General features: G+C 36.3%; 6 protein-coding genes across 11 annotated transcripts in view; 2 read left to right on the top strand and 4 right to left on the bottom strand.

The window, feature by feature from the left end:
- LOC122034697 (ethylene-responsive transcription factor 3-like) overlaps positions 1-894 on the bottom strand; it is a 3538-nt gene extending 2644 nt beyond the window's left edge. Inside the window, exon 1 of one of the 2 annotated variants that reach the window (XM_042594031.1) lies at positions 1-894. This exon is cut by the window's left edge and continues 101 nt beyond it. In XM_042594031.1, the coding sequence (XP_042449965.1) occupies positions 65-697 (633 nt within the window). In that variant the 5' untranslated portion in view covers positions 698-894 and the 3' untranslated portion in view covers positions 1-64. The other variant, XM_042594030.1, reaches the window with a different exon arrangement.
- Positions 895-12775: 11881 nt separating this feature from the next.
- Positions 12776-15091, top strand: LOC122034438 (chromoplast-specific carotenoid-associated protein C1, chromoplastic-like). Its single transcript, XM_042593691.1, has 3 exons — positions 12776-13265; positions 13359-13557; positions 14611-15091. The coding sequence occupies exons 1-3, from the start codon at positions 12817-12819 to the stop codon at positions 14920-14922; spliced, it is 960 nt and encodes a 319-aa protein (XP_042449625.1). The 5' UTR covers positions 12776-12816; the 3' UTR covers positions 14923-15091.
- A 12332-nt stretch (positions 15092-27423) lies between these two features.
- Positions 27424-29113, top strand: LOC122035023 (1-aminocyclopropane-1-carboxylate oxidase 1-like). Its single transcript, XM_042594383.1, has 4 exons — positions 27424-27607; positions 27697-27923; positions 27998-28334; positions 28647-29113. Exons 1-4 carry the CDS (start codon positions 27488-27490, stop codon positions 28950-28952), a joined length of 990 nt encoding a protein of 329 aa, XP_042450317.1. The 5' UTR covers positions 27424-27487; the 3' UTR covers positions 28953-29113.
- A 1790-nt stretch (positions 29114-30903) lies between these two features.
- LOC122033444 (protein CLMP1-like) lies at positions 30904-41504 on the bottom strand. 5 transcript variants are annotated; one of them, XM_042592464.1, is made up of 4 exons: positions 38866-41504; positions 36075-36138; positions 33375-33483; positions 32420-32829 (listed from the first exon to the last, which is right to left on the bottom strand). In XM_042592464.1, exon 1 carries the CDS (start codon positions 41432-41434, stop codon positions 39020-39022), a length of 2415 nt encoding a protein of 804 aa, XP_042448398.1. In that variant the 5' UTR covers positions 41435-41504; the 3' UTR covers positions 32420-32829; positions 33375-33483; positions 36075-36138; positions 38866-39019. The 5 variants fall into 5 exon arrangements, 4 of the variants coding, with proteins under 4 accessions (XP_042448398.1, XP_042448395.1, XP_042448396.1 ...); XM_042592461.1 differs by having other exon boundaries at positions 35992-36138; XR_006126547.1 differs by lacking the exons at positions 36075-36138; positions 38866-41504 and adding an exon at positions 30904-30977 and having other exon boundaries at positions 31118-32829; positions 33375-34813.
- Positions 41505-46401: 4897 nt separating this feature from the next.
- On the bottom strand, positions 46402-52742 carry LOC122034686 (pyruvate dehydrogenase E1 component subunit alpha-1, mitochondrial-like). The gene is made up of 8 exons (XM_042594018.1): positions 51982-52742; positions 51814-51893; positions 50122-50199; positions 49046-49141; positions 48885-48956; positions 48723-48776; positions 48561-48626; positions 46402-46760 (listed from the first exon to the last, which is right to left on the bottom strand). The coding sequence occupies exons 1-8, from the start codon at positions 52661-52663 to the stop codon at positions 46716-46718; spliced, it is 1173 nt and encodes a 390-aa protein (XP_042449952.1). The 5' UTR covers positions 52664-52742; the 3' UTR covers positions 46402-46715.
- A 193-nt stretch (positions 52743-52935) lies between these two features.
- LOC122035313 lies at positions 52936-60588 on the bottom strand. The gene is made up of 6 exons (XM_042594725.1): positions 60182-60588; positions 59981-60054; positions 59477-59868; positions 58878-59398; positions 54829-54933; positions 52936-53305 (listed from the first exon to the last, which is right to left on the bottom strand). The coding sequence occupies exons 1-6, from the start codon at positions 60586-60588 to the stop codon at positions 52936-52938; spliced, it is 1869 nt and encodes a 622-aa protein (XP_042450659.1).
- Between the last annotated feature and the right edge of the window lie 360 nt (positions 60589-60948).

A 60948-nucleotide genomic window follows, 5' to 3' on the forward strand; every position in this document is an offset into this window, starting at 1 on the left:
CAGGAGAGAAGAAAGAGACCACTTTTCCCGATTTTGTGATCTTCTCAGGGCCTAGAGACGTTCATTAGAGGCGGAGAACCGTGTCCTGGAGATCATCATCTGGATACGGAAGGTTAAGATCAAACGGCAGTGGCTGCCGCCAGGAAGGAATGATGATGTCGTCGTCATCGACGACGGAGGAAGAGGATCCGCAGTCGCTGTGGCAGTCATCGTCGCCATATAGCGGACGCGGAGGCGCCGGAGGATTGGCCTTCCGCCTCTCAACTGGCTGCCGCAGACGGATCGGCACCGAAGAAGAAGGCAGCCTTGGACCGCTCGAGGACTCCACGGTGCTGCTGTGGCTGCTAGATGTCAGCTTCTGAGCGGTCTGTGAAGGACTCTGAAAAGGGAAGTGGCCGGAAGCCGCGGCGGCGACGGAAAGATTAGTTGGGAAAGATGAGGGCGGCTGTAAGGGGAAATTAGTTCTGGCCTTGGGCCCTCGGAGGGCGACAGCAGCAGCGTCGTAGGCGCGAGCGGCGTCCTCGGCGGAGTCGAAGGTACCCAGCCAGATCCGTGTCTTCTTCAAGGGGTCACGAATCTCCGCCGCGAAACGGCCCCAGAGCCGCTTCCGAACGCCGCGGAACCGCGTCTCCACCGCTTCCAAAGCTCTCTCCGCCGTCTTAGTCCGATTCTCCGCCTGCGCACGGCCTTTCCTCATCGCCAGCTACCCAATCGTAGAAAACACAATCGACAAAAGAAGGGAAAAAAAAAACTCTTTTCCTCTCTGATTTCAGAAGCTGCACCGCCGGAAGTTCGATGAAGATGACGAACAGGCTTAGAAGACGAGCCTAAAAGGAGTCATCGCCATCCTCGCCGGCGAGAACTCCAAGAACCACCGTCTCGGCCTCCTTGTTTTATGAACTCCGGCGTGGATTTGTCCATCTTGAAAAGACGAAAGTACCCCTCGAATTATGTATATTTTCTAAAAAATAAAATACTCATGTCGGTGGAGCTATACAAACTCAGGGCACCCTACGGCGTACCTTTCCTCTGATTTGTCCTTGTCTCAGGGCCCTGGTCGGTTGAAGTTGATACGCATTGGAGAAGCGAGTTGAGGATTCGGATCTAAAGACGTAGCTCCGAATCCGATTTGCGATCCACTTGTTGCCCACATGAAACCATGTGCCATCACGTCCGACCGAACTAGATAGTGATTTGTAATAGCACCCTACCGATAACTAGGGAAGGACGACCTAATCGACAATGTTTCTAATTAATAAATAAATAAATAATATTAAATGAGATAATATCGAATTTGAAATGATAGATGACATTGAAAATTTTTTTTATCATCCGGATAAATTAAGAATACGGACGGTCCATAAATTTAATATTATATAGTTATATACTCTGTTGGAAGGGAGCTCTCAATAGAGCCCGATTTTTCACCCAGCGTTAAGGGTCCTAATACAAGGGTGGCCGACACTTGAATCGACTGAGCCTGAGGGACTTAGTGTGTCGATCTTATACTAGGATTCTTAGCATATAATTGATTATTCCCGTGTTGCTCGGGTTTAATAAAGATTGGTCTGCCATAAGGGCATTCAAGAATACATTCGTATGGGTCTCAGTGACCTAACCTTTCACTCTCAGAGTACAATCTAACATACAAATCGGTCAAGCATATGAGCTTTCACAATTCATTCCCTCGTCCTTTTGTACATGGACGGTCAGGTGTACTGTTGACTAGAGTTACAAGGCTTAATATCCTTATCATTGCTAAGCAAATATATGAGGCAAATCTTAGAAGAAATCCGACTGGATTTCTAGAGTTAAGATATCACTTCAGGGATAAGTCTCCTAATATAAGGACGATCGGCTGAAAGTATTGGTCAGGCCTCTCGGGGCTTAGTTCCCCATTTTTCATAAACAAATATCCTTGCATATGATCGGTCAATCATAAGAATCGTCTGGACCTAGGGGACTTGGTTTTCTATTACTTCATAATCAAGCCTCCAACGTCACACGACATATATCAGGATAGCCCTAAAGGTTGAACATCCTACTATATTTAGTACTATGTTTTTATATGTACACCCGGTCGGCTGAATATCCGACCGAAATATCTCTCGAGGACCACATTATCAAAGAATAGCAACAATCTGTCAGAGAAGAACAACTACTTGTCAGAAAGAGTCTCTTCCCATATATTTATTCACATCATTAATACATGGGTAATAATATAAACCAACCATAGTATCTTAAAACTTTCAATATGAGATTAAACTCATATATAAAGGAGTTGTTGAAATACATAATATGAAAGCATGTAGACATAGGAAAAAATAGAGAGACAAAGAAAGAGAAGACAATTGCTTCTTTATTATTAATTATTGTCATAAGTTAACCCGCCCAGGTATACATATTGCTAAGATAATATATGAAAAATATAATGATTAACACGGGAATATATTATCATAAATATGGCAATATATTATCATAAATATAATAATAATAAATATAGAAATAATAATAAATATAGTCAGGATTGCAATCCAAATATGATAAATCATCAATAATTAAAATCAATCTATGAATCTCCCTATCTTTGTTGTTATTAGGAGTCGCCTTTCTTTTTGCTAGAGAATAATGATTAACTCCAATCGCTTCTTCAATTATTTGTTGCAGTGGAAAACTAAAGAAAACACTAACACCCTGATTTTACTTGGTATCCATCTCCTTGAGATTACTAATCAAAGGGTTCACTCTCCTCACTCACAGTACAATATGAAATCCTCCTTCGAGGAGGCGGGGAAGTCACATAGAAACTCAAGTACATGAGAAATATAATAAAAGATACAACAAGAACAAGGAAATGAATAATACAATGAGAAACTTTTGCTCTTGATCTCTTGTTGTTGTAGATCACCTCATAATGCTTGGAAATGCAGCAGCACTTTACTCCAAGAACCTTCAAGAACTGGCAGAAAAAACCGAAGAAGAAATGTTGAAGAAGAGTAGCGTTTGAATCTTCGTCATCACCTTTATATCTCGTGGATTAGGACTATCAATCGATTGGTCTTATCTCCAATTGATTGTCATGTTAGATCTAAGCGTATCTAGTTATCGAAATCTCGCAACGGCTCTTTTCTTCGTCACTTAATCGATTAGCCAATCGATTACAGACCTTCTTAATCGATCACTTAATCGATTAGCCAATCGATTACAGACCTTCTTAATCGATCACTCAATCGATTACAAAACCTTTTGTATACTCACGAGCTTCTCCTAATCGATTACCAATCGATCAAGTAGCTTCAATCGATCACCTGATTGATACATAAGCTCTATGTTCGCTCGCAACCAAGCTTAATCGATTTAACCTCTTGTGATATCCTTAATTGATTGGAATTCTTCCCAATCGATTCAACACAGTGCAATGCACTGTGCTTCATGAAAACCAGCTTCCAATCGATCACTTGATCGATTGGGTTCAAGGTGAATCGATCACCTAATTGATTCACCATGCACTTTACTAAGAGATGCGCTCAATCAATTAGCTGATATATTGATACAGATCTTAATCGATCACCTGATCAATTACACAACCCTAACTTGTTTAACCCAAGTCTAGGGTTCCCTTGCCCAATCTCCAGTCAATCATGACACGTTGAGACTTCTCCACCAGGTGCCCAATCAACTTTTTGACTCATTTGGACTTTGCCAACTTTCCGTTGGACTTATGATCACCAAGTGCAGTTCTCCTTGATCCACTTAGATTTTTCTCTTGCTTAACGCTGTTAGAACTTTACCTTGCCAACGTGTGGTCCCCCTTAACCCACTTGGATTTCCCTTTGCCTAACCGCAGTTAGGGCTTTTCTTTGCCAACATGTTATCCTTCTTGATCCAATTGGACTTTTCTTGTCTAACCGCAATTAGGACTTTACCTTGTCATCATACGGTCTTCCTTGACCCACTTAAATTTCCCTTTGCTTAACAACAGTTAGGGTTGTTGGTGCAAGTTGCACCAGAATCAAATCTAAGTTTTAATGTTATCAAAGGTTCAAGTTAAGTTTTGTTGTGATCTAAGAAGTTAACTAAGTATGCAGGCTGTTTACTCAACCAGGAAATACCTAGTTGGAGGCTAGGCAAGAGAAGTCTTAGCAGATTGTGGAATCCAGATGGAAAGACCAAGTGGGTCAAGAGGACCCAACACTTGGCAGTGAGATCGAGAGGTCTGGAGGATCGAAGATCGAGAGAAAATCCTAGCGAGCCGATCAAGGCTAAGTGAAAAGTCCAAACAGATCTGGAGGATCAAAGTTTGACAAGTAGGTTGAAGTAAACAACTGGAGGAGTGATAATGAGTTCGTGTTTCTGAAGGGAACAACCAAAGGTTACTGATCCAACTGAAGAAACCGGGAAGGTTTCAAAGTTGAGATCAAGACAGTTGAATTGTCTGTTATTATTACTCATGCATTTTATATATTACTGTGCTAATCTCTATTTTGCAGGAATATATTGTTTAACTTTGTTTTGCAGGTTTGACCTGATCGGTCAACTGAACACGAGGATCGGTCGACCGAACACGAGGATCGGTCGACCGAACCAGGCTAACTCAGAATAGACACCAGTTTAGACCAAACTAGAGCGAAATCTGATCAAATCTCGATCGATCGACCGAACCCTGACGATGTGGCACGGATTAGTTTGATTAGAAGTAGAGAAGGAAACCAAGCTGATCGGTCGACCGAACCAGAAGATCGATCGACCGAACGATACCTCATCAATGCAGCATTAAGTGTGGATCTTGGCGAACAGGGAAATTCTTTGTTCGGTCGACCGAAAAAGGTGATCGGTCGACCGAACACTTTAATGTAATTAAGTGTCGAAAATTGAATCAGCATCAGATCTCAGCGAAGATGGAAGGGAGCTGATTCGGTCAACCGAACCCAAGGATCGATCGACCGAACGTCGACAACTCTTATAAAAGTGAGTTTGAGGTCCGAGGTTGGGCAAGAAAATCTGTTTTGGTTCGAAGTTCATCTATGTGCTAACTACGGTTGTTCGTGCTACTGCTCTACAACTCACGCAAGAAACTACTTCGTTCAAGCGTCAATTGAGCATCATCTTCCCTATAAGTGTCAGTATATTTTATTTTTAAAAAGCTTACATTATACTTAAATGCACATAAGATAGTAGGTTGTTACTATCTTATATTTCTGTATATTGTATGCACTGCTTCTTTTCGAGATTTTCGGAAAGAAGAGTCTTAGTGGATTGCCCATGGTTGCAATAAAGGATCGCGGGTCTTGGAGTAGGAGTCGACCTAGGCTCCGAACCAAGTAACCGAACATGTTCTCTACTTTTCCACTGCGCGACTTTGATTTAAACGAGTAAAAGAAAAGTTTTAAAAGCGTGATATTCATCCCTCCCCCCCTCTATCGCACTCTTGCGATCCTACAAGGGCTTCCTTTTGTCAACATGCGATCCTCCTTGATCTACTTGGACTTTATTTGTCTAACTATACTAAAGACTTTTCTTTACCAACGTGCGGTCCTTTTTGATCTACTTAGATTTTCCCTTTGTCAAATCCTCGAGTTAGGATTTTACCATTACTTAACCCCTAGTTAAGACTTAACTAGTCAAGTATCAGTTTTTCATGACCTACTTGACTTCTCTTACATATATCCTACAATATATTATCCAAACATTAAAACTCAAACTCGAATTCACTCGAGATTAATCAATCTAGTCAACCTTAATCCGAAAAATGATTACAATAATAATCTCTCAATAATTTCTACCTCTTTTTCTATTTACATTTCTAATAGAAAGAAAGGAGTATAATGAAAATATGATAAGTGTTTTTAGAATTATAAAAGTTGGATACGCGAAATAAATAATATTAAAATTTATTTGCATGATTAAATAAAATTTATAAAATTCATTAAGTTTAAACGATAAGTTTACTAGATAAAAGTTTATACAAACTTCTATCGTGTAGGTAGGGTTTAAAATTTAAGATTTTTGTATTTTTTAAAAAAATCTATTTCCATTTTTAACTATAAAACAATATATATCACAATAGTAAGCTCTAGAAGTTCCATATCAAATCCGACCCAACTAGATAGTGATTTGAACGAGGGATTTGACATGAGAGGCCATTCTTGCTCTATTCTCTTCAAGATATTTGATGAAATCACTTTTCTTATTACAATAATTTTGTGTAGTTTTGTAAGCAATAATAACTTATGAATCGTTAAATGAGAATAGGTGAAACAAAATATTATTTCGGATAAAATTGACTAATAAATTTAAAGAATTCTAAATTACTTCAAATCAAAATTAATGAAAGCCTCCTTAATACATCTACAATATCATATACAACATAAATTGAAAATAGTAAAATTTGTAAAGTCTTGATAAAATTTATACAAGTTTATTATAAGATGATACTAACTAGACAACACCAGTAATTGATAACACTCAAATAAAAAAGAGTCAAAGAAAACACCTGATAGCACTTAGATGAATAAGAGAAAGATAGCAGAGAATTAATGTACTATTGGTTTCTCATTAAAAGTTCATACAAAGCATAGGCTATACATATGTCTTTATATAGCAGTAAGAAAAAACAATCCGATCCTAAAATTATGCATCTAGATCTAGCCTTAGCCTTTCATTTATTCAAAGCATATCCATTAAATACGGATATATTCTATCTTAATTATGACTTGATTTAATTAATACAACGTAGTCTCCCTTAAATCAAGTCATAAAAGTTAGTCATCCTAGTTGCCTTCTTTAACTTAAGAAAAGTCTTTGCTTTTATTGGATTTGTAAAGATATCTGTAACTTGACATTCACTAGGGCAATACTCGTTATTGATTTATTTTTCTACAACCCACTCTCCATTTTTTTTTATAGTTGATATCTATATATTTGTTGTGACCATGAAAAATTGGATTCTTGGATAATGCAATTGTTGACTTAGCTTGTTTTCATAAAAAATTGATATAGGATCATCTTGTTTGTGTTGTAAAAACTTTTGAAATTTTTCTTAGCCAAATTGCTTCGGTAGCACAATTTGTTACCGCAATATATTCTACTTTTGTTTTTGAAAGTGCTACTACTTGTTGTTTTTTAGAAGACCATGAAAATATAACTGAACTTAGATGGAAAACATATCCAAATGTACTCTTTCTAATCTCAACATTTCTAACCCAATCACTATCTGTATATCCAACAAGATCTACAGTTTTATTAGTAAAATAAAAACTTCCATCATTAATTGTACATTTGACATATCTTAGAATTCGATTTGCTGCAGCCCAATGTGATTCCTTTGGTTTCTCTATAAACTTGCTAAGTACTCCAACTCCAAAAGAAATATCTGGTCTCGTAGCAATCAAATATCTTAGATTTTCAATAAAGCTTTTATAAGTTGTAACATACATACTATTACCAATTTCATCTCTGGACAACTTCATCTTTTCAATCACTGGAGTAGGAACTGGTTTGGAGCATTCCATCCTAAACCTTTTCAAAATATCAGAAACATATTTCTTTTGTGAGACAAAAAACCCATCATCCATCTGAATAACTTCAAGCCCTAGGAAATAACTCATTAGACCCATATCTGTCATTTCAAATTTACTAACCAAGGCTTCCCTGAATTCTATGATTAACTTTAAGTTATTTCCGGTAAAAATCAAGTCATCAACATAAAGACAGACTATGAGTGTATCACCAGATTCAATATGCTTAACATACAAAGTATGCTCATAAGGACATCTCAAAAAACCATTTTCAATAAAATAAGAATCAATACAACTATACCATGCCCTTGGTGCTTGTTTTAAACCATATAGAGCTTTCTTCAACCTGTACACCTTATTCTCTTCCCCTTTCTTCACATATCCTGCAGGTTGTTCAACATATATTTCTTCTTCCAAGAAGCCATTCAGAAAAGCAGATTTTACATCCATTTGATACAGTTTCCAATTATTTTGAGCAGAAAGTGAAATAAGCATGCGTACTGTATCAAGTCTACTTACAGGAGCAAAGACCTCAAAATAATCAATACCTGCTTTTTGCTTGTAACCTTTTGCAACCAACCTCGCTTTAAAACGATCAATTTCACCATTTGGCTTATACTTTGTCTTGTATACCCACTTTACTCCAACTGGTTCTTTTCTTGGAGGTAATTCAGTCAATTCCCAAGTACCATTAGTTTCAATGGCTTGAATTTCCTCGTCCATTGCCTTCAACCAATGAGTCTTTTTAACAGCATCTTCAAAAAATATAGGATCACAATCTGAAAAAAGAGCAAACTGAACAATTTCTTCATCAGACAGATCATTATCATTACTTAACACATAATCTTGCAAGCGAGCTGGTAATCGACACTCGCGTTGTGATCTTCTAGTTGGTGCTTCAGATTGTACAGAAACTTGAACATTATCTTGAGTAGGCTGTTCATCCAGAAAGTCGTCAGGAATATCAGGAACAATAATAGACTTTTCTTTTTCTATACACCAATTCCAACTACCATGTTCATCAAAGACCACATCACGACTAATAATAACTTTCTTAGTTTCAGGGTTATATAGCTTATAAGCCTTTGATGTATCACTGTAACCAATAAAAATACACTTCTCGCCTTTATCATCAAGTTTCTTCCTCAACTTATCTGGTACATGTGCATATGCCAAACAACCAAAGATCTTGAGATGTTTGACAGTCGGCTTTCTTCCACTCCAAGCTTCCTCAGGTGTCTTATCATGAACACTTCTTGTTGGACACCTGTTCAACACATAAATAGCACAAGATACAACTTCTGCCCAGAAATGCTTAGGCAGATTTTTTGATTTCAACATACATCTTACCATATCCATAATAGTTCTATTTTTTCTCTCAGCCACTCCATTTTGTTGTGGAGTATATCTAGCTGTCATTTGATGTTGAATACCATGCTTCTTTAAAAAATCATCACACACAATATATTCTGTACCTCTATCAGTTCTTAAGATTTTGATTTCAAGTCCACTTTGTTTTTCAACAAATAATTTAAATTGCTTGAAAATATCACATGCTTCTGACTTGTGATGTAGAGGATAAACCCAAGTTTTTCGACTCAAATCATCGATAAAAGTAATAAAATACTTATTACCTCCAAGTGATGGTACTTCCACTGTGCACAAATCTGAATGTATAAGTTCTAACTGTTTTGTGGCTCTCCATGACTTGCCTACAGGAAAAGGTTCTCTATGCTTCTTGCCAATTAAACAAGTCTCACAAACATGATTAGACTTCACAATATCAGGCAACTCAAAAACAAGCTTCTTTCTTGCTAAATAATTTAATCCAGAAAAATGAAAATGCCCAAAGCGCATATGCCACAACCAATTATCATCCAAAATCTCAGAATTAAAGCAAGAAAGAAATTTATGCTGAATTTTCAAAGGAAATAATCTATTCTGAGACATTTTTACCTTTGCTATCAACTTCCCATTTCCATCTGTTATGATGCAATACCCCTGAATAATGCATATTTTATAACCCTTTTCTGATAATTGTCCCATACTTAATAAGTTTTGGTGAAGTTCTGGAACATAAAAGACATCAGATATAAAATTTTGAGAACCATCCTTCAACTGGATATAAATTTTACCTTTTCCCAATATTGGTACTTTTGTCTTATTTCCAAAAGTAACCTCTGATTGAATTGATTCATCTAATTCCGAGAATAACTCTCTTCTTCCACACATATGGTTACTACATCCAGTATCCAAAAATCATACGTTCTCATTTGCAGGTAAACTATTACTAGCCAAAAGTAAAGTCTCAGATTCATTAGAGTCCTCACCATAATTTCCAGCAATGTTTGCCTGGTTGCCATGATTGTTGAATTTCTTGTATCTACAATCTGCAATTTTGTGCCCATATTTTCCACAATTATAGCAGTGAGCCGAAAACCTCTCTTGCATGGCATTATCTCCACTTCTTCCTTGATTTGAGTAGTTACCTCGACCTCTTCCTCTATATCCTCTTCTTGCTCTTCCTCGACCTCTATTGAATCCTCCTCCTCTTTGACTAGAGTCAGTCGTGTTAAGAGTAACCTGACTCTTTAAAGCTTCTTCATTTGCTGGTGTTTCCGTCTTTGCTTCGATCCTGTCAATATGGCTTTCTATCATACCTTTTAATTCTGCAATTGTCAGCAGTTCAATGTCATGTGATTCTTGAATTGAGGCCACCACATGATCATACTTCAATGGTATGGTTCGAAGAATCTTCTCAACAACAGCATCATCTCCAATTTTATCACCATATAATCTCATTTTATTGACAAGATCAGTAAGACGTGAAAAATAATGCTCAACTGTTTCTGTAGATGACATCTCGCATCGATCGTATAACCTTCGTAGCGACTGCAACTTGGATTTTTGTGCTCGATCAACTCCTTTGTATGACAATTTTAAGGTGTCCCACGCCTCCTTTGCCGTCTTGGCATTTGCAATCAAACCAAAAATTGAATAATCAACTCCTTGATGAATTTGTCCCAACGCAAGTTGATCTCGACGTTGAGAGTTTGCATCGGCTCCTTCTGAAAGACCTGAATCAATAGAGCTCCAAAGATTTTGAGCTTTTAAATGTGTAGACATCATTATCTGCCAATAATTATAATCGAGCTTCCCATCTAATTTGGGACCAGACCAAACAACATTAAAATTGTTTGTCATATTTTACTACAAAAAAAAACGAGCTAGAAGGTTACCGGCTCTGATACCACTTTGATAACACTCAAATAAAAAAGAGTCAAAGAAAACACCTGATAGCACTTAGATGAATAAGAGAAAGATAGCAGAGAATTAATGTACTATTGGTTTCTCATTAAAAGTTCATACAAAGCATAGGCTATACATATGTCTTTATATAGCAGTAAGAAAAAACAATCCGATCCTAAAATTATGCATCTAGATCTAGCCTTAGCCTTTCATTTATTCAAAGCATATCCATTAAATACGGATATATTCTATCTTAATTATGACTTGATTTAAATAATACAACAGTAATGAATTTCTAAGGGTACGTTTGGTACGCGCGTTTTCCATTTTCATTTTCTGGAAAACGCGCGTTTTCTGAAAAATGGTGTTTGGTTTACGTTTTTCGTGCTTGTTTTCTAAAAAAATAACTAGCGTTTTCTAAAAAAACAGAGAATGACAAAAAATTGTTTTCTGTTTTCTAGAAAACGCGTATTTTCCAGAAAATGAAAATAGAAAACGCGCGTATCAAACGCACCCTAAGACTTCATAATTCGAAAAATACCATACTTTTACATTTTTAAATGTCGTAAGTCCTTCAATCTATTTTGGACAAAATCAACTGATAGATATAAAAACTCCTAATTATTTAAACCCAAAACTAATATATTCCTAGAAGTCTCCTTGATATATATATCTATGTCCTCAAATCTTAATTAGACAACATAAATTGAGAACAAAAAATTTTTGAACGAGTAAAAGCTTAATAAAATTTGTCACAAGTTCATAAACCCTAGGATAATAATATTCATTCACCAATATCCTGAATGAGTTTGTAAGACTCCTCTTATATGAAAAATATTAAACTTTTGAAATTTCAAATAGTATAGATTCATCGGTCAATTTTGTCCAAAATTAATTGGTAGGCCTAGAGCACTCCAAATGACTTTAAATAATACTAATGTACTCTTGGAAGACTTATTAATATATTCGTGCTCTCAAATCTGAATTGGATAGTGTAAATTAATAAGTACTTTGTTGAATAGATAGAACAAAAAACTTTGAACTTGAAAAGAAGAGAAAGATATAACGGGAATGAGATACTTATTTTTTGAAAATTATGAAAATTAGGTAGTAATATTGTGAAAAAATGTAACCCGGTGCTCTTGTCAATCTGTCTCTAAGTCTACACGGAAGAAGTAAATTACATATGACTACTAGCTATTAGTGCATGATTAAGATATTAAATTAGATAGTAATATTAATAAATTTAGTTAGCCTCCAAAATTTTTCTATCGACTATCAGAATAAATCTGAAAACGCTCGCAATGAACAGTCTAAATCACAATATTTTTTTATTAGGCGTTCTATTAAATTAGATAGTAATATTGGTGGCAAAAGACGAATATGTTCGCTCCCAGCGCCCCCGCCAACGGGGCGCCGCCAACGGGGCGCCGCCAACCCGTCTCAGGGCCAACACGGAGGAGGTAAATCACGAGCGGCTACTAGTCTGTGGAATAGTGACTAGCATATAAAGGAGGTATTTACCTTAGTTTCACCGAGATTCAAACCCTAAATCTCATTGATGACAACACCTCATATGTTAGCCACTAAAAATTAGATAGTAATATTAAAATTTATTCACGTGGTTCAATAAAATATCAAAATATTATACTTAGTAAATTCATAAAATTTATTTATGTTCAAACGATGAGCTTAGGACAAAAGTTTCTAGAAACTTCTCTCGTTAAGGTAGGGTTTAAAATTTAAGATTATTTTTTTATAAAAAATAAATCTATTCCTATTTTTAACTATAAAATAATATATATCACAAAAGAAAGTTTCAGAAGTTCCGTTCTATATCATCTTTCAGATCAACCCAGGACAGGACTGTAAATAATTTCAGTAAAATAAAATAAAATAATATATATATAGTAACTGCCGTCGACGTGTCTATACGGTATTGGCTGGTTGGATTGCTAAGAGTAGTATAAATGTAGCTGGGCGACAGTGCAGTTGCTTAAAACCCTCTTCTTCCTCGTCAAGGCAGATTGCACTTAGTCGGCGCTTCTCAATGGCCGGTGCCGTCGCGTCTTGGAATTCCTCCGCCGTCAAGGCTCCTCCGGCGGTTCTCTCCTCCGCTTCCCGGCTCGGCCGCCTAACGGCGGTTTCCCTTTCGTTCCCCCTCCGCGATTCCTCCCCCGTATTGACGATCGGACGGAGGCACCAACTACTCGCCCGGGCTTCCGGAAATGAATGTGAGTGGGGCGAGGAGGACGGCGTAGAGGAGTCGGAGGGTGCCGAGGTCGCGGTGCTGGAGCCTCTGGTGACGGCGGAGCCGGACGAGATGGCAGAGCTCAAGAAGAAGCTGATCGATCTGCTCTCCGGCACTGACAGGGGATTGAACGCGTCGTGCGAGACGAGGGCGGAGATCCTGGAGCTCATTTCCCACCTCGAGGCCAAGAACCCTACCCCCGCCCCCACCGATGCCCTCTCCCTCCTCGACGGCAAGTGGATCCTCGCGTAAGATTAATTCGATCTCGTTCCATTTCGAATCCTTCTTTTTTTAGCAGATCCCGTTTCTTCATCGGCTAAATCGTTTGAGTTCCGAGGCAGTTATACGTCGTTCTCGCAATTGTTCCCCCTTTTGGGATCCGGGAGGTTGCTGCAGCTGGTGAAGGTGGATGAGATATCTCAGACCATTGATTCAGAGAGCTTTACGGTGGTGAACTCTGTGAAGTTTGCAGGGCCTCTGTCTTTCACTTCGCTCACCACCAATGCCAAATTTGAAGTCCGGAGTCCGAAGAGAGTGCAGGTATACTAGTCCCTACACTCCTTGTATCATCTTGGATGCCCTAAATCATTGTTTCTGCAATCTATTGACATTCATGAATGGATGCAACTTTAGATTTGGGGGAAATCTTGATATTCTCATTCATTTTTTTGTTTACCACACAATATTTGCAGGTATGCTAGTTCCTAAACTTGTCTCATTTTGGATGTCTTAATGATAGTTTCCATGCTCTACAATCTATTGATTCAGCATTCATAAATGGATTGGAGCAACTTTAGTTCATTTATTGTTCAACCACACAATATATCAGCCTAATTCTGCCTGGATAAAGTAACCTATCCTTCTAGCTGATTCTGTGCTAGTAAACTTCCCAAAGACTTGGGAGTAAATATCTAAATGAGAACTTTTGCTACTACTTCCCTATCAGTTCAAGGGCCTTATTAGTTCGAGGCGGAGCTTCTCGTTGGATCTCTGGTTCTTGATGATTTCTTTGTTTCTAAAGTGTTTTATACATCTAGAAGTGTTATTGTAATTTGTGGTCTAGGAGAATTCCCCGAGAGAGATAGGTAGATCGAATGAACTGTTATCCTCCCCTGAATGTGAAATAGGATTCTTATTCTTCAAAGCCTGGTTGATCCTTATGTTTTATGTTGCTACATGTTTGTTTAACTCACCTTGAGTCCCTTGGTTTTTTCTTCAGTCACATGAATGAATCTTCTTCGAAATTTATTGTTTATATACGAGCTTATTTCATAGCATTTGCCTGCGTTTCTTGTCATTTTCCCATCAAACGATCAATCTTCATCGATTCCTATAAATTGCAAAACAAGTTTGCTATCTAAACATTCTGATTCTCATTTTGTCTGAGCAAGGAACTTTTTGAAAGTACTATCAGAAATAGCTCTACATAAATTCTGATTCCTTACTTGCTATCTTATGTGCTTTATTCAATAGAAGGCTCAATGAGCATGCAAAGACATTGAATTTCATTAAAAGTCTATGATTTCTATTGAGACACCATTAAGGAGCCATAAAATTTTAGCTTGTTGAGTGAGCTCTTGCTGCTTTTCTCAGATCAAGTTCGAAGAAGGCGCAATCGGAACCCCGCAGCTAACTGACAACATTGTGATTCCTGACAAGGTGGAGTTCCTCGGCCAAAACATCGATCTATCTCCGTTTAAGGGCATTATAAATTCCCTGCAAGATGCAGCATCTTCAGTTGCAAGGACCATCTCTAGTCAACCTCCATTTAAGATACCCATCCACAACACCATGGCACAGTCCTGGCTGCTCACCACCTATCTCGACGGGGAGCTCAGGATCTCGAGAGGCGATAAGGGCAACATCTTCGTGCTCATCAAGGAAGGTAGCCCTCTTCTGAACTGATGCTAATGCCTATAATTTGAACTCAATGCGGGCTTAGCTAATCTCTATTACACCAGGAGATGTGATTTTCTGTTTGTTGGATGGGTGAGAAATGGATATGTAATGGCAAATATTTTAGAAGAACTCACTCTAAATTATAAATAAACAATATGTTCATGAATGAATTTGATATTTGGCTCGATAAGAGTTCACGAGAATGTATTTAACTATAATAAAATTGATCGGGTCGAGATAAGGGGACTTCTTGAGTACTCAAAATAGGCCGTCGAGGGCAGGTTGGACAGGGTCAGGTCACCTCGATTCAGGTGCTTCCTTATCAGTCCATAGTTGATCGTGTAAGTATCTCGAGATAGTTTTGATGTGGTTAATTGAGTTAAGTTAGGTCATATGTATGTTTGATACCTTATGTCTAAGAGTGCAGGAACTTAGAAGCACAGAAAGTAAGCGAAAGACGCAGCTAACGAGAAGGATGGCACGGGAGAGAGTCGACGGACATGATGCGTCTAAGGGGCGAGGTGCTGTAGAAGAGTACAATGGCAGACCAGAAGAAAGCAAGTGGCGTTTTTGAGGGACGAGAAGTCGGAGCGGAAGATTATTGGAGGAAAAGGTCGGAAAATGGGTTCAGGTGAGCCCTATTCCGGATTACTGAAATCATACAAACGAACAGAGCCAAAACGGAGGAGAAACGAGTAATCAGCAAAGGTTGACTACTCCAAGCGCCTGGATTCTCCGAGCGCCCGGATGCTCCAGGTGCCCGGACCCCCTGAGCAACCCAGGGGTGGCTCCCTTGATAAGCTTCGAACAAACCATGTCAACACGGTCTGGGCACCTAGACTAAATAAGGTTGATCCATTGAGAGCCGTTGAGAACCGTTGCGAGGTGGATAAAGTGTTATCTACGGATAGACGCCCAGAGCTCTTCCAGCCACCCAGAGCTATCACGTCAACAAACGATCAGATCAGATCAGGCTATAAATAGCGCCCTAGTCTCAGTAGTAGAGAACAACACTTGTACTCGAATTATTTTTCTGTTCTACTATAATTATGAGCTGTCAATCTTGTAAGAGGTTACTCCATCCAAAGGAGAATTTTAGTGAGTTTTTCATAGTCTTAATTAGCAATCTTCTTATTACAAACCAAATAAATTTTGTACCCCTTTCTTTTATTAATTAGTTTATTTTAATTAATTTTTTTACAAATAAATGTTTCTCTAATTTAGTTTGAAAAAGATGAGAAAGATTTTCTTTTATTTTTAGGATAATTCATCCCTTCTTCCAGACCAACAAGGGTGTACAAATTGGATCAGCAAATGACTAAACCGAGAAACAAGAACCAGAATGTATGTGTTGCCGACCTAAGACAGAGAGATGTGATCACCATGGGTATGTTTGATTCCGTCGAAGACTCGTAGAGGCTATCTCTCCCTAGAATTGGAGCAAAGATCTCCTGGACCACTTTTTATGGTCTAGGGGATGTGTCACTCGTATTTGTGGTCAGATCGTGGCCGCGATCCTACCGCAAATGGTTACGCTTCCTTTCTGGGTTCACTGTCCCCACCAGGTTATAGTTTTTGTTCGGAGCGGGCGGCCGGAGGCCGCCCGGAAGCCTCCGGTGGTGGATAAGTGGACAGGTTACTGGCCGCCGAGCGAAGATGTCCTCCGGACGGCCTCCGGCCGCCTGCTCTGAACAAAAATTATAATCTGGTGGGGACGGTGAACCCAGAAAGGAATCGCAACCATTTGTGGTCGGATTGTGATCACGATCCAACCGCAAATACAAGTGGTACATCCTCTGGATCATAAAAAGTGATTCAGGAGATCCTGCCTCCTAGAATTGACTCCAGAGTCCTTGTGATTGATAGAGACTTTGCAACCATCGAATAGAGTTAGAAAAGAGGCGAAGGCGGACATTAACGAAATCTCTCTGACAATCAAAGATAAAGGAGTCAATGAAGTGGCTAGCTAAGTAGAAATTAGTATTGTGTACTTGCACGCGTATATACGAGTACTCTTTTATACAGGTTGTATATACGAGTACTCTTTTATACAGGTTAGGAGAGTAAGAGAAGTCCTTATCATGCATTAGGTGCACTTCCCGCACCTCGGCCTACGTTCTTATAAGAGATCAGATCATTTAGATCATAAAATTTGATTCAAAAGATGAATCATTTTATTTATAGGTGGAATTTTATGAACTTCATCTGTTATACAGATAGGGTCCATGGAATCTCACCTATTAACAATCTCTATCCAAAAACGAATGAAGGGTTATGATCCAGAGGATCCCGGCTATTCTTATAATATGTCTCTATCACTCCTCCTACTCGTTCACCTACATGGTCGAGACTCCCATTAGATCTGATTCAAATTGGAACGTAGCCTTTAAACCTACCGACTTAGATTCTATTTTGGCTTAGATCAGTATGACTTTACGTTGATCGTCTTGAGCCTGCCACGTAGTCCTTGTCGTCGCAGCCACATAAAAAAAAAATTGTTATTATTTGCGAAAGAAATATAGTAAAATTACAATTGAAATGTGTAATCATATATAATTATTAATTTAAATTTGTTGGCCGTGATTATTATTTACAGTATTGATACCAATTGCATCATTTCATGTGAATTACGTAAGTGGAACCATTTCTATAATATCAAAATATTTTTTATAATTATTGTTTATTATTCTCATTAACATTCATAATTAAAAATAATTACTAAGGATGTTTTAGTTTGAGTCAAATAAATATCCTAGCAAAACTCAAATTTTGAATCATATCGAATCAAATAGTAGAGCATGAATTATACGATAAACTCTCTAAATCAAATCGTAATTATTGATTTTAACTTAGAACATGAATTTCCCTTGAAAAAAAAAAAATCCTTCATAATCAACAGTTCGTGATTTGGTTGGTCCGGTTTGTCCATTTCACTTGATTTGTTAGCCCAGGTTACCAATGATTACATATACCTCAACATCTATTGATCATGATAGGCTTCTTGTTGGGCCTTTTAAACACAACCGAATCAGGAGTGCTCTGACGTTGTATCCTTTGACTAAGGTGCCAGGTTCGAGCACCCCCTGCGCAGGCTCTTATCAATTAAGTGATACCGTTCATCCAAAAATTCCTTTGGGGGTTTCTAATAAGGGATCGTTTCGACGGTGATATCGGTCATTATAAAAAGTTTACCTATACAGTTTGTCCCTAAATGGGGAGTGTAATTAAAGGATACTGGGCTTCTAGGTTGGCCGTCATGTGCGCCTCTCGATTTACCCTGATGGTCGATAAGAAATTTCCATAGGATCAAACTGATCACCCAAAAATAATCAATGAAATTAACTGAGATTTTTTTTTTTTTTTACCTTTTAAACCCATTGCTCTACGACATTTGGGCTGCGGCCTTTGTTGGCAAAATTCCAGCACGTTTATTGGCATTTCATCCAAAATAAATAAATAATAATAAAATAATTAATTAATATGGGAAAAAATAAAAAAACAGACGTTCCTATTCTTATACACTTGTAGCAGGACTTTATATTCTGATCCATACTCATAATATTAATTTAACAGTTAGAATATTTACAACTCTAACTTCTCATAATATTCATCGTCTCATTAAAAGTATAGATCTATCGTGACATATTTATTATAACAACATACCTCTTTTATTTATATTTCTTTTAATATTAGCACTCATTATTTATAAGTCTCACAGTCTACTCAATTATCTTAAAATTATATCATATTAAATAAATATATTTAAAATATATTTTAAAATATATTCAAATTTTAATTTTTAAAATTTATATTTTTTTTAATAAATAAAATTAAAATAAAATACACTAAATCATCATCACATTTTGATTTTCTATTTTTTTTAATCCAATGACATGCAGCATTGAACCAATGCATTCAATGCCATGACAATATTAACGCTACATCACATTGGTTTTAATATTAAGACCATCCACATCAGCTTTCCTATCCAAAATATATAATTTAGGGTAAAAAAGTTACTTTATTAAATTTAGATATCCACTTTTTAATACATCATATATCAGTTTCCCTATTTCTTCTCTCTCCTCTATAATGTTTAGGGAATGAAATTCATTTCCTAAATTTAGAGAAGTATTATTCATAAATGCATAATTTAGAGAATCGATAGGGTAGCTGATGCAAAGAATTTTTAGCTACCTTATCCAAAATTTAAGGTAAGATATTTGAATAAGGTATCTGATGTGGATGCTCTAACATGCAGTTATAACATTGATCGTTGAACGCGAATACAGATGCTTTTATAGTACATATTTGATATAATATAAATGGTTTATCTCTAATCAATACTATATTACAGTAACACTTTGACACTACGATGTCGTAATTAAATAATTATTATAATATGATGTTGGTTAATATTGTATTAGAAAAATTATGGTCCAGTAGCTATTATAATTGTATAGTGATAATAGTTATAAAATCATAATTGTTATAATTATATAATAAATAATGGATCGTAGTTCACCAGTCGGGACTAAAACTCCGGAAATTAAAAATACCAAAATAGGAATAATATTTGATATTATAAAAAAAATATCATATTTTTGAAGTAAAAACACAAATGTACTGAATTATTCGATTCGAATAGGAACAGTTCATTTATTCAGAACTTCTTATCTTAATTTAAGCTAAAGAAGCATATATTTAGATCCATCCATTTAAAAAAATCTCACTTGTAGTACTTTTTTTTATTTTATTTCTATTAAGATATGATGTAGTCATATGGGTCCTTTTTATAAAAATAAAATTCTCTCACTTTGTCTCGGATTTTCTATCCTCCATAACTTGATCATTTTATTAAAAAGTAATAATAATAATAATAATTTTAAAGAGTAAAATATACGGTAATAAAAAAAGATTTTTTGATTTTTAGTAATTAAAATTGAAAATCATAGATCGTTTTAATTAATTTGCCGACCTGACTGTAGTCGCTGTCTTCACATCGATCACAAGCCCTGAATGCCCTGCCTTGCAGGCCACTTTATGCCCTTTAATTGCGCTTTCTTTGTGGTTGGTTTTGGTTAGTGCAGAAGAGAACACTACCATTCATGGCGTAGAAAAGGAGAAAGGTTGACTCACAAAAAAGATGAATACGTTCGTCGTCTCTATCAATTCATCCTAAGGCTAATACGAAAAAGGTAAATCATGAACGACTACTAACTTTTGAAATAGTGACTAGCATATAAGGGAGGTATTTACCTCGACTTTACCGAGATTCGAACCTCAGACCTCATTGTGTCAACACCTCATGCGCTAGTCACTAGACTCATCCAAAAGAACAAGAGAAAGGTTGACTCATGGTGCAGTGGGTAATGTAGTGTAGTATGGCATGCGCTCACATGATGATCTCTTAAATTTTAAATGCTCATAATTTTTAATTCGTAATTTAGAATTAGATTATACTGGTGGCACTCATATAGAATTCATAGGGATATAAATGAACAAACAGTTCGCGAGCTATTCAGAGCTCGATTCGATAAAAAATTTATTCGAGTTCGTTCGTTTATCTTATCGAGCCGAGCTCGAGCTCGATTTTGAGCTCAATAATTTTATCAAGCCGAGCTCGAGTTTAAGGATATTCGGCTCATGAGCTCGTGAACATAGTTCGTTTATATGAGCCTTAAACCGAGCTAAAAAAACAAGTTCTAAAACGAGTCAAAAAACGAACTCTAAAACGTACCTTAAAATGAGCTTTAAAATGAGTCAAAACACGAGCTCTAAAACGAGCCAAAAATGAGCTCTAAATGAGCCTGAAAATAAGCCGAGCTCGCGTAACAAGTTAAGCTCGTTAACTTTGATAATTGAGCAAATAACGAGCCGAGCTCGAATTGTTCGTGAGCTTGATAATTCTAAAACAAGCCGAGCTCGAGCCTTACGATAAAAGTTCAATTCGTGCTCGAGCCGAGCTCGAGCCCGAATATAACTTAAACAAACCGAGCTCGATCCTAATACAGTTCGACTCGTTTACATCCCTAAAAATTAAAAGATTTATATTTATTATCAAGAATCATCATTATTAAGTTTTAATTAAAAAGTAACGTTTAGGTTTTCATTTCAACCTTTGAAGATTTTATTATTATTTTTTTTAGATTTTGTCTACATTGACGTTATGTTATGTTAATTTTAATTTTGTAAAAAAAAATAATTCTGAAAAGATTTATGTTTTTACTTTGTAAGCTTGGAATTAAGATTCATATATACATCATATTTTTTTTTAATCTTAGGAGCTAGAGTTTATATAAGTAAATGTTTAACTGAATATATAAGGATGAAGTCTTTTATTAATAATAAAAAAAATAGAAAATATGAGATTTCTTTTTATCTTTCTAAATATAGATACATAAATATTAGATATATGGTAGGATAAATCATGTCGTCAATTTCTAAAATTCAATCTATGACTATCATATCAAAAATATTATGTGTCAATTTTCTAAGTTACGATAGTGGAACTACTAGTGTTCTTAAATATCATACGCATAATACTTGGAACTTTTTGTCCAACTTTTTTATATCATACACTTCCTTAGAGAGATAGATATCCTTAGCTTAATTTTTTTTGTTTATTGTTAGTGCAGTATCGTATCTTTAATGCACCCAATTATTTAATTAGTCTGAATAATTGATAATAATAATAATAATAATAATAATAAAAGGATGAATCGTATCTGGCGATACGGATTTACTGTGAAAAAAAACGGAATTCATAAAACATAGAGAAGCAGGGGGCGTAGTTAAAATTTAAAATTAGCTGAAATTGATCGTCGACATTGGTGTTGCGGCTATTATGATTGTGATCAAGTCATGATGATAGGGCGGAATCGATGTCACTTGTGACAGGGAGAGCAAGGATGGTAAAACTATCAGTAGGGATAGCAATGAATATAATGTCGTGGTGGTCAGAGAGGAAGGTAGCGATGACAGGGTCGCGGCTATGGTTACGACAATATCCCACAGATATAGCGCGCTAATAGGAAAAGGTTTACTACGATTATGCTAGTCATATTATGACTAAACACATGTAAGGAGGGACAAGGGAGACGACGGCACCAGAGCAAGCTGCTCATAGGACCGATAGAATAATACATTTAAGGAGATGAACCAGTAAATAAGAAAAAATTGATATTTTTTAAATTTTTTTAAATATATAAGAATTAAGTTTCAATTTTAATAAATTAATAGACAAAAGTTTTTTAATTATACTGATAAATCATCTGTTACGAACACTCCTTTATTTTTCTATTAATGGATAGAAAATTTTTATAAGATTAAATTGTTCATCCTTAAGAGTTAAAATTAATCGATCTAAGCTGAACGTCTAATACCAATTAAATAAGAAACTGAATATTCTGCTTCCGATTAATGGTATAGGATAAACTACCTTCTAAGTTTCTTAAATATCTAAGAGTACATTTAATAATAATTTAAATTATCATATATAATTTTAATTATATAATAATAAGTTTGATTATGTGATAATAACATAATTATAATTATATGAAATAAAATATAATAAAAAGTTATTTGTTTAAATATTTTAATATTTTATTTTATTATCCTCGATTAAAAAACCCATCATATATATTGTTATATTTTAAATTTATATTCTTTTTAAACTTTACATTGTTTGTTCTGAGCTTTACGTTTTTTTAAATGTACTATTATTTAAATTTCCTATATATAGATAATATTATCTAAAATATAACTTTATTTGTAAATAAAATATCACGTTTTTTATTTAGTTTTTATAATTTAAAATAAAATTTTCATTATAAAAATTTTAGAAGTATTTTTTTCTAAAGTGTAAATATCGGAGAATATTTTTAATTAAAAAATTATACAACACCGTAATTAAGAAAAATCTCTTTTTTTAAAATTTACTAATTCTAGATTACATGATCTTTTTATTTATATATTGGATATGGATCATCATTCGGGAATCATAGATTATCTAAATTAAATAAGATTTTTATTAATAATTTTAGATGAATAATTAAGATTATGAATAATCAAGGTTATCAAACAAAAAATAATTTTTAACTTAATGCACTCTAAAAATTTAGTTCAGCTTCGATGAAATAATAGATTGATTTTTTTTAATGGGTGGTTGATGAATGATTCGTAATGAAAATATATGTGAAACTAACCGATCCCTCATAATTAATCGACACGTAGTGCCCGCTAAAAAAGTTGAACATTCTGCTTGTTTATGCTCCGTTTTAAAAATAATCCGTGGAAAGAAAGTTAGTTCAATAATAAAAAGGACGAATATATACTTCATTTTTTTAATGAAATAAACGCTGAAAAGTTCCTTCCAAGTAAACAGGGGTTAAGATTGCGAGTAGCTGATAAGCCTGTGGCCGGGGCTGGTCCTATACTTTTAAAGACCTGGTGAAAAAAAAAATCATTTAATTCAAGTAAAAAAATTTTATTTAAATTGAAAGATTTATATGTGTACATTATTGTGTAGTATGTGGATGAGGGCGGCAATGTCATGATGCGAGAATGATGACACTAGATGATGCCTATCGGTGTGGGCAAAAAGTCTGAGGGTGAAAAAAGTGGATTCCGAAAGATTAAAATTAGGGAAATAGAAATAAGAAAAAAATTCGCACACGAATTTTCCTTTTTTTTAGGAGGCACCTTTATAAAAACATCCATAATATTTTAGAATTTATAATTACATCTTTTAATTTTTTTTCTAATAAATATATTTTATTAACTTTTATTTTATATATATATATGTGTGTCAAAAAAGGGGCCCTATCAAAGGTGGGGCCCTATGCATTGGCCCCACCTTGACAACCCCTAGGCCAACTTTGCCTGTGGCTTGGTGGTCAATGATCTTGTAAATAAGATGTGAGCTTGCAACTAGGCCATCGATAAGCTTAAGAGGTCATGGTTAGGCAATCAATGATCTTGCTTCGCTACGTAACTAGTGGACTTGCTAGCAAGCCGCGAGCTTATGGTCATAGTCAATGGTCTTGTGAGTAGGTCGTGAGCTTGCGGCTGAATAGCTAGTGGATTATGAGTAGGTCGTGAACTTATGGCTCAGCAATTGGTGGGCATTCGACTCACGACTAAACGATATATAGCAATGCTCGAAAGGAGAAAGACGGGCAAAAAAGGAGGGTTGAGAATTTGGGAGTTAGGACGAAAGAAAATGCCCACTCGATTGATATTGAACGAATAATATTTTTACTAAAAATTAATTCACAAATAGACCGATAATTCATCCTTTACTTAATTCCGCCTCTAGTAGATAATAGACAATGTCTCATACTCTTATACTCCCTATGAATCCTCAAGTCCATCCAATTGGAAATTATCCCTTTTTTGCCCCTGTAAATTCCCTCCAAGTAAACAGGATTATAAATATTTAAATTGGCTTCTTGCAAAAGTTGAAAATAAATTATAAAAAAATCATTCTTTTAATTTTTGTTCCCTCAAAATTCTTCCATCAACAAATTCAAAGCTTCCTTGCCATCCCCAACAAGTAATAAATATTCCATTTTTCTTCCCAAAATTCCACTTATAAAACAAAAATGTCCTTTTCCTCCTTTTTTTTTTTCCACAATAATTCTCAACCCAATTTCCAAAGTCGAATTAAAATTAGAAAACGAGAAGGAATTAATTAGGACCTAATAAAATGCACTTGTTGCTAATTAATCTAATTTATTGGGGGTAATTTTCAAAATGCTTCCAGTGGTTAATCCATTTTCTAAAATGTGCTTTAATGTTTGATTAGTCTCCATATGCCCCCTTTTAAATTATTGCAAATGAAAAAGGGTGCATTTTAATAAAAATAATAATAAAATAAAGAATGTTAGGGGTATTCTTAAAAATTATTAAACTTTGGGTGGATTTTAATAAGTAAATAACAGTCTAAGGAGGTGATTGATAATTATTGAACTTTAGGAGCCTTTTTGAAAAAAAAAAGCTACTAAATTAAATTATAAAAACTAGTTTAGAAAAGCTATTAAATATTAAGGTTATTTTAGGAGGTGTATGTAAATAAAAATATTATGAGTTGTTTTTCAAAAATTATTAAACTTTGAGTAGATTTTAATAAGAAAATAAAAAAAAATCCGAGTAGGTGATTGAGAATTATTGAACTCTAGTAGTTTTTTTGAAAAAAAAACTACTAAATTAAATTACAATCCGTAAAGATTATAATAAGGCCTATTAAATAATAGGCTATTAAATAATAAGGCCTATTTTGAAAGATTAGTAATCTAAATAATTAAGAAGAAAGAAAATCAATTACACCAAAAGGCAAGTAAAGGACTCATTCCCCCTCCATCCATTTGGTCATCATCTCTCTTTCTCGATTTTTAGTCACCATCCGTAAAGAGGAAGCTTCCCGGCAAATTGGCCGTGGACTAACTAAACGCGATGAGCCGTTGCTTTCTTAGCCCCGATCGCATAAAGGTTACATCGACAAGATTATGGAGTAGGTCAACGGTTCAACTAGTTCATTAACACAATGGTCCCACACACAAATCTTAATCTTGTTATCCTCTTTGAATTGAGTGAGTTCATGAAATCACAAGTCACCATTTGTGGTTGTTTTCTCTTTTAAGGGAATCTAGTCTCTATTCTCCTTTATGGATGGATTGTGCTGATTTTTACGTTTAGAAGTTCCATATGTGGCATACATCGTTACCGTAAGGAAATTTATGATAACTTTTCTAAAAGTAATTAGTTGAGATTATACGATTTGATTTTCAAAAGCATCTTTAAGAACAATGACACGAGTAGTGTACTAGAACACGATGCAAAAAGTAGGATATAGTCAAAAGAAAAGAAGACGAGGTGGAGAAGGGCATAAGATAGTGTCACAGGGGTCGCTCTGTCCCACTTGAGAGTTGTGAAGAGAGTGATAGTGACGAATGGAAGATGACATCCAATACTTGTATCACAAATGATGCCCTTAGTTTGAGGGAGCTATTTGTTTGCTTCGTGCGTGCGTTTGAGATAAGATAATGATGGTGTGTGTCTTGCACTATCGAGTAAAAGTTTGTAGAGCACCATAACTTGTTCATTAATTGATCGGTTGTGCTTTAGGTCATTGTTACTCCTCTTCTCTTCTCGGACTTCCCTTAAACAAAATTTGATCCCGAACTAAACATGGCACCGTCTATACAAGTGACACCATAAGTTCAATCGTTAGCTATCATTCAATCCATCAATATGTTCTTAGGTCCCTACATTGTTCACATGCCGCTATGTAATGTGATTTCGTTAAGATTATCATAGGATAATCCACATGAGATGTCGGTTGGCTTGGTAGCCAATGTGGGGCTTCTACACTATATCACTAATAGTTGGTAAAATGCTATAACTGAAAAGAATATTTATGCATAATTAATCTTGATTAAGTTTTGCTTATATTTATCCTAAATATAGCTTTGTTTTTAGTTATATAGTGACACTTAATTCTTGTGTTAGGTAAGAAGTTAGATCCTAATTTTGTCATCTCTTTCTACTCTACTTATTGAATTTGAGTAGAGTGTATATATATGAAAAAATTATTTTGTACATTCTTACCCTACATATTTCTGGGCGACTTTTACAGATTTAGGTATCTGAATACCTCATACTCTCAAAAATGAATTAAAATATCCGGATGGAACACCCAAAGCTATGAGAGTATATATATATATATATATAACGAGAGGGAGATTTACTCTATATAAAAATAAAAAAATAATAAATAAATTATTAATTTATTAAAAAAGTAATTTATACATAAATAATTAAATTTATTATCATTTTAAATTATTAATATAGTTAATGAAAAAAGATTTAACTATAAACAAAACATGTAACCAAAGAAAAGATTAAAGAATTCTTATATATGCTATTATGATTTCTTTTTCATCTATATATATATATATATATACTTTTGATTGTATTCTCAATCATCTTCCTCTCAAATGAATGATTATTATTACTCTCATAGTTTGAATCTCTCCTAAACATTAGATCATTATTGACCTACTTTGAATATTTCCGTAAATATCTGATCACTTTTGACCTGTTTTGAACTTCTCTTTAAGCATTCGATCATTCTTAACTTGTTCTATGTCTCACTTCAATTTCGTTCAATATCACCCTACATAACATCTAATATGGATCATTACTTTAATATTACTTGTTAGAACCAAAAGAATTACATATGATTACATGTCCAACCGTTAGGAGTTATCGTACTTCTTGAATTTTATTGGCGGGCGAAATATGAGATTAAACAGTCTATTCCAAAATTAATTGGATTGTAAGACCTTCCCTAGGTTAACCATATAATTTATTTATTTATATTTTATCATGAAATCGATGATATTAAATTATTTAGGATGAATGATATCATTTTTAGTTTTTACGCGGAGTGAAAAAAAAAAATTCAAAACACACCCCTCAAACGGCTATAAAAAAAAGTACCCCCAAGCTGTCCCCAACTCAGCGGCAGAGAAACAGAGGAAAAACAGAGCGTGAGCAGTCCAACCAAATGGAGAGTACCGGCGACTCCTTCCCCGTCCTCGACATGGCCAAGCTCGCCGCCGGCGATGAGCGCCCGCAGGCCATGGCCCTCCTCCGCGACGCCTGCGAGAACTGGGGCTTCTTCGAGGTCCGCCCATCGTCTTCCTCTCCTTGTTATTTTCCCCTTCTTCTTACTCAAATCCTCTCCGCCATCGATCGATCGATCGATCATCTCAGCTAGTGAACCACGGCGTGTCCCTGGAGCTGATGGACGAGGTGGAGCGCCTCACCAAGGCGCACTACGTCGAGCGCCGGGAGGAGAAGTTCCGGGACTTCGCGCGCGAGGCGTTGGCGACGAAGAGGCCCGACGAGCTAGCCGAGGTCGACTGGGAGAGCACCTTCTTCCTCCGCCACCTCCCCGTCTCCGACGTCTCTTATACCCCCGGCATGGACGACGACTACAAGTAAGAAGCAAGCTGCTTCGGTGGCGACGCAACTGTCGGAGTTAACTGCGCTGAAGGAAACCGGTTGTTTGCAGGGCGGCGATGGGGGAGTTCGGGAAGGCGGTGGAGAAGCTGGCGGAGACGATGCTGGAGCTGATGGACGAGAACTTGGGGCTGGAGAAAGGGTACCTGAAGGCGGCGTTCCGGGGGTCGGAAGGGCTGCCGACGCTGGGGACGAAGGTGAGCAGCTACCCGCCGTGCTCGCGGCCGGAGCTCGTGAAGGGGCTGAGGGCCCACACCGACGCCGGCGGGGTCATACTGCTGTTCCAGGACGACCGAGTCAGCGGGCTGCAGCTGCTCAAGGATGGCCGGTGGGTCGACGTGCCGCCGATGAAGCACGCCATCGTCGTCAACCTCGGCGACCAGCTTGAGGTCTGTCTTTCTTTTTAATTTTATTTATTTATTTATTTATTTTAGATCGAATCAGACCAGATTGATCGAACCAAACCAAATCAAACCAAACCAAACCAGATAAGGCCATCTTTGATCTACGATAAAAGATCAGTTCGATATGAAAATTTGCAATTGGATTCAACAATCTTAAGTCCTTGAAGAATAAGAAATATATTTCAAATTGAAATCGGTTCGATCGGTTGAATCGGTTAAATGAACAAACAATCGAAAGAAAGTCGGTTATGCGACAAGGATCAATGAGTTACTCACTATGTTGTTTTATGAATTCAGGTCATCACAAATGGCAAGTACAAGAGTGTGCTCCACCGAGTGGTGGCACAAGTAGACGGGAACCGAATGTCGATTGCATCGTTCTACAACCCCGGTGCTGATGCGGTCATCTACCCGGCACCGGCTCTCGTCAAGGCCAATGAAGAAGAAGAAGAAGAAGATAAGGAAATAGAGGTGTATCCTAAATTTGTGTTCGAGGACTACATGAAGCTCTATATTGAGAAAAAGTTCGAAGCCAAGGAACCGAGATTCAAGGCCATGAAGGCCATGGAAACCCTAAATGCCCATCCCATTTCCACTACTTAAGATTAAGGGAGAGATTAAGAATAATTTGATCCATATGATGGTCATTTTAATTATGAAGTTTAGTTAAAAATGTCGTCTAAATTATGTATAAGACAAGTAACGGGTCGATGTAATGATCAAAATAATAAATGTGATAGCACTATGTGAGTAGCTTTGGTCTATTTTCCTCGAATTGATTTTGCTCGTAAATTTAGTTTCATCGTGCGACTTCAATGTCTCCGCCATTCTCCATGAGATCATTGGTCAAGTAGATCAAAACTTAGGGCCACTGTCGAAGTATTGTATGATGAGATTGAAGGTTGTGGCCGCAACCAACTCTTTTTTAGTAGCAAGACAAACGAGGAGCACGCGAAGAGGCCATGGGCCATCAACATGTTGTATATTTCTCTGCCAAATCGATGTAGTAAATGATCATGAAATCTAAGCGGCAACCGCTTCTACTTCCTTTGTAACTCAAGCAACCAATCCTTCAAGAATTTGTCTCTTCGGTTACACTAGATTGCTCGTATGATCGTTAAGTTACCGGTGGAGCCACGTTCGGCAAATTGAAGTAAATGAAAGTTTAAAGGGGCAAAATGAAAGTTTCCCACAGACTATTTGTATTTCAATTTAGGAAAGAAGGAGGGCAAGCTTTTAAGTCACTAAATTAGGGAAATTGTGATGGATTGGTTCATTTGTTAATCATACTAAATAAAAGGCAGAGTGACACTTTGCTGCTATCTTGATAGTGCAAAAGGGAAGAATGTCTAAATCATTTTGGACTTTGAAGAGTTTTTGTTAAAAAAATGTTGAATTTAGTGGCATAAGAAGCCAATGCAACGTTATTATTACAACTGAAATAGAAGTTTTTTTTTTATAATTCAAGTATCAAAGTTGTCGGCCCAATTAATCTTGGAGGTGAACGGCTTTCTAAAAGTGTGAGCGGCAATATCACCTAGCAGCTGACTTTGATAAATCCTGAAGTACGAGTAGCAATATCATCTAACAGCCAACTTTGTCCAGGAATTTGATCATGACGAATACATTCCTTGCCTTCATGAGAATCAAACTCTGGCTATCGGGTTGTCCATGTATGTCTTTATCGTTGCACCAAGTCCCAATATATACCTTTCTAGTTGCGATGCAATTGCACATTGTGTAACGATCACAAGTAAAAGAAAAATGTGACATTTAGAGTATGTTTTTAACGTTTAAGTTACTCTTGTGTCGGATACTTAGGGTTAGTTTCGCAAAGAGAAGAGAAATATCTAGCGGAAAAAAAATAAAATAAAGAATTTTTTTTGTGAAATAAGGTAAAGTAGAAGAAACACCTCTCAAGTCACTTTCTTTTGTCTCGCGACTTTTGCACGAGAAAATAATAAACAAGACCATCTTTGAATAGACCTTCTATCCGCTTTATTGTAAGAAACCCTACTTTGAATTCCTTTGCGGCTTGAAAGAATTATGCATTTAGTAGCACCACCATGTTGAGTGATGATTCTGTAAACATAACTATGTTTGTGTCAACTTCAATGAGAATATATTCTTAGGAAAAAATAAGTATAATTTTTCACTAGAAAATACTTTATTATATAAAAAAATATTTAGCAAACTCAAGTTGCATATATTAAATGTAGGATTCTAAATGATCCAACCTTCATGAATAAATTTAATATTCAACTTAATAATATGACAAAAGATGATTTATTCTTCCCTAATATTTTCAACAATCTATCTTTAAATTAATATGGAGAAAATAAATCATGAATAACTACTAATCATTAGTAAAATGGTCAAGGCGTGAGGGAAGATAATATTCAACTTAATAAGAATTTATTTATATTTATTCAATATACAATATCAATTAAATGAACTAATTTAAATAATTTATTAAACTAAACAAACAAAAACACATATATATTTAGTTCATTAATATTCATGAACAACATTTATAAATTATATTCATCTGATCCTGTCCGGAAGTCGATGAGATAGAAAACTGAGGATGTTGCGCTTCCACTGACCTCTTGTGGACTCCGATCCGATCTGCAACACAGATTATGTCAGTGCCGAGTCAGGAAAGGGGTCCCAGCGTTGACCCTCAAGTCAATCACCGACGATGAAATAGAAGGCGGAGCAACAAGAATGGACATTAGTGAGAACAGTGTCTATTGCGTATTGCGTACCTACGCTGATGCTTGTACTCCCTTTATATAGAGCTCCTGTAGCGCGCATGCATGCTTCCCAAGGCGAGCGCGCTTCCCAAAGTTTTTCCTCAAAAGACTTGTCAGTAAAGTGTCTCTGACACAGTACCTTAAAAGGCTGAGCATATCTCTGAAGTGACAGTGGAAGCTTCCGCCATACGATCTTCTAGTTGTTCATGCCTGATGTGGGTGACACTAACTCCCAAAGAGATGTCAATGAATACCAGAGAGAGTGTGCTGCTAGGCCGAGCAGGTTGGCCGCTCGACCGAAACTCCACTATGTTTGTGTCGCGTCCACTCGGCCAGAATTCCACTGTGCTTGTGCCACGTCTGCTTGGCCGAAGTTCCACTCTACTTGTGTCAGGTCCGCTCAGCCGAAGTTCCACTCTGCCTACCGAGTCCTGTTGCTTGGGTGAGCAAGGTAACTGCTCGGCCCGACTTATACACACCGTTTCTTCCCTCCGTCCAGTGTCTAATACTCCATTAAGCATCGGTCATTTAACATCTTCCCGTGTCAAAGGCGGGACCGAAATCCTCTCCTCCCGATCGGAGCATGATAGCTCGACCGACAGATGATATCTGAACGTTGACCGCCTTGACTTTGACATCCACCGTGACAACTATCCTCCGCAGGGAGACCCCTCCTTATCACCGCATCATCATCGATAAAACTCTTATTAATATATTAAATAAATAAATAATATTAAATGAAAAAAAAATTATATTATCAAATCCAATAACTAACCCAACAAGGTTAAAATGTAAACATATTAAAAAAATTCAAACAAACGTAATTGAAAACTTGAGAACATCTAAACAAACCAAGTTCAAACTCATAAAAAAACAATCAAGACAACTATAAATAATCATTTCAACACCTTAATTCATTTTTAACTCAACTTGACTTGGCTCGACTATCTTATCAAATAAACTCAAACACCATAAAATTTAGCTAGTTTAGAGACTTAATTAAACATATGCTACCAAATTTGTCATCACAAGTGGTTAAGACGTCACAAAATCTCCCAAGTAAACATCAATTTTCCATATTAAAAAACTAATGAACCAGATAATATCAAATCCAGACGACTGATCCGGTCTCACAAAAGTTTCCCATATTAAAACACCTCTTAGATAGGTACAAAAGTTACAATTGTCAATACAATTGTGACCTTTGATTGCTTTAGTTGGTGACAGCATTTAGATAACTTTAAGGCTTAAAACATGGATTTAGTACCATAATCATGCCTAACAAACACGACTTATGCACATAATCACATCATCTTGCACAAACACGACTCTTATTTTCCATATGCGAGGAAACATTTTACAAGCAAAAACATATGAATTCAAACCAAACTGAAATGATGAGTCAAATAACAGTAAGAATTCATGATAATGAACACGAGCAACTAATACTAAGCAATCTCTGTTCAAACTGAAACCAAAACAAGACAGATGAGTTAAAATTGAAAGACAAGTTCACGAGATTGAAGGCAATGTTTTACTTTGCGACTTAGACCACAAAGAGACGGATGTGGTGGCGATGACACGATATGTGTCGATGGAATCGAATCATGCATTTGGGGGAGGTGGGGGACAACCCACCTGAGCAACCTCACCTGCTTTTATAAAGCTGCCGAAGAAGAAGCACAACAAGGCACAACAAGAAGGGGGGCCTCCTACACTTGCAACTACAAGACAAGAGAATTCATCAGCTCATAGACACTTTGTATGGATGAGGAAATGCACCAATACAGAAATTTGCTAATTGAAATTAGGATAAAGGAGAATATTGCTTAAAATATAACAAAAGTAATACTAGTCAAGAATACTACAACAACAACAACAAATGTGTTTAATGATTCAAATCATGTATTGTCTGTCACTTTTGAGTTTTATCATTGTTAATCATGTTTCAACATTGATGTGTTTAAAACTATCTATGAAAATTAAACATCAATAATGATTTGATTTTATGTGGCATTCAATGGAGAGGTAATATATAATGATTGCCCCGAGATGGATTCTCAACTTCAAAAGGCAAGAGGATGATATCTATCTTGATTCTCGAACACAAATGCACCAAGACAAAGTGTGAGGTAAGGGATGATGACAAGGGGAGAAAAAGTAGGGTTCCTCCATGTTCCTATGCGAGGGAGATGGCATGGCATTTAGGCTTCTTTTGCTATTTGCTTGCCATTTAGAAAAAGATAATTTGCAAGAATGAGAGACAAACCAGAAAATCCTAGGATGTTCAACACTGCTCATCTGATTTGAAACAAATAATGTTTGTCTATCTTTGAATCACTCAGTTATTGGTTGAATCCACAGGTCAATCGAACAAACTGCACGAAAATGTTCCAAAATATTGACAAGCATGCTATTACAAATAATAATAATAATTAACAAAAAATAGATAATTTACCAAAACACACCCTTGATTTCTCAATCTTGATAAATTTTGACTTACACTAGTGACAGCTTCAATAGTTGAATAATATTTTGGAAATCAAATTAGATGAGTGATAGGAGTTCTTTTAGTGGGATTAACTTCTATTCCAACTTTCTTGATTTTAATAGTCAGTAGTGTTTTGATAATCAAGTCCATTGATAAGTTCAAATGACAATTACTAAGGCATGATTTAAGTAGCAGTGCCTAGACAATAACAGTTGTCATCAAACTCAACCATGAATAAAACAAAGGTAATGTGACCCGCAAATAGACATATCAAGTGTGTGTGATATGCATAGTTGTTAGAGGCATGAGGTGCACCAAGGCACAAAGGGCTCCGAGAGCCCAAGGCACGCGCCTCTTGAACATCAGGCGCAAAAATTAAAAAAAATTAAAAAATGAGAAATTTGATTACTAAACTACTAAAATACTCATATAATATGTCAAATATGATAATTATTAATATTCCACCCACACAAATATCAAACCACTAGCCATGAGACACATAATATGACAAGCAAAACAACATCATTAGAAAATTAATAAAAGTTTCAAATTTTCAAGTTTCTAATCTAAACCAACGAAGTTCATCAAAACAAGATGACCAAAGAAACGTTTTTTGAGCAAAGAAAAATTGATTAAAAACATTTTTTTTCAAAGGAAAAAAAAAAGAGGGTGGTGGCGGCGACGTCTGGGAGAGAAAATGGTGGCGTCGTGCGCGTGAAGAAGAGGAAGGGGAGGAGTCGACGTGCTCGCGTGTGAGAGAAGTAGAAAAGGGAAAGTCGGCATTTTTTCTCCCTCATGCCCTTTGCTTCTCTATGAAGGAAAACTAAGAAAACCCCCCTCCATGTGGGGCCCACCCGCAATATATCTACATCAATGTCCAAGAGGCATGCCTCGTTCGCGCCTCAGGTGAGGTGCAAAGGCACGCCTAGGCATGCCTAAGTGTGCGCCTGAATGATAGCGCCCACCTTGCTTTCCCAAAGGCGATGGCTAGTACGCCTCACCTCGAGCACGCTTGAGGCGCGTCTTTAACAACACCGGTGATATGAGTTCTTTTGGTTTGATTAACTTCTATTCAGGCTCTCCATGATTTAATAGTCAAGTACTGTTGTGAAAATAGAATCAATTGATGAGCTCAAATGACAACTAGCACAAATAAGGAATGGTTCAAGTCCTAACACAGAAAATAAGAATTGATCAAACTCAATCATGGATCAAATAAAGCTAATGTTGAGCATACTGATTGAAAAAATACTTTTAGTTTTTTGAAAAACATTCTCAATATGTCATTCAAATCTAATGAGTTACATGGGCCAATTTGGAGCAACAACTGAAGTTGGTTGCTAAGATTACATTAGACTTCAAGTTGCAATAAGGAAAAGTAGGAACATTACAAGTTTGTGGGTCAACTTGGGAATAAGAAATTACTAATGCCCCATATACTTGAGTGAACGGATTTAAAAATTGAAAAAAGTTTTTCGTGCAGAAAATTTTCCAGTGTTTATTTCATGAAAAATGATGAATTACTTATTATAAAATAATAGATGGGCGGATTTAAGAATCCATCCAAGGATTAATATTTGGATTTTTTTTATCCGCTCAAATCGTATAGAACTTTCCTTCCGCCGTCTTACTTCCCAGTCGCATCTCTGCCTTCAACCGCACGAGCCATGGGCGACCCTGTGCTACCACCTCGCATGGCCCTACACAGGTGGCACTGCTCGACCGCCTCGTGTGGCCCTACACTGGAGGCACTGCACAGGCAGCACTGTGCGGCCGGTCCAATGCTGCTCTGCACAGCCGCCTTGCGCAACCGCGAGCCATGGGCAACCCTGCATGGCCGCCTCATGTGGCTGCAAGCCGCGAGCAGCCTCGCTCGGGGGCATGACCAAACTTGCACGAGGCTGCCGACAACTTCGCTCGAAGTAAACAGAGTGTAAATGTAGGGTTGCTTTGCGCCTTGGCCAAATAATGTAGATGCCAGTAGATGATAATATGATATATCTGTTGTCAAGAATCTTGCTGTACAATGTAAGGCATCTACTTTTCTGTAAATAGGACAAATGATATTCATGACTCCATGTTGTCGAAAAGATCTCCTATGGGCTATGTTTACTTGAAAGGAAAAGTGATGAGGGGAAAAAAGGTGGAAGGAGGGGAAGAGGAAGCCAAGGAGACAAAATGTTGCTTTATATTTGGTTGGTTTGACATAATGAAAAAGAGGGTTTTCTTTCCAAGTTAATCATGGGTGATATATAAATTTATACAATAGTTCACTACTTGCATGCATCTCAAGTTAATCAACAGGTAAAACATGCTTTCTTTCCAAGAGAATCAAAAGGTAAGAAGCGATGTGTTAAACATGAAAGTGCTTGAAAAAAATGTAATGATATATAACCTTGTCGAAGAGTTTGAAAATGTCATTTCAGCCAAAGTTTAACAGATAGAGAATGTAAAGTCTCATCAAGCCAGGACACCAACCTTCGTATAACCTCAAATTGCAAGATATGATCACCAAACCATCCTGAAACAATTGAAACGATATCTACACAAAGGAAGATCAAATGGTATTAAGAAACTTCTTAACCTGCTATAAAATGACAAAAGTATAGAACCACAAACAAATTATCTGAGGACCTGTTTACTTGAATAGATAACTCAAGCAATGAATTGGCAGTGAGATAAATCCAGCATCACTTGTTTCTTTGACAAAAAATGTAGGGGGACAAATATTTTAAGCGATAAATTTAAGCATTCATCATTAGTAATTCATCCACCCAAAATCACAGCGAAAGCTGATTAATACTAGTTCAATGAGAGATTAAAACTGTTTTCTCTATATTTTCAATTTACCATCTCTATCTGTGGAAACAAGGCCATAGACTTAGTATATAGGAGGAAAGATAGACAAGTTGGAAGGGAACCGTTACAAAATGACATGAATTCAGCAATTAATCAATGCATACATATGTTTCCTTTTCTCCTTCCTCTAATGTTCCCCTCTTACCCTCTGTTTGGGAGGAGGTGAGTAAAGGGAAGGGAAGGGTAAACATGGGTAAAAAGAATTTTTACACTTGTTTGGGAGAGAGTGAGTCATGAAGGGGAAGGGGAGAGAAAGGTAAAGCTTCCCCTTGCATGCTCGGGAATCAGTGAAATTTCTTACACCCCAATTTGGGGTGTAAGGGGAAGGAGAAATTATTCCAATTTTATCCATATTTATTTTTTCACATGCAGATTTATTAAAAAAATAAGGGGATATTTTTGTAAATTTGTATATTTAACCTTTATTTCCATCCCTTTCCTCTCAAATGAATCTTCCCTCCCTTCCAAACAAGGGTAAGATAAATATATTACTTTCCCTTCCTTCCCCTCCCTTCCCCTCTCTTCCCCTTCCATTAATGAACCTTGCCTCACCCCATCCAAACAGAGGGTTAGTTATCCATCGAAGTAAACCCATACTTAATTTAACTAATGATTTTTCTCTCAATATAGATTTCCACTAAGATTTGCAACAATTTTTTGTAAGAGATTCACCATCAATAATACAAATGCAAGCAACATTAGTCCCAACTACTTGAAGATGGTTGCATGGATTTTATCAGCACACTATGCGAGGCTATAACATTTGCAATATTCAGAGTTCTTAAATCACTTTTAATTACTTCAATTTTTATAGTTTTCTGCCTTAATTTTTTAAATAATTCCTAGTTCCAAACATGTCCTCACATTTTATACTTCCTCTAATGTTAGTAACTATCTTCAATGTGTTAATACTTTCTACATTAAATTTTTCAAGAATTGATCTTTTCATATTCCTAATCTTATTTGGCATGTCCAAGTCATCAACATTATCAAACTCTTCATTGACTCCTTTCATTTATTTTCTTGGAGAAGTTTTGTATCCTTGGATTCTTCTGAAATTAGGAACAAAATTTTCCCTTAAAAGTTTGAAAAAGCTTATATCTTGAGACTAGCATTCAATGCCTATGACTTTACAATAGTTACAAATAATTTTTATTATCTTCTTCAAAGGAAATTTTCGTTTAATTAGGATTATTGCACCTTTAAAAGGCAATCAAATGCTTATTAATTGTTTTTTTAAAAAAAATGAGTAATAGCAATTATAAGGCAAATGTATATTGTGGATTTGTATGCAAAGTAAATAGAACATTGGTCATCTTTGTTATTACTTCTCATCTGACTATGGTTACATAATTATATTTACTAATAAAAACATTATGGAAATAGAATTAAATGATTGAAAAGCAATAGCAGATACTAAATGCTACTGTTAAAGATCCAGAAACATTAGTTCCTCTATCATTGTTATACATGATAAATTTTAGTTAATTGAGGAGATCAATCATGCTAATAATCTTCCCCCAATAACATTCTGATAACATCATATTGAAATCGTCAGAAAAAAAAAAGAAACTCAAATTACTTTGCATCCAGATACAATAACTGAAAGACAATTTCTATTGTAAACAGTTTCATATCAGCCAATGCACAAAACTGAAAATTTTAATAACCCAATTCATATGATCAATAACCTAAATCCAGCTAGGTTATCCAGCAACAAGAAAACCTAATAGAAATTTTAGTCATCCTACAGTTGGTGATGCAGATTCAGAAATATCAAATAAAAAAAGTTTAAAGCTTCATTTGCCTTTAGAAGCTGAAACAAAGATGAACACTAATTGTGTAATATTTCAGAGTGAGTCTTTTGAAGCAGAGAATTTTAATGATCTTTTCAAAATCAATAACTCTACTTCATTTTCACTAGAATATAAAATCATGTTATTAAATCTATAAGATGTCACGAAGCTATACTGATGCATATAAATATTAGCATTTCAAATGCATTTTCAAATCAAGTTATTTAATATCTGAAACTTGAAATACACCATATCAGAACCCAGATCATCAAAGAAATAACTTAGCCATTGTCTCAATTGCTTGTACTCCCGAGTGATTTGAATGTTTGAATAGTTTTACTAGAAAATATTGCATTTTTATAATACTATGTTTATTTTCTAATCTGTAACATCTGACTAAAAGCTGTGTGCTCTGAGGAGATAGATTTTCACACGCAATAATATCAAACAAAAGTCCATGAATCAGAAAGAACTGCATCTACTCATACGGCTAAGGAGATAACTGTGATTAGACAGAAATGCATACATCAATAGGTTCATTCAGTAATCACAGATTTTTGTCTCAACAAAAAAGGAGGTTCATTTAGATTTAAAACTTCTTTAGAGATACATACCTCATTGAAAAGAGCAGCAGGATACTTGCTCCAATAAAAAGTCAAAAATACCACATCATCCACTAAGATGGTTCCCAGAATGATAAGTTAGACTTTTGCCCAAGATAAACAGATATTCCAAATTCATTTTAACATTTTGATCAACAACCAAGCCCTACAAATGACAATTTTCCAGCATATGTTTATCCACATCCTTGGAATTTGCTTCAGATATTGCATTACTTGAAATTGTAATTTTCTTCTCATTGAAGTCTGCTTCAGTTTCATTGGACGCATGTTTCTTAAGAACTGTAGATATGTCCCCTTCAGCAGCCCCGGCTAGCTTGAATCTTTCAACAGCAGCATCAAGATTCTTTTTCCAGTCGCCAAAACCAAGCTTAAATTCAACTTGGGAACGTTCAAAGAGCATGTTGCCCCAAAACAGATGTATCTGAGATCTCATTGCTGCCGCTTGCTCTGCAGCCTCCTCAGTTGATAACTCCCCTTGGCCATCTGCAGCTCTTTGCTTCTTTCTCTTCTTCAACAACTCATCCTCCTTGCTTTTTCCAGGGTCTTTAAGCTCATTTATTCTCTGCTGTTCCACTTTCTCCCACATCTCAGTAGCAGCATTCATCTTTTTCTCTGCCCCATCAAAAAGTCTGATTGTTTCTGAAGAATCCCAAGTTGATAGATCCAACTTCTTAGCCAGTGCAAATGACCAGTGGAGCTTTGCGGTTTCAAATTCCTGTTGTCCTAAGGCAAGTAAACCTTCATAAAAGTCAGGCTTGATTCTAAGTGCTTCTTCATATTTTTTCCCAGCAAGAGCATACCGCTCACTGACCCAATCATAAGCAGTTTGAAGCTGTGCAGCCATGACATCTTCAGGTGCAGACTCATCCAGAGGGATGCGTTTCCTTGCAGCGCACATATGCACATTTCCCCAATTGAAGAAAGATAGGGCTGCCACTTCCTGAAACTTAGCGGCAGCCATGTCAAACAGGCCTTGAGCTTCCTCTCCGGTCACCGTCTCCTCAAGTGCCTCAGAGCACAACTCCATTCCAAGCTCATGCAAGTCTAAATGTGCTTCAGGGTCAATCCCTATTTGGTTCCTAAACAACTGAGCAAATTCATACAGCCAATCATCAATCTCGACTTCCTTACACTCAGGATGATCACATCCTTTGTGTGACACTCCAATCTTATCTTTTACAACTTCTTCAGCCTCTGAACCCATCCTTATGACCTCATTGTTCACTGTTTCTTCAATGGAATCGTCATTAACTGAATCTGAAACACACTGATCAATGTTCTGCCCTTCCTCCTCCAGAAGCTTCTCCTCTTCTTCAGGAACCTGAGGCTCCTGCTCAGGGCTCACCTCCATAATGTGTAACCGCAATAGCTGCAGTTTATCATCCTTATCAACTCCAGAGCCTTCTTTTACTTCTTTTTTATTGAGCTCGTCAACAAAAGATTCTGCTAATCTTAACTCTGCGGTGCTGGTCACAGTTATAAGATCTCCGTCAGCATCCTTGTACTTGATCAGCACAGACTTGGACGAAGGATATCTATTGGCCACAATTTCCCTGAGGCCTTTGAAGGTGCAATTTGCCTGCATTTGGGCGAGCCTGATATCATGGTCATACACGAGCTTCAATGGCCTCCAACGGATCACTGCTGCTTCTAGAGAAACCTCCTTTTTGACACTTTGCCGCGAACTGCCTCTAGGTGACACGACTTGTGATGATTGGGAAGAGGCCTCGCCATTAGAAGGCTTAAAAGGAACCAGTCGAAAGGGTTTGATTTGGGGACCGTTAGAAAGAGACGGCGAGTTAGAGCAATGATCGTTTTGAGAAGGAACGGTCGGCTTATTTGCACTAAGTGAAGGCTGCGGGGGCGTGGATGCCTTTTTGGAACGGGCAGGAAGGCAAGGGCCGAGACCGGAGATGGGAATGCCAACCTGAACGGCGGAGGCACCTAGGGCCGCAGGAGAGGGTCGACTTCCGGGATCCGACGGAGCGGCCGGAGCGACAGCAGCGCGGAGGCGGCGAGCGAGATCGAGAGCGTCCGGATGGGAGGAGTCCAGCGCAAGCAGCGAGTGAACGTCCTCGAGGGCGAGATCGTACCTGCAGAGGGCCTCGAGGGCCCGAGCGCGGCGGAGCAGAGCACGCGGGAAGCCCGGCTGAGCCTGCAGCGCGAGCGAGCACTCCGCCGCGACGGCCTCGTGATCGACGGGACGCATCTGCATGAGGCAGGCGGCGCGGTTGCTGTGGAAGACGGCGCGGTCCGGGTGGCCGCGCGGGGTGAGTTTGAGCGCGATCTCGTACTGCCCCAAAGCGCCGCCGTAGTCCTTCGCCTGGAACAGCCGGTTGCCCTCTTCCTTAAGCTCGTGGGCGCGCTTCAATAGGAGGGACACGTCCACCTCCACGACGCCGTTGCTCGGCGCCGGAGGAGGGGGGTGCGACGGCGGAGGAGGGGGCGGCGGCGTCGGCGTCGGCGTCGGCGTCGGAGTCGAGGCTGAGGCAGGGGTGCCTGAGGCAGCAGCCGCTCGGGATCCCTTCTTCTTCTTCTTCTGGTCGCCGGATTTTCCCATCCCGGCGAAATGAGAAGCTAGGGCTTTAGGCAGCGGATGAGATTGGAGTTGGGATTTGGGGACGACACGATGATCGCGTTGTGGGTGGGTATATATATAGAGAGAGAGAGAGGCGGAAGCCCTACCACTCGAAGTCAAATGAGATCGAAGACGCACGTGAGGAAGCCGTGAGAGTGTGCGTGGGTCATTCCACAAATGTCCAGCACTGGGCTTGATATTATTTGACAAATCGGTCAAAACCAGACTCCTAAAACTAGAGATGAATATGTTAGTTTAGAAATACTAATTTGGTATATTATTTAATATGAGTTAGAATTTTAAAATATATTCGTGTTAAAAAATTTATTATTCTTAATATATTATATTAAATTAATATTTGAGAATGTGAATATAATAGAAAAAAATTAGACGAATATATAAAACATGATTTCATATTATTTTGAGCTATCTAGGTCCATCAACCATTTTTAACCGATTTTGAACAAAATTAGTAGAGGGACCTATAGAGCTCAAAATAACATAGAACCACGAAGTTATATATGTTCGTCCAGTTCTTCTGATTATGTCTATGCCCTCAAATATCAATTTGTTATATTATTTTGAGAACAGAGATTTTTTTTAACATGAATTAGATTTTTCGAATATATTCATATTCAAAAAATCACTACTCTCAAGATAGTGTGTCAAATTGATATTTGAGAGTATAGATATAGTTAGGAGAAATTGAAGAAATGATATGAAATCAAGTTCTATACATTCGTCTAGTTCTCCTGGTTATATATGTAGGATCGAAAAGAATTTAGATATCTCCACAATGACATGATATTGTCTACTTTCGGCCTAAGCCCTCATGGTTTTGCTCTTGGGCTCTCCCCAAAAGGCCTCATGTCAATGGAGATATCTTTCTCTTATAAACTCATGATCTTTTCCATGTGTTTTCAATATGGGACTATGTTTGCAACCTTGCAACCCCAACAATCCCCCCCTCAAACAAAGGACCATGGGCTTCTCACGTCCGATCCTTGACCCACCAGGTCTTCCTGCCCCTCGGTCTACCCGACCTACTAGGACTTCCTGCCCCTCAGTCTACCCGACCTACTAGGACTTCCTTGCCTAACCGCAACTAGGACTTCCTGCCCCTCGGTCCACCCGACCTACTAGGACTTCCTGCCTGGTGTCTGGTCCTCTTGATCCGAACATAGGAGCCCCCACTTTCTTTGTTCGAGGTCAATATTGTACTCACATGGTTCAATTAGACCATAGCTCTTGTGCACAGTCGGTGGTTAAACCTTCTGGCAGTCCGGGCTCTCATACCAATTGTAGGATCGAAAAGAATTTAGATATCTCCACAATGACATGATATTGTCCACTTTGGGCCTAAGCCCTCATGGTTTTGCTCTTGGGCTCTCCCCAAAAGGCCTCATGTCAATGGAGATATCTTTCTCTTATAAACTCATGATCTTTTCCATGTGTTTTCAATATGGGACTATGTTTGCAACCTTGCAACCCCAACAATATACATACTCTCAAATATCAATTTACACTTTATATTGATAACGGTGATTTTTTGAACATAAATTAAATTTTTTTAATATTCATGTTCAAAAAATCGGTATTCTTAATATAGTGTAGTAAATTGATATTTGAAAACATAAATATACTTAATTAAATGAACACATAGTACCTGATTCTATGTCATTCTAAACTGATTATATGAATATCCTTGAACATTAATTTGACACAATATATTGAGAATGGTAATTTTTAAAACTTAAATCAATCTCTTAAAAAAATTGATATATTTAAAAAAAAATAATCCTAATTGTAGCGAACTAGCATCCAATTAGGTTAATACAAAGGGGTAAAATGGGTAACAAATACGTAATTTGGTTATTTTAAAATTTACGTATTTAATTTGGGTATTTGAGAAACTTATCTACATAGTTTGGTAATTTACTATTTAGTATTCGATAATTTACTAACCGTTCCGAAATACTCAATTCACGTATTTAAATTTGAAGATGATAAAATTCATTTCCTTTTTTCCGCCTCTTATTGGCATATTTACAAATCGCAATAGATTGGTAAATATGTCAATCAATTAGGAATGATTTTGTGGTCGTTTAATATTTCATCAATCAATTAGTATAGTGTGACAATCTATTAGTAATAGTAACTCAATAAAAAATAAGTTAAAAAAATCATCACTCTTAATATAATATGTCAAATTGGTGTTTGAAAGCATAGATATATTAAGAAACTTAAATGAATACAAAAATCTTGGCTTAGAGTGATTAACAGTTCTCTAAGGGGGCATTTGGTTTAGGGTAATAGGAGTGGGGAATAGGAATGGGAATCATTGATTCCCATTGTTAATGTTTGGATTATAGGAATAGGAATACAAATAAGGGAATGAATCCTTGAAATTAGGTAATGACTCATTCCTATGTACCTCCCCTTTAATGAGCCATTACCCTATTTTCATCAATCAAAATATTCCCTTATTCCAAAAATACCCTTGACTTAAAACTAAAATTTTCTCCATTAATATCAAATATCAAAATATATTTATTTATTTATTCTTTCATATCACTTATCTCTCTTTATTCTCTCATTATATTTTATCTCTCATCATAATTTCTCTCTCATCATTTTATCACACACTTTCTCTCTCCTTAATCTCTCCTATCACACTCTCTTTCCTCTTTTTTTCTCATTACATTTTATCTCTCATCATATTTTCTCTCTTCTCAATCTCTTCCATCGCACTTTCTTCATTCTTTTGTTCTTCATCACACTTTCTCTCTCCTCAATCTCTCTCATCACACTCTCTCTTCTCTTTTTTCTCATCACACTTTCTCTCTCATCATACTTTCTCTCTCCTCAATCTCTCTTATCACACTTCCTCCTTTTTTCCTCAACACACTTTCTCTCTCATCATACTTTCTCTCTCCTCAATCTCTCCCATCATATTCACTGTTCTTTTTTCTCTCACCATACTTTCTCTCTCCTCAATCTCTCTCATCACACTCGCTCTCCTCATTTTTCTCACTATATTTTCTCTCTCTTCATCCTCTCCTATCATACTTTCTCTCACATCATATTGTCTCTCATCATGCTCTCTCCAATCACACTTTTTTTTTCATTTTCTCTCATCACACTTTCTCTCTCTCCATTCTTTCTTATCACATTTTCTCTCTCATAATACTTTCTTTCTCATAATTCTCTTTCATCATATTTTTCTCTCACATCTAATTTTTTCTCTTATTTTCCTTTAAGGGTAAAAAAGGAAACTTTGATTTATTTCGATAGAAGATATACAACTAACCAAACATTGCTTTTAAGAGTGATATCCATGCTCATACCCATTCCCATTCCACAATACAATGATTCTCATTCCGATTCCTATTCCTAGGAAAGAACCAAACGCTCCCTAAGTTCATTAGTCAAGCCAAGACTTTTATATGTGTTTAAGTCTCCTTAATACATCTATGCCCTCAGTCTCCTTAATACATCTATGCCCTCAAATTTGATATTGTCCGATAGAGGAGAGTCTTATGAAGTTTGATTATCATCGTCATAACACTTACAATAAATAATGAACATTTGATATAATTTTTTTATATCAAAAATAGATTGAAAAAATTTCTACTCTTAACATAGTATATCAAATTGATATTTAAGGGTATAAATTTATTAAGGAGATTTAGACAAATATATCGGTCTTGATTTAGAGTGATTCAAATTTTTCTAAATATATCAATCACTTTTATCTAAATATTTTTAATATATCTATGTCATAAAATATCATTTTGACACATTATATTAAGAATAGTAATTTTTTAACTCATTTTTTATGAAATTATTGCTATCAATTGATTGTTATATTATAATAATAAATTGGTGGAATGTTACATGGTTATATAACCATTCCCGATTGTTAGATTTATCAATTGATTGGAAATAGTAATCTGGGGTAAAATTGAAAAATGGCTATATGATTTTATCATGTTCAAATTTAGATAGTGATTAAGATATTGTGAAACTTTATCCGTTTATTAATTTAAAATAAAAATAAAAATAAAAATTAAATTGGAACTATATTCAATTTAATTTTTGCTTTAATTCAATTTGAAACCATCCAATAATAATATATATCAATAGATCAAAACTATTAGAATAAAATATCCTCCCTAATTTATTTATTTACATCTTAACAAGAAACAAACTATATCAAATTTGAGATGAATAATATCACCTTTTATTTTAAAATCTATTATTCTAAACAATAATCATATCGAGACTAATAATTAATTAATTAATTATATATACTATTATTAGATTTAAATTTAACTATGACCATATTTGCTTAGTAATCGAACCAAAATCAAATGGACAAATCAGATATTTTTAGGTTGAACATGACCTAGGCATGACATTCCAAAGTAGTCTAGTTGAACTAAAACTGAGTAATCAATCACAAAATAACCAATTGAATCAAAATTAAATAAATCTGTTTGTTTTTGGATAAACCGAATCCATTAAACTTTATTAAAAAAAGCAAACTGAATCAATAAATTATCAAATTAATTAAACTTTTTTATCAATCGGGACTCCTACTGGAATCGACTATTATTGGGCTATCCAACAATGAATTGAGACGAGATATTTTTGAAATCAAAAATTTTAAATACAACAGTCAATTGATCGTTGACATATCAATCCGTATAATTGAATTAACAGAAATTTAAATTTAAAAAACAAAATCAAAATCAAAATGAATAAATCAAAATAATTGAGATTTAAAAAAAAACAATCCTAACTTCAATTGATTCTGATTGATTATTTGAATTTAATTAAAATTTTACTGAGCTAGACATGCTCGACGCACTGAGACAACCCAAAAACAACCAAATGAACTACGTACACTAGATAGGTAGATCGGGTCACAGAAGCACCAAAAGATATACTGAATATTCAAAAAATATAAAATAATCACTTTTTTCTAAAAAAAGAATACTTAGAGATTATATTCCAGCAAAACAAACCAAGAGTAACTGCAAATAAATTTTGCAGCTTTGACAGTTCAGAAAGCCCCTTAAATGTTCAGGAGAAGACTTGAAGAACCTGACTTAATAAGTTAAGCCAATCTATACCTGTATCATACTGAATTAAAACGCCAAAAAAATAGCCAGAAAATTTTCATTTCCATACTTATTTGTTGAAGGTTTCGTGAGAGAGGAAAAATTGTACTCAAGGATTCACTTGGTGGTTTGTCTCTTCATGGAAGAATAGCTTTCACCTCCTTCCTATCTGCACCAAATGACTGTAGCAAAAACAAGATAATAAGAATGTCAGCAGGTGAAATTAGCGACAAGAATTAAAAATGATGAGTAGTAGTGAAAATAAAAACGAAGCAAATAGTGAGGATGGTTAGAATTTTACATTGATTAAATTGCTATTACGTAAACCTAAATACCTACTTTCGATATAAACAGGTAGAAGATGGGTAACTGTCCAACTTAAATGGATAAAAATAAGACGCTACTTACGAGTGTACACAATTTTAACAACAATTAAATCTTATCCCACTAGGTGGGGTCGGCTATGTGAATTCTTTTACACCATTGACTTCTATTTCTTACTATATTATCATTTATACTTAAATAAATTTTATCTTATTTTATTATTGCTAACCAAGTCTTTCTTGGTCTTCCTCTTCCTCATTAATATGAGTGTTTGTCATAGTTTCATATCGTCTAACTGAAGCATTTATTGGTCGCCTAAGTACATGCTCGTACCATCTTAAATGTATCTCTCGGAGTTCTTCCTCAATAGATACAACTCCGACTTTCTCTCTAATACTCTTATTTCTTATTATGTTCATTCTCGTATGTCCACACATCCACCTTCCTCATCTCTGCAACTCTCATCTTCTGCTATATGCTCGAGTAATAACCCAACATTCAACTCCATATAACATAGCAGGACTAACTATAATTTTGTAGAATTTTTCTTTAAATTTTAGAGGTACTTTACAATCACATAACACACCCGACACTCTCCTCTATTTCAATCATTCTACTTGTATTTTATATAAGACATCTCTCTCAATCCCTCCATCATTTTGTCCTAAATATCTAAAGCTCTCGATTCCAGGTAACTCATCATCTCCTATACTAACAATTATCTCATTATGTCTAATATTACTAAACTTAAATTTCATATATTATATCTTTATTCTACTAAACTTAAAATTTTTCCCTTTTAGTATTTCCCGCCAAAACTCTAGTTTAGCATTTACTCCTTCACGTGTTTCATTTACCAAAATAATATCATCTGTAAACAACATACACCACGGTACTGCCTTCAATGTATGCAGTGAATTCATCCATAATTAGTGTAAAAGGATAGAGACTTAAAGTTAATATTGATGTAACCCTATATTTATTAGAAATGCTTTAATTACATAATTTTAAGCAAACTCAGATATGGTCAGACCAGACCCGAGCTCAAGTAGGTGTAATGTACATTGATACCATAGTTATTCCTAGCAAATAGGTCTTAGAGAACAAACAATGATGTCAAATGGGTCGGATCTTGAGACTCTAGCTTGTTAGCCCAAACAGATTTATCAAAACACTGGCCATCCCAGGCCAAGCACAGATCAGGTCGTGCTCAACCTCCGAGACGAACCAGGCAGTGCTTGGGAACCTAGAACGATCCATAACCAACATTTTTTCCATGAGTTTAACAAATAAAAATCACGTTGAAATACTCTTAAAATATTTAAATAATATTTTTTAAACACTTGAGCAATTATTTGTTTAGAAGAAATTATGAGTAAATGAGATGGCATTGTGGGCTACACAAGTATGCTCATGCAGGGGCTAGTACTAAGCCTAAGGTTTAGAACAATATGGGTCATACCAAACACAGTCTGTTCAAAGCCATGGGGAGCTGAAGCGCATAGCCATAGCTCATGCCCGAGCTCATGCTAGTCTATGGTTTGAGACAATATGTGTCATATTCGGCACAACTCATGTGAAGCCATTGCAAGCCGAAGGAAAGCTGATACCTCTATGTTTAATTCACATTAGATTACCATGCAAGTATTCCGGCTTACCTCCACACCAAAACCTTTCACGAACACATTGGTAAATAGCTCGGAGGGATCAGGCATAGGACTCTCCTGAAAATTGAGGGAAGATAATGTCATGATCAAGAGACAAATGCTATTTTACTTTTAGCTGAATATTATAACCAATTCCCAGTGCAACGGGAGTACCTTTGCTTCAGCAATGGCATCATCTACTTCCTTCCTGACTTCTTTCTCAATGTCCTATATAAACATTTGTACTTTTGTTTTGAAAAAAGAACTACAGAGAGTCGCCGAGAAAAAATATGACTATTTATTGTCTGAAGTTCTTGGGGAAAAAAAATGACATACCTTGAGCTCGGAGGCTGTGGCTAGCTCGTGGGAGAATATCAGCTTCCTAACTCTTTCGATGGGATCACGCTCCTACCAGTGCAATCAACAAACTCGGTCAGGTGAAAAATAGATAATGCAATGAGCAAGCAGTTCCAATAGATGGCTCAGATCTAATGAACCTGTCGGACACCAGAAATCTCATCACGTGTGCGATAAGTGCTTCCTGGATCAGACATTGAATGCCCATGGTATCTGTATGTGTCCATCTCAAGAATCTGTAGGATGAAAGAAGGAAGAAAAAAAATGTTCAAACAAGCATATTGGTTACTATGAATCCTGATAGTGAATGTATAATTACAGTTAACGAATTCATTTTTTCAGGATGAAAATAAAATGGATACCTGCAGTTTGTTCAACAGAATGGGCAAAATTTTATATGTCAATTACACTTCAAAGAACACAAATAAAATAATGTGGAACTATCATGAAATGAGATTTCGATAAGCATTCTTTTGTCATAGAGATCCTAACTGCAAAACAACCAGAAAGGATGACAATGTCCAAAATCACATCGGTGTGCAGTAACTTGCATAATTAGAGGACATAAACCATTCAAATCAAAATGTAGATGTTGAGTCTACATACAACCTTAATAGGTAAGGTTCAAAGGATCCTGATTCCCGGAAGGAGGCAGGAGATGCTGGAGTGGAACACACTCAAATTTGATTAACATAATAGGATTTGACAACTGTAGGTAAGATAACAAGGGGTGAAGTGCCCATTCCCTTTGTGCACCAAAATGTCATATTTCCTCTATCAACTTCAGGTACAGATATTATTTTCATTGGACTTGAAAAAGCAAATGTCTAGAACAAACTTTAATTTCTAAGAAGACAGTATTTAATAGATGTGTGGACAAGAGGAATGGAAGTATGAAACAGAAAATATGTAACAAGTTAAACATAAACATTATGGGAAATAAAAAGACATGGTGCCAGCTTTATAATGCAGTCAAAGAGAGACTAATTGACAGTTTCAAGTTTCATCCCTACAAAGCACAAAAGAAAAAGAATTTGATAAACAGATTGTAGTTAAATGCATCTGAAGAAAAAATTGTACATCTAGGCCATTGATGTAATGTTGTTATACATCAGTTATTTGTTCTATATCTCATTTACAAGATTCTCTAAAAGTATGACAAATCTTTCCAGCTGAAATTCAGAGTGAAAGATTGATCTCAAAAGATGATACTCACCATAGGTCCATTTTTCAGAGCATACTCCTTTGCAAATTTGGCAGCTTGCTTGACAGCCAGAACATCCATTCCATCAACCTGTTCAGACAAGCATTGTATTAGCGCAAGAAAATCTAATACCAAAACATTGGGTTTTTATAATATATTCTTTAACTTCAGACTTTCACACGAATGATAAACATGAGATTCAATGTTTCATTTGTCAGCTTGCTGCTACATATAAAGTGACCCGTTTTCTAGCAATAGAAAGTTTGCAGAATTCAGAGTCTGACCTTCAGTGTTCACTTTGTAAAATAGAAGATAATCCAAGTCTATCATTAGGGACTAGTGCACTAAGTATATGATAAAAATGCCAATCTGCTTAATCATGTGCCACAAGCCACTTCCTTTTCCAAAACCACACCAAGGTGGGAATGCAAACACAATTTTCATGAAATCATATAATTGTTTGCTTGGTTCAGTAATGGGATGCTCTTTCCATGTTTTCTGAATCATTATTGTAATTTAATTTTGAATGGTTAATGTCTATAAACCTTTTCAGTTTGATCCTGCCAGAACTTGCATATAACTAAAACAATTGGAGGAGATTTTGGACCACCAAGAGTGTCTTTCAGCATTTTCCGATTGTGTCTCAACTTTCAAATTTCAACACTCTACATAACATTCAATCACCATTTTTATTATAACAGCTTCGACTCTTGTTACAAAGCACCATGCATTCTTATTATAACATTCAATCAAACCTAGAGTTTCTTCTTTCCAAATTCACAAACTCTCCTCCTCAACTCCATTTTAATTAATAAAAAAAGGAAACTGAACAGGTTCACAAACTATTAAAAGGAAACACAAAGCCTATCCAACTCTTTAGGACGCTAAAATTAATCGACTTCTGAACAAATATATCAGAGTTAGACACCTAAATTTTGATAGCATACATATTATTGGATAGGGAAGAAAGTACGTATGCATACTTGTGAACAAACACTTCCTGGAGCCAACTTACATATCAAATAGTTCATTTCTAAATTTCATAAATTTCAATGCAAAGACTCAATTATACGAGTATATAAAAAATCAAAAGTTGGATAGCCAATCTAAAGCTAAAAGATAGATAACTATGTAGAATATGAAGCTGGAAAACTAATCAACCAATCAACTAAACCATTTCAAGTATAATCAAATAACCAACCAATAAAACTACTTTACAAATAACATATCGTTGTTGCATCAAAATAGATAAATGTTGATTATTTGGCTATCATAAAACTTGGTAATATGAAATGGATGAATAATTGGGGAAAAAAAATATTATTCAGGGATACATATGCATTTTGGCATTATGCATAGAATTAATGGTAGTAGAATCATGAGGACTTGTTGGATTTTAACATTGAAATAGATTCCAAAAAGCAATCAGCATTATTATCTTTGATCTAATTCCACTTTAGTAACTTACATAGTTTCACTGTCATATTTCATTATCATTCAGGAAATAACTTATTGTTGTTTAAGAACCAACGATTCACAAGGCAGTACAAAAAAAAACAAGAGGGAGTAAAAGATAGCACTAATCCTTGATGCAGCGTGTTCTTAGTGCATGATGAAGAAATGAATTTGTGAAATTGTACAACAGATTTAATTGCTACAATGAATAGAGAAATGAAAGGAAAATAACAGATTCAACGATTATACCTTCAGACCAGGGACATAATCGCCTCGTTTATAGTACGCAGGGCTCTTTGCAGCACGCCATTCAGCCGTCCCCATGCCATCTACAACGAAACACAAGAAGCAGATCAGCCAAACCCAACAAGACGCATAACATTTTTGACTTTTATTCACCTATCATTTTCTACTTACAATGATTGTTCTCGCAGACCAAGATGGCAGGCAAATCCCAAAGCGCCGATATGTTAAGGGCTTCAAAGAGCTGCCCTTGGTTGGCAGCCCCATCACCATACAATGAAAAGGTCACAGTTCCCTCCTTCAAGTACTTCTGGGCGAAGGCGAGGCCGCATCCGAGCGGCACCTGGGCACCCACGATCCCATGCCCGCCGAAGAACCCGGAATCCTTCTTATAGAAGTGCATCGATCCTCCTTTTCCCTTGGAGCACCCGGCGCGGCGGCCCATGAGCTCCGAAAAGGCCTCGACGAGGGTCCCGCCGCGGGCGAGGTAGATACAGTGATCACGGTAAGCGGTGATGATGGCGTCCTTCTTGGTGATGGAGGTCTCAAGGCCGATGGCGACGGCCTCCTGGCCGTCGTAGAGGTGGCAGAACCCGCGGATGAGTTTGGACTTGTATAGCGAATCGGCGGCGATCTCCATGCGGCGCATCAGGGACATCTCCCGGAAGAAGGAGAGGAGCTCGGAGGGGGTGGTCTCGACGGAGCGCGAAGGCGGATCGATCTTGTGGCCCGTGAAGGGGACGCTGGTCTCGACGGTGATCGTCGGCTCGCTACCTGCGGACGAGAAGGAGCGGAGGAGGAAGAGGGGGTGGCAGCGCCGGATCGGCACGGCGGAGAGGCGGCGGACGGCGGCCATGGAGGAAGGTAGGGCGGATCTGTGGAAAGGTGGATGCGGTTGGAAAACAAGAAGCAGCGACAAAATTGAGATTTTTTTTTGCAACGTTTATTTAGAGAATAAAAAAACAATTATTAAGTTTGCACACCATATTTTACCAAATTTCCAATTCGGATCCTCTGGACCAAACATCTCTGGATCATCCCTGGATCACAAAATCTATATAAAAGGTTATCACGTGCAAGGCACATGCACACTCAACTCACGCGAAACGCAAGAGGAGGCAGCGAGCCCTAGCCTCCATCGTCCTCGCACCCGCGATCCGTCAGCGACAAAAACTCCACCGCGATCCCTCGGCAGGGCTCCAAAACCACCTCACCCACAAATTTCAGAGCCCTAACCCCTCCCCGACGGCCTCCAGTGTCCCCGACGGCCCGCGGCGTCTGCGACTCATGCAGAAACCCACCGCGATCCGACGGCGACGACCCAGTTCCCTGACTCCTCCGAGGCCCAGCCCTGCCCGCGACCGGCGACAGCCCAAGCTCTGCTACTGTTAGATTTCTACGTAATAAGTCGGGGCAATTAAAGGAAACCTCACGCTGTAATAGGTCATCGGAGTTGGATTTCTGGGTGAGTCGGGGCCGCTGGAGGCCGTCGGGGACGCTGGAGGCAGAGCCGTAACTTCCATGAGGCCAGAGAGGCAACCGCCTCAGGGGTCAGCCCAATGAAGAGCCCATTTTTTTAATTATATTAAAAAAAATGAGAGGCATGGATCCTAAATGGTCGTTAAACCTATTCTCACAGCTCCGAGGCACACACCAACGCATGACTCTTCTTTGCACGGAATTTCTTCTCCGGTGTTGCTCTTCTTTGCACGCGATTTCTTCTTCGGCGTTCTTTCTACCAAGGCACGGATCCACGGAATAAGAGGTAATCATAATCTTCTTCTTCGATCATCTTCTTCGTCTTGCAACACGTGATACTAATTGTAACCTAATCATGCAACAAGGATCGTTTGTGCAACCTAATCGCGTCGATTCTCGCAGTGGCTATCTCACTTGACGCGGGCTGGCGGTAGGTCTTTGCTCGCATGACTTAATTGCGTAGCACGAGGCTGTCGCATGCTACCTCAGTCGCTTGTGTGAATTGCGACCTACTTGCATGGTGGTTATTACTTATCGTCTTGCTACTGCCTACGACCACCGCATTGGTCTCAGTGTTATAGGATATACTAAATGAGCTATCAATGTTATCGATTGAGAAAGAAAGAGTTCGACAATTGAATTATGCAGATTTGATAAATATTTTTATCTCTAAAATAGAGTAGTGTTTATATAATTATTTTAAATATTTATTATTTTTTTTATTAATGTAATATATTTATTTTTAGTTTATTTATATATTTAGTATATATGTTATTTGTAAATTGAACTTTATTATTATTTATCATAGCAAAAGAGTAATTTTTTAGTATGCGCTTCAGGCCTCGTCGAACACAAGTACGACTTTGTCTGGAGGTCGTCGGGGACGCTGGAGGTCATCGGGGACGCGAGGGGTTAGGGCTGGGAAATATGTGGGCGTGAGGGTTTTCCGCTGCCGGGAAATTTGGGGGCGAGAGGGGCTTCCGTCACGGGCGTGAGGTTAGGGCTCCTCCTCCTCTTCATTTGGGCTGGGAAACCTCACACTGTCGCGGACGCGAGGACGATGGAGGCTAGGGCTCGCTACCTCCTCTTGCGTTTCGCGTGAGTTGAATTTCCTGTGTGCACGTGCCTTGCACGTGATAACCTTTTATATGGATTTTGTGGTCTAGGGATGGTCTAGGGATATTTGGTCCAAAGGATCCGAACTGCCAAATTTCACTTCGTCCCTTAAAATTGGTGGTGCATCCTCTTGACCGTCTGTCCTAGTCCGAGGACAAATGGATTGGTGGAATTTGATATTCTGAACATAGATTTTTTGGTCTGTAATTTGTGGATGAGAGGATGATCCATCTTATGAATTGATTTATTTTGATAGGCTCTATCACTTAAACAGATAAGGTCTCAGAATCCTCTGGACCATAACCCCTAGTCCGCTCCTAGACCAGGGGTCGTTTATAGATGGGATTTCATGGATCCCACCTATATAATAGGTGAGGTTTATAAAATTCCACCTATGAGTGATGTGGTCCATCATTTGAGCCGTACTTTACGATCCAGAAGATCCGTGCCCGTCTATCATAATCGGTATCATAATCAATGGACCATTCTCTGACCCGCAAATTATGAACCAGAGAATCCCTGATATCCCACCTATTTAACAGATAGAGATCATTAAATCCAACTAATACAAATGAAGGACCAAGACTAGTCTTTGTATATGCGGTCCAGAGGATCCCCATGCTTAAAATTGGCGTATTATCGATTTGCCCCTATATTTCCAATGGTTAAACCATCGTCCCCTTCTTTAATATTCTCGTGAAAAGCAATTAAATTTTTTTCAAGAACATAATTGAAAAAAAAAAATTAATAAAACTCACATTAAAATAATTAACAAAATGAATTGTATTAATTAATAAATGATTTAAGAATAATAATTTAGGTCAACTTTAAAAAAAGTATACGTAGGGAGAGAAATGATACCTGGTGTACCATTCCTTGCGATACATGTACCACGGTAGTCGGGACATCTAGAAGTAACTTGGGACTATTGAATGCATTCAATCGGAGCGCTCGAGTCACTTTCGAGTGCCCGACCACTCAAGTGCGTACGGAAAGTGCAAAACTAAGTCTGTAACATATCATATATAGAGAGAGAATTACTCTGATGCGGACTGTCCGTTGAAGAATCGTAGGCGCCTTGATTAAAGGGGCCTCCTTCAGTCAATTTTCTTTTTTAACGAAATTGAGACATCTGGACTTACTCATTATATATATATAATCAAAATTTTCATAAAGAGGAACAATATGAGTATCTAAATTTTTTAATTTTAAATACTATAATCCAACAAGGAACCCTAGAGAAATTTTTTTATTAACTTAAACTTATTATAACTCAATTTTTAAATCATAAAATCTTAAACTATAAATCCATATAATATACTTCGTGAGCATATAAAATATCAAAATTTAATAGGTTATGCATCACCTTGTGTGCATGACCACTGAGCAACTGAAAGCGGGGCGCTCACTTCAGACACCCTGACTCTAACTCAGTATTCTTGAATTCAATTTAATTGATATAAATTGTAAAAACAAACTGATTCAACTCAGTTAGAAAAATCCGTATAAGGAGTATTTTATATAAAAAAAATATTTATGAATTATATCAAAATTATTTTAAATTTAATTAAATTTATTTTAAAATGATTAAAATTATCATGAAATTATTATAATGACTATCAGCATGTAGCAATTAATTAATGATTGTTAGTAGCAGTCAGTTGATGATTGTTATAATTGTAACAATTATTTTAAATGATTGACCTTTTTAAAGATGATTTTGATCTTTTTAAAGTTAGTTTAAGTTAGCTTGATCGATATTAAACGATATTCATCAAGTCATTAAAGTCCTTTTTAACATAAAAGTACATTTTTAACCAAATTAAATTTTTTTAGAAATAATTTTACAGGTTGGAACAACTAGAACAATAGTTAAAAAATGAGAGTATTTTCTTATACTAAGATATATCGCTAGTTCAATCTATAATTATTATGTATTTCATGATAGTTGGCAGGCTTCTGATTTATTTTAACAAATAATAAAAAATTTCACATGACCTAATCAGTTACGTTTTTTTTTTAACAACTCGAACAATTAAAGACGACATTCTAAATATAGAGAGGTAAAATAGTATTTTCAAAAACTTCAGGAAACAAAATGAAAAATTGGGAAAGTATCGTAATGAAACGCTCAGTATTTGATTTTGGATTACCCAAACACCACCCAGTCGATCCTGGCCGTCTATGTAGATTTCTTCGCCAGCTAGCTATGGGTTTAGGATTGCGTTTAAGGGAAGCAAGAATCGGCAGGTTTTTATTTCTTCGGAAAAAAAGGTCGAATAGAAAACAATGGTTGGTGACGTTTGGGAAACTTTTGACAGTGGCAGACTTAGAAATTTAAGTATGGAAAGATGATCATAAATAAAAGATGATATCCTTTATTTTTATTGGTAGAATTTTATAATATTAAGAATTTCATCGTCAGAAAAAAAAAGGAGTGATCATCGATGTCCCCACAGGATCCTCCCCTGGCTTTTGAAGGGTTTTTTTTCACTTGTTTTTAAAAAATATTTGTGTGAAACTATTATTTTAAAATATATTGCATATTTAAAGTTTAAAACAATTTAACTGAAAGAAAATTTAAGCAAATTTAGTTATATTCATGTGTAGCACAAGATGATCCTCTTCTCATTCTGTCTCAATATCATGGGAGAATGACAAATCATGATATTAAATACCTTCTAGATGAGAGGAAGTTCTTAATTGTGGTAATTTATCAAAAAGCTCATGTAAATTTTCCAGTTGAGCAAAAGGTACACATTACTTTATTAATATTTAAGAAAAGACACACTCAATTATTTGAATTTCTCATGTAGATTTCTTTTTCTATCTTCTATTTTCTTTTCCTCTTTCATGTCCACCTTGCATGCAAACTTATGATGACTTCAGAAATTTACAAGACCTTAAATGGATGTAATCAGAATTTTTAAAATTAATCAATAAATTTTTGAAATCTATTAATTAATTTAGAGAGTTCCGATTGCATCTATTTCAAGTTCTATAGATTTATGAGGTTGCAAAGACTTTAAATATGACCTTCATTATGTATTTTGACTCCTCCGAAAATGTTTAAAATATTATTGAAAGAATCAATTGAAATCTTACATTGGACCAGAGAAGTCGAAATAAATAATAAAATGTATATTTGAACTCCTTGCAACCTCAAAAATCCACATGACCTAAAATATACAATCGGAATTCTCTGGGTGAATTAATGGATTTAAACTGAAATTAGATGAAATCTCATGTTGAGTATGATATCAATTTATATCAGACCCAACTAAGGGTGTAAATGAGTTAAGTCGCTCGTGAGTACCTTGGTCAAAGCTCTACTCGAACTTAGAGTTGACTGAGGCTCGTTTAATATTTGAGTCGATCTTAAACTCATGTAATACATGCTCGATAGCTCGTCGAGCTTGCTTGAGCCAGGCTAATTCAATATTATAGTATTTAAAATAATTATTACTTTAAAATTAAATAATAAATTAAGGAGGTGTTTGTGACTAGAGGAATTTATTGCGGTTGTCCGTGGTTGAAGGTTTAAATTGTAGTTTGTACAACCTTTTTTTCATTTTAATTCAATGTTTCAAGTCGAGCTAATTAGATAGCCGAGCATCTTTAATTTTCTTGAGCTTAAGGTGACCCAAGCTCGCCTCAATTCAAATTCTATAGTTGGGTCTGATATGAATTTATATCAGGTCATGAGATTTTAGCTGATGGAGGACATATTTGAACTCAATCTCAGTGCTTTTTGAAAAGGGGTAAATGAACATTTGTCCTAATATAGTGGCTATTTCAGATAAAAAAAATCATTTATTAAAAATTAACTCCAAAATTTATTAGAATAATATATCAACTGCACCTCCTAATTGTATTCACAAACTATACTCATGTAATTCGAAAATCATTTCAGTTTTCTTAATCACTATAGTAGTTCTAGCCATTAATTTCTTATTTGCTTGAATGGAGAATTCTTGACTATTTTTCCTATGATATATAGGAAACATAAATTTAGCTTTATCAGAATGAAATAAGTAAAAATAATCATGATATTTATTATTAGTAATTAAAAACAATTTATAATTATGAATTTTGATCTGGTGATAATCCTTATTTTGGGACCTCGCTTCACGTAATATAGAAGGAAGATAAATAGAGAGATTTGCTTTGTACAACATGACACATTGACCAGTAAAATATTACACATATTAGAGATCAACCCTATTATATATTACAATAACATCATATGTACATGTAAATACTAACGGTACTAATCCATGCAGTGGCGGATCCAGAAAAAAATTTAGAAGAGTGCTCAAAAAAAAACTAAAAAAAATTTTTATTATCAAATAAATATATTAAAAGATAACAGTACTAAATACAGACATAAAAATATATGCATACCAAAAAGTAATTATTTTTTAATACTTGAACCACCAGCATCAGATCTAGACATACAAACAAGAGGAGGCAACTGGATCCTACGAGTGCTCATCTGTTGAAAATGTTGTAAAATTTGTTCATTTTCAATTGTAGCAAAAATATCCTTCTCAATGTATACTACCAAACTGTCATTCATCCACTCGTCCCCCATCCTATTGCGCAAATCAGTCTTGATAATTTTCATAGCAGAAAAAACTTTTTCAACAGAAGCAGTTGCAACTGGTAAAACTAATGCTAACTTGATCAAACGATATACCAATGGAAAAATTGTATTCTTCCCCGTTTCAACCATCTTTTTAGCAAGACTTCCCAAATCTTCAATCATAGAAAATTCACCTCGTACATTTTGAATGTAAGTCTCAAGTTGGTCCTCAAGTATTGCACGATCAGTCAATGAAAAGTCCTCCGGATAAAGTTCAGCAAGGTGGAGTAGCTTACCAATATCAAATTGAGAAAAAGAGTCTTTTGGATCTAAGCAAGCAATGCAAGTAAGTACCTCCGTACTTGATTCTGAAAACCGATTACTCATCTCTTGAACCATCATATCAAGAACCTAATATTGTAACAGTAAAAAAAGAATAAAAAACATTATTAAAAAATTAAAATTCAATAAAATATTTAAAAATAATACCTGACAAAAAATTTCAACACGATAGTGATGAAAATTAGTAATCATTTGTCCATTACGTCTGCTGCGACCACGAGTTCTCATATTTTCTTCCATATTCGGTACTGGGATCATATGATTACTACAAAATTTGTTGACGACATCCAAAAAATTCTCCCATCCTTCCTCTCTCAATTTTTGTAATCGAACTTTCATTGTCTTGATCAAACTGACAGTCAGTACAATGTTTTGATCCTTTTGTTGTAAGGCAAGTGACAATTCATTTGTGATTCCCAATAAAGATTTCATCAAATGCATCACAAACACAAATTCATAACTCTCCATCTTATCAATTAAACTGGTGGCGATACCACTATTATCATCATTAGTACCATCATCATACACATTTTCAAGCACTTGTAAAACAGAAGTCCACGTAGACATCAAACGGATAATAGTCATGTAATGTGAACCCCAACGAGTATCCCCTGGTCGTTTTAAACTGATTTCCTGATTTTTTTCCTTTGCCACTAACAATATCTCCTTTCTCCAAACACTCTACAAGTCTATCATGTTCAAGTTGTCTAAACTTATCTTTTCTTCTGCATGAAGCACCAGTAATATTCACAATCATAGTAACATATTGGAAGAAAATCACTCACAATTCGATTGCTTTTAGCAACTGCAACAACAACTAGCTGAAGTTGGTGAGCAAAACAATGGACATACCTTGCAGATGAATTTTCCTTCAATATAAGAGCCTTCAATCCATTATACTCACCTCGCATATTTGAAGCTCCATCGTATCCTTGACCTCTCAATCTTGATAATGACAACTTATGTTTTGCAAACAATTCATCAATAGCCTTCTTTAAAGAAATAGCAGAAGTGTCAGACACATGTACAATAGCAAGAAATCTTTCAATAACACATCCATGTTTGTTCACGTATCTTAAAACAACTTCCATTTGTTCTTTGACTGAAATATCTCGACACTCATCAACCATAAGAGAAAATATATTGTCTTTTATATCATTAAGAATGACATTTGTGACTTCAGCAGCATAAGCCCGTGTTAAATCCTTTTGAACTGTTGGAGACTTCATTTGATTGTTTCCAGGGGCATTTTCATTCATGGTCTTGGCAACCTCATCATTTCTTTGGGTATACCACTCAATCAATTCAAGAAAGTTACCTTTATTTGAGGAATTCAATGACTCGTCATGTCCACGGAAAGACAAACCTTATTTCAAAAGAAAGCGTGTAACATCTAAAGTTGCCGTTAATCGAGTTCGATATGCAACCTCCATTTCACGCCCCTGTGCTTGTAGCAAATGTGACATACTTTGTCGTTGATTTTTAAAAGCCTCAAGTTGTGTTCTCGCATCATTGTGAGCACTAGCTACACCACCAACATGCGTATTAAATACTTCCATTGCTTTTCTCCAATTAGTCATCCCTGAATTAGTAAATGCCTCATCTCCAACTCGACATCC

The sequence above is a fragment of the Zingiber officinale genome, chromosome 11B (assembly GCF_018446385.1).
Source record: "Zingiber officinale cultivar Zhangliang chromosome 11B, Zo_v1.1, whole genome shotgun sequence".
NCBI lineage: Eukaryota > Viridiplantae > Streptophyta > Magnoliopsida > Zingiberales > Zingiberaceae > Zingiber > Zingiber officinale.

Coding starts and splice junctions, on each gene's coding strand:
- LOC122034438 (XM_042593691.1), top strand. CDS start 12,817: ATGGCCGGTGCCGTCGCGTCTTGGAATTCCTCCGCCGTCAAGGCTCCT. Junction 13,266..13,358: donor GACGGCAAGTGGATCCTCGC/GTAAGATTAATT, acceptor GTTCCGAGGCAG/TTATACGTCGTTCTCGCAAT. Junction 13,558..14,610: donor GGAGTCCGAAGAGAGTGCAG/GTATACTAGTCC, acceptor TGCTTTTCTCAG/ATCAAGTTCGAAGAAGGCGC.
- LOC122033444 (XM_042592462.1), bottom strand. CDS start 41,434: ATGGGAAAATCCGGCGACCAGAAGAAGAAGAAGAAGGGATCCCGAGCG.
- LOC122034686 (XM_042594018.1), bottom strand. CDS start 52,663: ATGGCCGCCGTCCGCCGCCTCTCCGCCGTGCCGATCCGGCGCTGCCAC. Junction 49,142..50,121: donor CTCTGAAAAATGGACCTATG/GTGAGTATCATC, acceptor TTCATCCTACAG/ATTCTTGAGATGGACACATA. Junction 48,777..48,884: donor CCACAGCCTCCGAGCTCAAG/GTATGTCATTTT, acceptor ATGTTTATATAG/GACATTGAGAAAGAAGTCAG.
- LOC122035313 (XM_042594725.1), bottom strand. CDS start 60,588: ATGAATGAAAATGCCCCTGGAAACAATCAAATGAAGTCTCCAACAGTT. Junction 59,399..59,476: donor GTGTTGAAATTTTTTGTCAG/GTATTATTTTTA, acceptor TTACAATATTAG/GTTCTTGATATGATGGTTCA. Junction 54,934..58,877: donor ATGAGCACTCGTAGGATCCA/GTTGCCTCCTCT, acceptor TCTGTTAAATAG/GTGGGATATCAGGGATTCTC.
- LOC122035023 (XM_042594383.1), top strand. CDS start 27,488: ATGGAGAGTACCGGCGACTCCTTCCCCGTCCTCGACATGGCCAAGCTC. Junction 27,924..27,997: donor GGCATGGACGACGACTACAA/GTAAGAAGCAAG, acceptor GGTTGTTTGCAG/GGCGGCGATGGGGGAGTTCG. Junction 28,335..28,646: donor ACCTCGGCGACCAGCTTGAG/GTCTGTCTTTCT, acceptor TTATGAATTCAG/GTCATCACAAATGGCAAGTA.